At 34.2% G+C, this 72,089-nt stretch overlaps 2 protein-coding genes and 1 pseudogene across 2 annotated transcripts; all 3 read right to left on the bottom strand.

Annotated features, from left to right (window-relative positions):
- Window positions 1-34,823: 34,823 nt before the first annotated feature.
- On the bottom strand, window positions 34,824-35,303 carry LOC148578081 (uncharacterized; annotated as a pseudogene).
- A 19,074-nt stretch (window positions 35,304-54,377) lies between these two features.
- LOC107610062 (protein FAR1-RELATED SEQUENCE 5-like) lies at window positions 54,378-56,357 on the bottom strand. Its single transcript, XM_016312136.1, has 8 exons — window positions 56,332-56,357; window positions 56,112-56,272; window positions 55,910-56,027; window positions 55,713-55,826; window positions 55,551-55,621; window positions 55,277-55,370; window positions 55,132-55,226; window positions 54,378-54,646 (listed from the first exon to the last, which is right to left on the bottom strand). The coding sequence occupies exons 1-8, from the start codon at window positions 56,355-56,357 to the stop codon at window positions 54,378-54,380; spliced, it is 948 nt and encodes a 315-aa protein (XP_016167622.1).
- Window positions 56,358-65,344: 8,987 nt separating this feature from the next.
- On the bottom strand, window positions 65,345-66,024 carry LOC107632678 (uncharacterized). The gene has a single exon (XM_016336348.3). It carries the CDS (start codon window positions 65,917-65,919, stop codon window positions 65,671-65,673), a length of 249 nt encoding a protein of 82 aa, XP_016191834.1. The 5' UTR covers window positions 65,920-66,024; the 3' UTR covers window positions 65,345-65,670.
- Between the last annotated feature and the right edge of the window lie 6,065 nt (window positions 66,025-72,089).

Below are 72,089 nucleotides of genomic sequence, written 5' to 3'. Positions count from 1 at the left end.
CCAAATCAAACAGAATAGTGCAAAAAAAATTTTGTCAATACAAACACATCCAAATACCTATATTTCCGACGCAGAAGAACGTGTCGCAAAAAAGGCAGTGGCGTGTAGGAGAAGCGCAGAGACGAGGAGGAACGTGTTGCAGAGGAGGAAGCAATGACGAAGATGAGCACGGCGCGGAGGAGGAGCGCGTTGTGTGGAAGCGGTAATGACGACGAGGATTACAGTGCCTAGATTTTGTCGTTTTAGGAGGGAGGTGTGTTTTGAGATTTTAGGGATTATTTTTTTGTGTTAGTGTTTAAGGGTTTAAAATAGATTTGGATATTTGAAATTAGATTTCTAGATTTTAATCTTATTTAAACTGTTTTTTTAATTTGTATTTTAAATTTGAAAAAGAAAAGATACTAAATTTATTTAGATGTGTTTATTTTAATTTTTTTAAATTAAGGAAAAATTACCAAAAGTACCCATGAAGTTTATGAACGCTGACAAAAGTACCCATAAATTAAGGAAATTAACGATATACCCATGGAAGATGAGATCCGTATGACAAAAGTATCCAAGCCCTAATTTTTTGTTGATTTTTTAATAAAATTACTAAACTATCCCCATCCTCAACCTCAATTCACTTTTTCAACTTTCCATAATTCAACATGCACCTTTAAAATCATTGTCATGGAGTCCAAAACTACTCTTACAACAGACGAAATGAACCTTTTATGGTGGAAATTTTGGATAGTAACGCAACAGAAGATTGCAGCGCCGAGATTAACAAAAGAATCAATAAATACCGATGAAGAATCAGAGAAAGAATCATAAAGGAACAGTTTTTAATAGTTTCAGTTGTTTTCTCCTTTTTTTTCTTAATTTGAGGGCTTTCTTTGTGTGAAAGGATTGGTGAAAAAATGGGAAAGAGCTCACCATACTAAATTTATTTGCCAGGAATCGGTCGAAGTCCTCTACCACCACCACTATCATCACCACCACTATCATTGATTTTGGCCTGGTCTATTATAGGAGTAGTTGTGGACTCCATGAGACCATGACAAAGGTTTTAAAGGTACAGGTTGGGTTATGGAAAGTTGAAAAAGTGAATTGAGGTTGAGAGTGGGGGTAGTTTGAAAATTTTATTAAAAAATCAACCAAAAAATTAGAGTTTGAATACTTTTGTCATAGGTACATCGTTAATTTCCTTATTTTATGGGTACTTTTGTCAGCGTTCGTAAACTTCATGGATACTTTTGATAGTTTTTTCTTAAATTAATATAATAAAAAATTGACTGAAAAATAATTTAAAGAATATCTAATTGAATTGAAGAAAAAGCCTTCAATTTTTACGAAAAAGCAAGTCAACCAAGAATAAAAAAAAAATAAAAAATTTATATATTATTTAAACTATCGATTCTTTTTCCTCCTACTATTATCGTTTATTGAGGTGAATTGCAGTATAAAATCCCAAGTATTTTTAAACAAGGTTTAGATTGGTACATTATGCGAAAGTAAAATACTATGTATTTGGATAAAATATATAAATTAATATAAAATTTAATTATTATTCAAGTAAAAATTTATAAATAAATTTTGCTGTTAATAAAATTATAAAAATATATATATGAACATAATGTGTTATTATCTCCATTTTTTAAGTAGTCATTTTTTTATATTAGTTTTTGTTTTTACTTTTTGTTATATTTAAATACTATAGTATAAGAATGAAGTTACTAAATACAATATAAATATGTACATAATGTGTCGTCAACTGAAAGTAACATTCATTTTTATGAATCATGATATTATGTATGGTTTTTAATATTATTCTTACAACTAAGTAATATTAAAAGATGCAAATCATTGAAAAAAATATGATATATAAATGACAAAGATAATACATATATGATGAACACAATTAGGTGGAAAAAAGCGTAAAAAAAATTGTAACGGCATCATATACTATAAATTTTAAAAATTTGTCAATCCAACATCCAGTGAGTCAAAACTATATATCATTATCAATTAAATTTTTTAAATAATTGTATAAAACATTAGTTACGATGAAAGAAAAATAGTAAAAGGTATGAAATTATGTAAAAGAAGATAAAACAAATGTGTGAAGTGAATACTGATTTATATAATAAATATAAATAAAAATGAGAATAAAAAGATAAAATAAATTAAATTTTTATTAACTAGTTTATAAAAAGAAATAATATAAGGACGGTTCTAAACATAGTATTGTAGGGGACAAGCACCCTCACTATAATTTGAAATTTTTTTAAGTAGTATATGATAATAATATTTATTTGTCCCATTAAATTATTAAATTTGATCCTACAATAATTTTTTATTTAATTTTCGATACTTAACATTCAATTTTAAAAACTTCATATTAGATGTTTGTCAGAAGAATCAATTTTTAAATTTAAATAAGATTGGTGTTCTTTCTTAAAAATCGACTCGAAAGAATATTATTTATCTTCTTTTGAAATTAGCTTTAGTTTTTCGTAGCATCTGTATTAATTGAAAGAATTTTTCTAACTATAAATATCGATAAGAGTCGGTTTCTGATTGTATTAGAAAGTAAATCTCTACATAATTGTTTAGTGATATATATTAAAAGAGAGAAATTTTAATTGTACCGTAAAAAAATTATTTATTTTTTTAAAATATAAAATCTAAAAAAATAGAATTTTAAATTATATATTACTATTTAAATTATTATTTTAGTGTTTGAATTTATAAATTAGATATTTTGAAAACTAATCACATTTTACAATAACAAAATATAATTATAACAATAATTATATTATATGTACATAAAAAATCACTACCTGTATAAAATACATATTAAAATATAAAATACATGTTGAAAATAAGTTAAACAATGCACAATAATTAATAGATGATTTGATAGCTAATTTTTTATATACACATAATATTTTTATTCTAAAAATTATTGTCATGTTATATAAATTTTGTCTCCACTACCAAAATTTGTTGGAACCGTCACTAAACATAACATTAAAGACATAGAGTAACATACATAGAAATAAAAAATAAGAAGAGGTGAAAAGATAAGGTTAAACACTACATATGAAGAATAACAAATAATGCGATAATAGAAAAACTATAAAATGACAATTCTACTTAAATATTTATACACTACTAGAAAATTAGTTATTACAGATATTTTCGACGAATTTTATCCCACGGAAATATAGACAAAATTTAAGAGGGATTTTTTGTTGGAAAACAAAAAAATGGATTAGCATAAATTACAGATGGAAAAGAGAATCCGTCGATAATTCTGTCAAAAAAATTAATTTTTTTCGTGAAAAATAGTTACAGACGAAAAATTCGTCTATAATTAAATGGACAAAAATTCTGCGTTTTATTAAATTATTATAGATAGAAAATTCCGTCTGTAATTTAAAATTTTTCATAAGAAAATTTTAATTTAAACCTAACTTCATCCCCACCCTATCGAGATTTCTTCTTTTTCTTCCTTCCTTCTCTCTTTCTCTCTCTTCTTTCACACCCTAAAACCCTAACTAACCACAATTTCTCACAGAAATGGTGTTTCACCATCGCAGAAAGCTCATGCCAGAAATCTGCGAGTCCCTCTGCCACGTGGAGTAGAATTGTTCTTCAAACTGTGATGATTGCCTCAAAATCTGCATCACCAACCCCCAATACTACTATTATTCCCAACCACCGCCACCGCCACTGCCACTGATTCCTCCTCTCCCCTTAGACGATATATCAGACCATGGAAAAAGCCACGCGCTCTTGCCCTACTTGGTCCTTGCTCTCTCCGTTATCGGAGTTGCTTTCTTCGTTGTTATTTGCTGTGCAATCTTCACGAGGATCTTCAGAAGGAGGAGAAGATCCTTATCGCCACCGTTGAGTCTTCGAACACAGGATAATACGCGTGATGATTTCTTCATTGATGAGGAGCACGGTCCTGTGGTGGACCACCCGATCTGGTACATCCGTACACCCTATCGAGCTCTGTTAGCTACAATTCTTCTATTCCATATGTCTTACTAATGAATCACCTGCAATTTTTTTATTGGTGATAAAGCCATCAGAAGAAAGGCAAATTTTGTTACTGATGATAAAGCTAACCAAGGCAAACTTGTCTCTACTTGAATCCTCCTGCATATATACGATAGAATAATATTTGGTTTGGATAGTAACCAATTTTCAAATATGTCCATATAGTTAAAAAATTTGTAATCGTGTGATTTTTTTTGTTGTGTGTGGAGGAAGGCATTCTTCTCTTCATTTAGGCTTTGGCTTTTAGAGTTTTGGTGCTAAACATTATACTTTCCTCCTTGTATTTCCATTCTTCTCTTCATTACATGTTCCTTTTAACATTGATTTTTTTCTTTCTTTCTCGTTTTATAGTTAACTTACTTGCCTATTTATGTTCTTATTTTATGTTTTACCTCGCTATTGATATTTGTTGATTAGGTTCTTGAGTGTTTTGAACTTCAACCCGATAACAGTGTGTTTCTAGAGCTAATTCTTATATTCCCGAAGGTTATTGTTCTAAGTTTTTCTTATTTCAATATTTGATATTAATTAAACAAGTTTTAATACTCTGGTTTTATTTTATTTTATTTTTTTGCAGTCTCATGCTTCACAGATTCTTGGATTTAAGTTTTAATATTATTAGCACATAGAAGTCAGCTGCCCTGTTCCTTTTAGGCTCTATAAGCTCACAGCATTACTGGTGAAACAACATTTTATTGATATTGATATTGTTGATGATGATATTATCTTGTGGTATAATTTTAATTTATCTATCTACTGGACCCCACACTTGTCACAGTTTTTTGATGGATATGAATATCATGAGACATCATTTTATCAGACTTACCAATGTTACCCTGCTTCGTTTATTGAGAAGGTTAGCATTAACTTTACGCATCCCTTGCTAAGTTTTTCTTGGTAATGAAACATGAGATTTTATTTTATACTAATTTATAAATTCTATTTCTATATATATAAAGAAAAAAGTTCGTTTCAGATGCGTGGTGCATGGAATAACTCAATAAATTGCAGTTATTTTAGAGCTTATCCAACTTCATATTGCTATTTTAACAATTTCTTTAAGTATAGTTACTATTAACAACTTGATTAGATTAGGTTTAGTTAGATTTGTTTTTTTTTATGATTTTAGTAATTAGTTTGATTTAAAATTTGTTATTGAAACTTTTTTCCTCATGATTTTTCAATTTTTGGTGTTTCCTTTCACTGCACTATCTTTGTTTCCCACATTATTTGTTGTTACTTGTTTCTCACTTAGCCATATTTCCTGTCCTCAATTGGTATAATTCCAATTTCATTATATTATTATTGTAGTTGCAGGAGGCATAAAAAGATGGGAAGGGCTCCTGTTGTGACAAGGTGGGACTCAAGAAAGGCTGCTGAAAAAAAGAGGAGGATCAAATCTTGACCAACTACATTCAAGTCAATGAAAAAGGTTCTTGGAGGGCTTTGCCTAAGAATGCTGGTATGCATGCTTCTATCTCTATTATTCTTTTCATTTGTTTCATCATCAGGCTCTTATTCTTCTTCTTCTTCATGAAGGGTTACCAAGATGATTTTGTTCTAATCCTGTGTTATTGATCTGATCTAAATTCGTTTGGTTATATTTGTAGCTCTGATTTGTTTGACGGAGTTTAGAGAGCAAGAGATTATGAACAAGTATGCAGTTCAAACTGATATTGAGGTTCTTGATTTGCAGTTCTCTCTGTTTTCTCTGTTTTGATTCTTTGGCATAGATTGTTCTAGAAGTACCTTTATGAGTGAAGTTATGTTTTGATTCAGGTAAATATTGTTGTAAAAAGTTATTGGGGTGATGCAAGAGAGAAACTTCTAGACTATTGAAGATCTGAAATTGAACTCAATTGTACTGGGAAGCAGGGGACTTAGCACAATCCAAAGGTGTGTATTTTATTTATATATTTATTTATTTTTGGGTACAATTCCCTGTTTCATTGTTCTTTAGAGTATAGTTTAGAAAAAAAAAATTGGGATCGCATAAGTTAATTGGCTTTTGTGTGTACTGAAAAGGCAAAAGATACAATTAATATATAATGAAAACATTTTTTGGTAGATAATATAATGGAAGAGTGTAAAAACAATTATTTATTCTTGTTGAAGACTTTTTCTTATGTGATGTGATGAGAGAATAAAGATTAATGTACCTCCAGATACCATGTAGTAGTGCTTTGTGTTTGTTGAAGAGAAGGTTATATATATAGATATTAGATTAGATAGGAACAATGAAAAGGTACATACTTTTACAATAAAAACAAGTTATTGCTACTTGAACAAAGTATGTCAGGAATTGCATATTAAATAATAGGCATTTGGGAATGTATTATACCAGGGAAAATATAAATAAATAAACAAAGAAAAAAGAGGCTAGCTAGTATAATACTAGTATGCTTTTCATATAAATACTGAAGTTAGATTCAATTTTTCACTTCAAAGTTGAAAAAAATAAACTAATGGAGTTGATGACTCAGGTCTCTTATTTTTACTTAGTATATAGAAATTAAGGGATCCAGATTAGTAGATAGAGAAATAAACAAAGCAAGTTGTTTCTACAAATTTGTTTCATCACAAATTTAGTTTTTTATTAGGAGCAGTTGTTGTTGTTGCATTATATTGCTCTCACGGGGACACAGAAATTGTTGAGTTCTGATCAGTGCATATAGGTAGCTAATTTCAAATCTGCACCGTGATGTCATACAAATCATATAAATCATTGAGAAACTGTGTTGATCTTTTTCTCCACATATGTTGCAGTGCTCAAATATATTCTTGACAAAAGATCAAGTTATACGGTAATTGATTCTTTTGACTTCACATGTCATTTGGAACAGTCAATCACTATGTGCAGGACTTATTCCTTTCCAGTCAAAACTTGCTTAGAAATGGAGTACATTACACTCAACCTCATGATTATATACTAAAAATAAAAGCTCAATCATTCATTACTATTTTTCTGTTATTCTTCTTGAAAACTTTTACATACTAGCTTTACAGGAGTTTGCTGAGAGGAAGGACAATGGGAAGATGGCTGAAGGATCAAAAAGAGAGGAAAAAGCAGGAAATTAGGATTCATAATGCTCAGTTGCATGCTGTAGTATCCGTGGCAGGCGTAGCTGCTGCCGTTGCGGCTATTGCAGCTTTAATAGAGTGTACATTGTAGAATCAATAGAGTGTACATAGCTGCCATAAAGTTCTACACTTACCATATGAGTGGTCTCTAGCTTAGCTTGCATTGTTCAAGAAATTTTAGAAAATTCTAAGGATGCTACTCTACTAATGTTTCTGAGACATGGATGTAATTTTCACTCCATATGGATGTATAACTGTATATTATTGAATAAGTAGAGTTATATGCAAAGAAATATTATATAGATAATCTATTTTTTATATATCTCAAAAAAAAATAATATATAATTTATATGAGTTGAGTTGAGTTTTTTTATATTTATTTTGTATGAAAACAGGTTTATTTTGCAATAGAAAAATTTTAAAAAAATTATTTTACCTTACTGACAAATTTACAGACGAATTTTCTGTCTATATTCAGAGTTTGGGATGGTTTTCCAAGGTTCCAATTACAAACGAAAATTCCGCCAGAAAATTTGTCTATAATTACAAACGAAAAATTCGTCGAAAAATTCGTCTGTAATTACCGACGGAAAATCCATCGAAAAATTCGTCTGTAATTACCGATGGAAAATCCATCGAAAAGTTCGACGTTTCAAGGAAATGAATGGAGAATTTACCGAGGAAAAATCCGTCGGTAACTGGTAAAAATCCGTCAGTAATTTTTTCACGAAAAAAATCTATCGGTAAATAATTTTCGACGAGACTTTTACAGAGGGACAAAATCCGTCGGTAACCAAAAATCTGTCTATAATAAAGACTAAATATGTCTCTAAATCTGTTTGTATTAATCCATTTTCTAGTTGTGTTATATGTGACAATATTAAAAGCTATTTAATATGTCAAGAGCTCATTATGGAATTTTTTTTGTATATTATAAATAAATAGATAGATAAATAAATAAATATTTTTTTATAAAAAAAATAACTGTCAAACATGACATGTAATATTAGAATTTAAATCATTAATATAAATTAATATTTTTATATTATAATTTGTTTATTAGAATTAGATATTTTAATATATAAAATTGTGAAATTAATACTAGATTAATTGTATAAATATTATTCAGTGTGGTAGTATAAATGTAATTTTATATATAGATAAATATTTTTTTATATTATTATAAACTAAGTTTATAAATGATATTATAATTTTATTGAAAACTTAACAATTTATGTGTGTTTACGTATTATAACACTATTTTAGTTCTTTTTATATATTTTAATAAATATATAATAGATTAAGGTGCAAGTTAGGAGGCATTCCAAATTTTTTTATTTTTCTTTTCCATGCTTTTTGTTTTTTTTTTTTCACAATATTCTCCAATCCGACAACTGATAAAGAGAATTCTTGTATAGCTTAGAATCAATCAAAACAAGAATCAATTCATTGGTAGCATAGTTCAAACCAATAATGAATTCTCACTATCAAATATTAAATCCAATACAAAATATAAACCGAGTATTTAGCTCCCGGGTCGTCTTTCCTAGGAGTTGCAATAAAATGTAAAATTATTGGCTATGAGAGAGCATGAGAGCATGGAGATTGTGAATGCAAGAGAGAGCAAGAGATGTAAATAGCAAGGAATTGAAATAAGCATGCAAGGAATTGAAAAGAAAGCAATTAAAGGACTCTTGGCAAGAAGTGGGTAATCTAGGTTTCCTATCCTAGTTGTGGACCACAAACATGGCAATTGTGTGGACTAAATCCAAATCAATCAATCCTCCTTGAGAATTAGTCAAAAGACATAATTGATCTCATCAATCCATAAGTCCTAGTCAACTCACTATTTACTTAGTGAAAGACTAGCGTCAATGGAAACCAAATCAATTAACCATTCTCACACAATGCGAAATGAACATCCACAACTCAATTCCACCCAAACATCCAATTTCTCAACCAAGAGTGTGAAAATTAAATATGCAAGAAAGTAAACATCAAAGCAAATAAAAGTCAACGCAATAAAAGTCAAAGCAATCAAATGCAAGTAAAGAAAACTTAAAATGCAAGAAACCTCTTGGCAAGTAATTGAAGGCTAAGGCTACCTATTCTAGTCATTGACCACAAACATATGATGATTATGAAGAATTAATCCTACTTAGTCAACCTTACATCGAAGATAAGTCAAATAAGCATAGTTAATTTCAATCCCTATGTCCTATGTCAACACTACGGGGTCACATAGAGTCAAGGGAAACCAAATCAACTAACTACTCTTATATATCAAACAAGAATAGACATCAATGAATCAAGGATCACCAAAGTCAACAATTTTAAGCCAAGAGTGGAGAAAAACTAAGTGAAAACTAAGCCAAGCATTTTATCAAACACTTGGTGTGCATGAGAATAAAATAATATTAAATTACAATAAAATAAATTCTAAAACTACCAAAGCAAGAAAGTGACAATAACAACTAGAGAAAGCAATAAATGACATGGAAACATAAATTTGCATTAATTAAAATTAAAGTAACAAAGAGTATCCATAAGCATAAAAATGACAAAATAAAGGAAATAACAAGAGAAATGAAGAAGGACAAGATAGAAGAACATGGAAACATAAATGAAACTACACTAGAATAAGAATTAAAAACTGAAATTAAAAGGAAATTAACTAATAAAACCCTAATTCTAGAGAGAGGGGGGAGCTTCTCTCTCTAGAAACTAAGAGAAAACCTAATAAAAACTAAACCTAATTGCCCCCCTTTCATCCTTCTTCAATTTGGCCTTAAATAGCTTCCAAAAATGAGTTGGATTGGGTTTTGGGGGCCCAAAATCGCTGCCAGCAAGTTGCAATTAATGCAATCACGTGCAGGGACCTGTGCGGACGCACAGATGTGTGCGTCCGCACACATGCTGAATCCTGACTTGTGCATATGCACAAGTACCTGTGCATACGCACACTTAGACTTATGTCCACTGTAGCAAATTGCATATCATTTTGAAGTCCCAGACGTTAGCTTTCCAATACCGCTAGAACCGCTTCATTTGGACCTTTGTAGCTCAAGTTATGACTAATTTAGTACAGAGAGGTTAGGGCTGGCAGCTTTCCAAATTCTTCATTTCTTGAATTCTTCCCTTTTGCATGCTCTTTTCCTCACTTCTTTAACCCATACTTGCCTTGAAAACCTGAAAATCACTTAACAAATACATCAAGGCACCAAATGGGATTAAAGTGAATAAAATTGACTAAATTAAGCACAAAAGAGCATGTTTTCACTTTCAAGCACAATTTAGGAAGAAATCTCAAAAGCATGCTATTTAGGTGAATAAATGTGGGTTTATGTGATGGAATCCACTCAAATCAAACCAAAATATATCGTAAAATATGGATTCATCAATTTTCCTACACTTAAACCAAGCATGTCCTCATGTTAAACCAACAATAGGAGATGAATGAAGGGGTAATTAATAATGCAACTACCTACATGCATGTAACTATACTAAATGCTATATATCTATATCTACACTATGGTTCCTATTGAGTTTGGTAAAAACAAACAAAAGAATCTCAATCAATCCAAAATAGAAACTTAGGGCCAAGACAAGAAAATATAGCAATATAATCAATGTCCAAGGATTTGATTTAAAATTTTCAAATTAATTTCAACAACTTGTAAGAAGATACAAGATAAGCAATGGAAACATAGAATTGAGCGATTGAACCCCTCACAGGATGTGTTTACACTCTAGTCGCTCAGTGTTTAGGGCTTAATCACTCAATCCTCCTTTAATCATGTTTTCAAAGATTTACAAGTCATCTAACAATCAACTAATATTTGATGAATGAATACAAATATCATGAGGACTTTTGAGGGTTGTAATGAGACTTAGGTAAGGATAGGATTAATATGGTTAAGTGGGCTAATAGATTGGATCTTTGATTAGCTCAAGTATCCCACCTAATCCTATATCAACCTATATAAATAACAAAATAACCTAACTACCCATTTATCCTCTTTTTCAAATTCACTCATGCATCCTTCTTTTCAATTCACACACATATGCATCCTTTATTTAACATTCTTATTATCATTTCTTTTTCTTTGCTTTTCTTTCTTTCTCTTCTTTTTTATTATTATTATTATTATTATCACAAAGAAGATGCATATGTTTTAAATGATGAATGCATGAGTGATTACCCATTTTTTTCAAAATTTCAATATGAGAACCCAAAACACTTACTACCAAAGTTTCCCACAAATTCCCTCCACACTCGATTAACACACACACACACACACACTCAAACCCAAGCTAATCAAAGATACAATGCATGGACATAATGGTTTTTTGCTTAGGGCAAAAGATGTGCTTAAAATTAGAACAAAAGAGAAATTAAAAGGCTCAAAAGTAGTTTTCAAAGGTAGATATAAGGGTTGGCCATATGGGTTAAGTGAGTTCAATCAAAAATGGCCTCAATCATATTAAATACATTTCAAGACAACAAATATAGGATATATAGACTAAAGCAAATCTAAGATCACAATCATAAAAGGAGTTTATCACACAAGAACAAAAATTTGTGGTTGAAAATGTTCAACCACACAATTAAAGCTCAAATCTCACTTGGTATTTGTTCAAGCTCTTTTCTATATTCCATAAAAAGATACTTCAAGCAAGTTCAAAAACAAGTTTCAAATCTAATCAATGGAATGCCCTAAAAAGGGGTTTCTTGAAAATTCTTTATTGTTTTACCAAAACCTATTTACTATATGTATGCATGTATGTATGTTGTGATGGATGCAATTTCAAAATCTTTCCTAGTTCTATTCCTAATTTTCAACAAGCAAAAATTAACATGAACAATTAGGATAAAATTGAACTAGGTGCTATACTATTCATGTCATCCAATCACAATTTCTATCTATAAAATATATACTAAGAAAAAGATGCAAAACGCAATAGATATAAACTATGAATAGTCTAAGACATATATACTAGAAGGAAATGCAATGCAATAATCAAAATCACTCCAAATATATACAAGAAACCTGCTAAAAGAAGTAAAAATAAAGTGCAAGGTGTTTAGAAAAAGAAAGTTTACACCCCAAAATGGTGAATCCTCCCCCACACTTAAGCGTTGCACGGTCCTCCACATACAAACAAAATCCGGGGAGAATGTCTCTCAAGAGCTCTACCTTCGGTTGGCGGATGCGGGGGCTTGGGTTGTGTGGAGATTGCCAAGTCCATGTATGCTTGGCATCTCCCTCCTCGGTGTCCTCCTCCTTTCCCGGCTCCTTGCCTTTATGTCTCATCCTAAAAAAGAAGAGCAAAGTATAGTTAGAACTCATCGGGCAAGTAGCACAAAAGGGTAAAGGGGAGAGTAAATAAGCATCTAATTGAGGAATTTCGCATAGTGGCATGGAATACACACGACGGCTGGCTAACGTGGCATCCACACAATGAAAAAGTAAGCATGAGTTTCTCAACTAAATGGCCTAAGATGCAACTAAGAGATGAGTGTCATTCAAGCACATGCAACTTAGGTAACTACAACAAGAGTGAATTGAATGTAGAAATTATTGGATATTGAAGTTGTGCAAGTGAAAGCTCAAGAGTGATACAAAATAGCACAATAAACAACAACCAATCCATTAATGAAAAGAAAACTACGTATTCATCATGAAAAACAAGGAAAAAGTCACATGGTATAGGTACTTGTTACAAAAAGTGATACACTTGATAGCTATCAAGTTAGGTCACTCAAACAAATGCAAAGCATTAAAAAGAAACAAGTACCAGACATGTGATCCATATGATATCAAAATCAAGATGAACAAGTAATTTCAACTCAATTCACCAAAGTGAAAGTGCATAATTCAAGATGCCAAACAAGGATAAAGTCTAATGCATATGGTAGCTACAACATATGAATCAAACTCACAATTCATCTAGGCATTTAAACAAGTCTTTTATGCTCAGTGCACATATTTATCAAACTTGAAACCAAATTCAAGCAAGAAGCAACCCAATCAATGTTAAACAAATACTGGCAACTTATTTAATTGTCAAACAACTAAACTAAAGCTAATATAATTACCAAAATAAAAATAGAATACAAACAAAATAAAGTAAAACAAGTAGAAAGGAGGGTAAAAGCAAGAGAAGAGAGGGGTGGAAGAAGAGAAGGAGAGAAGAAGTAGAGAGAAGAGGAGAAAAGAAGTATAATGTGAGAAAATAGGGGTGTGCGCACGTACAGGGTAGTGTGCGTATGCACACAAGGCTGAAAAGGAAAGGTGTGCGTCCGCACCAGGTGTGCGAACGCTATCAGTAGAGAGGGAATCAAGATGCGTGCGTACGCACCTAGGTGTGCGCACGCACAAAAGGTAAAGAAATAGAGGGTGAGCGGATGCACAAGTGTGTGCGAGCGCTCTGAATAGAGAGGGGATTAGAAGGTGTGCATATGCACAAGCGTGTGTGCACGCACAGAACACTTTTTTTTTTGAAAAGGATCACGTGTGCGCGCGCACACATGTCTGTGCGCACGAACAAGAGCGTAAGGGCAGGGGTTCACACACACAGGCTATGCCAATGCTCCCACTAGAGTGGTTGCAAGTTGGCGTGCAGACGCACACGTCTGTGCGTCCGCACAAAGAGTGCAAAAAAAGGATATGTGTGCGTACGCACGAGTGGGTGCGCACGCACAGGTCGAATGAAGCAGGTGAACGCGTGTGCACAAGGCGTACTGGCGCTGCGAACAGAGGGCAAAATCATGCGTGTGCGTGCGCACAGGTCGGTGCGCACACACAGAAAGCAGAAAATAGCTGTTTTATGCGCATGCACAAGTACGTGCGTACGCACAGATGCCCTGTTTTGCAAAAATTTCTCTTCAAAATTCTAAAGTACCAAACCTTATTTCAACCAAAAGTCAACACCAAAACATGCAAGAACCCATAAATTCATGATTCAAACCAAAATTAACCTATCAAAACTCAAAATTAAACTAATTCTAAGCTAACCAAGCGTAACAAAAAGCAAATAAGTCAAAATATGTACAAAATAGAAGAGTTAGAACAATGTTACCAAGCACTTTTATTTAATGTCTTTAAGTTAGACAATTGGGAGAGCCCTTGCTATGGTGGCTTGTGCTTGACTTTCCAACCAATGCTTGAATCTCTAATGTCCTCCGGAATCCCAATCCTAACCATTAACAAAGACAACAAAAAATCAAGCTATTTACATATTAACATATTTACAATAGCAAAAAACAAGCAAGCAACATATGTACAAACAACCAAAAATAAGCTATTAACAATATTCACAATATGCATAATAGCAAAAAATATACACCATTGCAACTCCCCGGCAACGGCGCCAAATTTGATAAAGAGAATTCTTGTATAGCTTGGAATCAATCAAAACAAGAATCAATTCGTTGGTAGCATAGTCCAAACCAACAATGAATTCTCACTATCAAATATTAAATCCAATACAAAATATAAACCGAGAGTATTTAGCTCCCGGGTCGTCTTCCCTAGGAGTTACACTAAAATGTACAATTATTGGCTATGAGAGAGCATGAGAGCATGGGGATTGTGAATGCAAGAGAGAGCAAGAGATGTAAATAGCAAGGAATTGAAACAAGCATGCAAGGAATTGAAAAGAAAACAATTAAAGGACTCTTGGCAAGAAGTGGATAATCTAGGTTTTCTATCCTAGTTGTGGACCACAAACATGACAATTGTATGGACTCAATCCAAATCAATCAATCCTCCTTGAGAATTAGTCAAAAGACATAATTGATCTCAACCCATAAGTCCTAGTCAACTCACCAATTACTTAGTGAAAGACTAGCGTCAATGGAAACCAAATCAATTAACCATTCTCACACAATGCGGAATGGACATCCACAACTCAATTCCACCCAAACATCGAATTTCTCAACCAAGAGTGTGAAAATTAAACATGCAAGAAAGTAAACATCAAAGAAAATAAAAGTCAACGCAATAAAAGTCAAAGCAATCAAATGCAAGTAAAGGAAACTTAAAATGCAAGAAACCACTTGGCAAGTAATTGAAGGCTAAGGCTACCTATCCTAGTCATTGACCACAAACATATGATGATTATGAAGAGTTAATCCTACTTAGTCAACTTTACATCGAAGATAAGTCAAATAGGCATAGTTAATTTCAATCCCTAAGTCCTATGTCAACACTAAGGGGTCACATAGAGTCAAGAGAAACCAAATCAACTAACTACTCTAATATATCAAACAAGAATGGACATCAATGACTCAAGGATCACCAAAGTCAACAATTTCAAGCCAAGAGTGGAGAAAAACTAAGTGAAAACTAAGCCAAGAATTTTATCAAACACTTGGTGTGCATGAGAATAAAATAATATTAAATTGTAATAAAATAAATTCTAAAACTACCAAAGCAAGAAAGTGACAATAACAACTAGAGAAAGCAATAAATGACATGGAAACATAAATTTGCATTAATTAAAATTAGAGAAAAGGATAAATAGGTCCATAATCTTTTGCTTCGCGGACATTTTCATCCCTGACCATTGAAAAATACTTTTAAGTCCCTGACCTTTACAAAACTCGGACGGATCGGTCCCTCGGTCAACGGAAAATGCTTGTCACGCATACACGTGTGTCACGCGTACGCGTCGCCTGGAAAACTTCCCTCTCACGCGTACGCGTGTGTCACACGTACGCGTCGCCTGGAAAACCATGCGTACGCGTCGCCATGAATTTAACAATACCTCATTTTTTCATGAATTATCCACTTTACATGTTTTTTTTTTCCATTTCTTTCAAGCCATTCTTGCCTTCAAAACTTTAAATCACTCAAACAAACATATCAAGGCATCGAATGGGAGAAAAGTAAGAATGATACAGCCTCTACATGATTAAAGAAAGTTACAATGATGAAACTGTTAGTAACATTTTTCGTCGGTTTTTTTTTTTTCGTTTTCTTTTTTATTTTTTGTATCATCATAGCCTTGCATTGTACATCAAAATGTTAATTTAGTATTCTTTTACATCGTACTCTTATTCCAGTACTCTCAATAATTTTATTCTTAATATTATTTTGGAATTCAACGTTTATGATTATATTATTACCTGTGATTAATTTTTTATTTAATTTGTCTTTTTTAATGAGATCATAATTTATATTATAAAAAATTACACTAAAATATAGTACACGAGAATTACAATTATAAAAGAGAGTACTAAAAATAATAAAAATTAAATATTTCTCTTGACAATGATGGAAATAAATCTAAAATTTTTTTATGATATTTTTATATAGATATTTTTAATACTCTTAATATTCTTTTTTAGTACGCTATAATTTTACTATTATTATTCTATACAAAAAAATAATAGGTAAAAAATGTATATAAACAAAAAAAATAAACCTACGTTTGATGCTTCAAACGCTAGGCTAAACACACCCTAAATTGCTAAATTTAATTTTTTTTTTATCATTCGATACCTTGATATGTTTGTCTGAGTGATTTAAAGTTTTAAAGGTAAGAATGGCTTGAAAGAAATGAAAAAAAAATACAAAGTGAAGAATTCATGAAGAAATAAGGTATTGTTAAATTCAAGACGATGCGTATGTGTGACCCACGCGTACGCGTGAGAGGGAAGTTTTTCACACAACGTGTACGCGTGAGAGGGAAGTTTTCCAGGCGACGCGTACACGTGACAAGCATTTTCCGTTGACCAGGGACTGATCCGTCCAAATTTTGTGAAGGTCAGGGACTTAAAAGTATTTTTCAATGGTCAGGGACGAAAATGTCCGCGGGGCGAAAGGTCAGGGACCTATTTGTCCTTTTCTCTTAAAATTAAAGTAACAAAGAGTATCCATAAGCATAAAAATAATAAAATAAAGGAAATAATAAGAGAAATGAAGAAGAACAAGATAGAAGAACATGGAAACATAAATGAAACTACGCTAGAATAAGAATTAAATGCTGAAATTAAAAGGAAATTAACTAATAAAACCCTAATTCTAGAGAGAGGGGGGAGCTTCTCTCTCTATAAACTAAGAGAAAACATAATAAAAACTAAACCTAATTGCCCCCTCTTTCATCCTTCTTCAATTTGGCCTAAAATAGCTTCAAAAAATGAGTTAGATTAGGTTTTGGGGCCAAAAAATCGCTGCCAGCGAGTTGCAATTAATGCAATCACGTGTAGGGACCTGTGCAGATGCACAGATGTGTGCGTCCGCACACATGTTGAATCTTGACTTGTGCGTACGCATAAGTACCTGTGCGTACGCACACTTAGACTTATGTCCACTATAGCAAATTGCATATCTTTTTGAAGCTCCGGACGTTAGCTTTTCAATGCCGCTAGAACTGCCTCATTTGGACCTCTGTAGCTCATGTTATGACCAATTTAGTACAGAGAGGTCAGGGCTGGCAGCTTTCCAAATCCTTCATTTCTTGAATTCTTCCCTTTTGCATGCTCTTTTCCTTACTTCTTCAACCCATACTTGCCTTGGAAACCTAAAAATCACTTAACAAATATATCAAGGCACCAAATGGGATTAAAGTGAATAAAATTGACTAAATTAAGCACAAAAGAGCATGTTTTCATTTTCAAGCACAATTTAGGAAGAAATCTCAAAAGCATGCTATTTAGGTGAATAAATGTGAGTTTATGTGATGGAATCCACTCAAATCAAACCAAATTATATCGTAAAATATGGATTCATCAACAAGTCAAGAACTAATTCATTGTAGTACTGAGCTCCATTTAAGGGTTTGTCGCTGGCCAATGGGTTGCTACATGCATAAGACGGAATTCAAACCCTGGACACTTACTTAAGCGGACTAGTCAGCTAACCACTAGACCAACTAAACCTGGTTCTATGCTTTTTGTTTAAATCCCATGAAAATACCCATGAGTTACATATCCAACTTTCGTTCACATTTCTGTGGCTCATCAAACACCAAAAGAAAATTTATGATGCGTGAGCATCTTATACCATTTTTCTAGTTATTTTTGCATTGTTTTTAGTTAGATTTTGTTAAGTTTTAGTATGTTTTAGTGCAAAATTTACCTTTAGATGCTACTTTGAGTTTTTCTTGTGTTTTTATGATTTTAGGTAAAATTTGGAGTAGTTTGGAGAAGACAGAGCAAGAAACAAAAAAGCTACCAGCTCCCCCCATGGGCACTAAACGCCCAACCTGGTATTCAACGCCATCAAGGGGGCAGGAAGGCAGAAGCGCTACTCCCTTTTGGGCGTTCAACGCCCAATCCTGGCATTGAACACTAACTTGCTGTCTGTTTCACATCAATTGGGTCTTCAAGTGGATTTTAGCACTTCTTAGGCTTATTTTATTTTATCTTTGTAATTTTTATTTTAAAATAATATCTTTTAGGTTTAGCATTTAGTATTTAAGGAGGAGATAAGTTAGGTTTAAATATCATTAATCAGATCTTCTTCTTCCACATCTTTTCAGAAACCTATTTCCTTTGTAAAGTTATGAGCAACTAAACCTTCTGGTTAAGGTTAGGAGTTCTGTTTATTTCTATGGATTAAGATTGTTATTCTTCTATTTTAAATAATGTCCGATTCAATTCTAAGGTGTTGTTTTCGTTCTTAATCTTATGAATCTGGGGTAGAACGAGAGTATGACCCTTTTTTTCTACATGAGCTCTTGTGATTCTTGAGAGAGCTATCTCGCTTGAGCTACAGCTTGAAAACACTCCTCCTAAACTGCAATTTACCTAAGCTAATTAGATATGTGACATAAAATCCGGTTAGCTTTGGGTAATTGAGGTTTTTGTGGCGCTAAACTAGTTTTCTGAACTTCACCCTTTGATCTGAACTAATTGACCTTGTCTATGGCGTTTTAGTAGAGGATTAGAGGAGATTAAATCGCTAAGAGATTAGGTTTTAATCACTTATGGTTTGCCATAGAATGAATCACTTATTGTTGAATATAGTTGGTAAGAAGTCTTAATCCGAAAAGATAAACATCTTCGAGACCTTACTATTTTCTCATCATTGTTTTATTCCGAATCTGTTTATTTTCTTTCTTTACTTGCTAATTTACTGTTTATGCATTTACATCAACAACCACCTTTTACTAGTTGCCTGACTAAGTCCAACAGGATAGCTATTACTTGCTCAATCCAACAATCCTCGTGGGATCGACCTTCACTCACCTAAGGTATTACTTGGACGACCCAGTGCACTTGTCGGTGAAGTTGTGCGAGTTCTAATTTCGTGAACCAAGTTTTTGGTGTCGTTGCTAGGGATTGTTCGTGATTGACAACTACTGGTTGTCTTGTTGCTTAGATTTGGTTTTTTTATTAGTTTTTGTTTAATTATCTTTCTTTTGATTTTTGAAATCTTTCTTGTTTATTTTTCTTAATTTTCGATTGTTATCCTATTTATGTTTCCCTTAAATTCGAATTTTTTTCCCTTTTGTTTTGGCTATCTTATTTTTATTTGATTTTAAATTTTATGTTTGGTGTTTCTTTTTATCTTGTTTGGTTTCTTAAAATTTTTTACATCTATCTTGTTTATCTTTTCCTTTTATTTTTGATTTTTTTGGTTATCTTCTTTTTATTTAAACTCAAATTTTAAGTTTGGTGTCCCGTTAGTGATTTTCTTTTTGGTTTAATTGATTTTCTTTTGAATTTTCAAATCTTATCTTGTGTATTGGTGCGCGTGTACGCAAAACCCACACTATTTCGTACAGCAGCAGTACCAGCAAATGCATTGGGTCGTCCAAGTAATACCTGAGCGAGTCAGGGTCGATCCCACGAGGATTGTGGCTTGAAGCAAGCTATGGTTGTCTTGCAGGTCTTAGTCAGGTGGAATCATAAGAAGTTAACTAATAGGAATTATATGCTGGGAATAGAGTTAAGAGTTGGAGTTGCTTTGTCTTTCTAAAGTAACTCTGGTACTAATGTCTTCTTTGCTTGTGAATGATCTTCTTCTATGGCAGGCTGTAAGTGATCAAAGCCATTACCCGTGGTCATTGATTTCCTCTGCTACAGGTTGAACACGGCCATGGCCATTGGCCATGGTTACTCAATCTGACGAAGAGTGAAGCGCATAGCAGTCCATTCTCTTGGCGATCCTACTCAAATTGCCACAGACAAGGTCGAATCATCCGGATCAGAGAACGCTGTTTTGTTGGATTCTAGCCTATACCACGAAGATCCTAATCTCCCCGGAGATCGGCTGAACTGGTGTCTCGAGAAGTCCCCAATGAAATCGTGGATTAACCGTCTGAGAGATGTATAAACATAGCTGTTGGCTCGTGCTTTTCTTCCAGGTACTCACACGAACCCTAGTAGACGCGGGTGTTTGTCAGGCACGTTCGTCTTAATGTGATGAACATAGCTAATTTTTCAAATCATCCTACTCACCACGATGAAGATCGGAATATACATCTTAGAGATAGATCAAACACGGATTGAAGAAGAAATAATAGTACTTTTATTAATTCATGGGACTCAGCAGGGCTCCTCCCCTCAACCTAGGAGGTTTAGAAACTCATATTGAAAGTAAAAACAAAGTAAAAATGAAAATAGGGCTGAATGGTGTCTGATGATGTCTTTTGAAAATCATGTAAAATACACTTTAAATACTAAACAGATGACTAGTAAGGGTAAAACAGTCTATTTAGTTCTAAAATCCACTTTTGAGGCCCACTTGGTGAGTGTTCGAGTTAAGCTTTGATGAGATCCACGTGCTATGAGATCTCTTGGGTGTGGAACACCAGCTAGGGGGTCCTCTTTGTGACTTTGGATGCTGGGCTCTGCTCTTTGGGTGCTGGACACCTGGAAGGGGTAGGAGGCTGGCGTTGGACGCCAGTTTTGGGACTTTTAATCCGAAGAAAAATATGGATTATTATATATTGCTAGAAAGCTCTGAAAGTCAGCTTTCCATAGCCGTTGAGAGCGCTTCATTTGGAATTCTGTAGCTCCAGAAAAACTCTTCCGAATGCAGGCAGGTCAGATCTGGACAGCATCTGCAGTGCTTTCTCTGTCTCTGAATCAGACTTCTGCTCCAGCTCCTCAATTTCAGCCAGAAAATACCTGAAATTGTCCAAAAATACAAAAACTCATAGTAGAATCCAAAAATATGAATTTAACACTAAAACCTATAAAAACTTAATAAAAACTAAATAAAAACTACTAAAAACTATATGAAAGTGATGTCAAAAAGCGTATAAAATATCTGCTTATCACAACACCAAACTTAAACTGTTGCTTGTCCTCAAAAAACTAAAAATACACTAATAAAAAGAAAATTAAGATACAATAAATTTCTAAGTTTCAAATGAAGCTTAGTTAAAAATCAGATGAGCGGGACTTAGTAGCTTTTTGCTTCTGAATAGTTTTGGCATCTCACTATCCATTGAAACTTAGAATGGTTGGTCTCTTTAGGAACTTAGAATCCAGATGATATTATTGACTCTCTTAGTTAAGCTTATTTTGATTCTTGTACACAGCTTTCAGAGTCTTGGCCGTGACCCTAAGCACATTGTTTTCCAGTATTACCACCGGATACAATAATGCCACAGACACTTTAACTGGGTGAATCTTTTCAGATTGTGACTCAACTTTGCTAGAGTCCCCAGATAGAGGTGTCCAGAGTTCTTAAGCACACTCTTTTTACTTTGGACCACGACTTTAACCGCTCAATCTCAAGCTTTTCACTTGACACCTTCACGCCACAAGCACATGGTTAGGGACAGCTTGGTTTAGCCGCTTAGGCCAAGATTTTATTCCTGTAGGCCCTCCTATCCATTAATGCTCAAAGCCTTGGGTCCTTTTACCCTTGCCTTTTGGTTTAAAGGGTTACTGGCTTTTTCAATCTGCCCTTCTTTTCCTGCATTTTTGGGCAGTAATGGATTTTTTTGCTTTTTATTTTTTTTCTTTTCGCCATTTTTTTCTTTCTTTTTCGCATGCATAATAATTTTTTTTCTTTTGCAACATGCTTTTTCTTATGTTTTTTGCTGCTTTTTCTTGCTTTAAGAATCAATTTATGGATTTTTCAGATCACCAATAATACTTTTCCTTTTTTCCTTATTCTTTCAAGAGCCAACATTCATAAATTTTAACTTCAAATATGCACTGTTTAATCATACATTCAGAAAACAAAAGCAAATGACACCACATCAAACTAATCAAACTAATCTTATTTTAAACTTGAAATTCATGCATCTCTCAATTCTTTTCAAAAAAAAAATTTTATTTAAGCAAGGTGAGAGATATATGGAACATTTTTACAACTTTAAGACATTAATGCAAATGATCATGCAACTAGAGCAAGAAAATAGAAAATAAAATAGATAGAAAATAGAAAAATAACAGACAAGGAGAAAAAGAGAACGAATTCACTTGGATGATGATGATGGCTACTACTCCTCCTTGAGGATCCGATCTAATGCTTGATCTCTTCTATGTCACTCCTTTGTCTCTGTTGAGGCGGCTGCACAAGTTTATGTGCATGCTCTCTAGTTTGCTCCATCCTCTTCTTCTATACTTAAGAGTGGTAGAAGTCACAAAGCAAGGCTTTTGCAACACCAAACTTAAGAGTTTTGCTCATCCTCGAGAAAATATGATTAATGGGGAAGAAGGTGGGGTAGGTGGAGCTTTTGTGGGACCTCTTGGACCTGAGAGGCTACGGAATTCCAAATTCCTTGCTTTTCTGCACTGGCATTTGAACGCCCAAGAGCTGCTCCCTAGCTGGCGTTCAATGCCAGCAATGCTCCCCTCTTGGGGCGTTGAACGCCCAGGAGGGCTTCCTCACTGGCGTTCAACTTTAACACTCTTTCCGGAGTGTTCTGTTTTCATTGCTATGAATTCTGTCTCATGGCTGATGCATATGATCATGACTTTGACAACTGAAAGGAAAAACAAAAAGAAAATAAATGGTTGAGTAAAGTTGGGTTGCCTCCCAATAAGCGCTCTTTTAAAGTCACTAGCTTGACCTTTAGCTCCTTACAAAGGTGAGTATGGGCTCAGATTTTTGCCCCTGACAGTGAATTTTCTTCCTGTCCTCTCATGAATGAGCTCTACATGCTCTAGAGATAGGACACGTCTCACTGTATGTGGCAGGACTGGATTCTTAGTGAAGACAACTCTCATGCCAGGTGAGAGGCCTTCAGTAGGAACTTTCTTGTTCCTCCAGCTTTAGGTACTTTCTTCTTAGTACCTTTGTGCTTAGAGCTTGTTGAGGGCTACCCAACACCAAACTTAGAATTGATGTCTGGGGGCTCTGCAGAGCTCTGCACCAAAAGAGAGGGTTGGCACACCAGGTATTGCACTGTTATCTCTTTTTTAGAGGGAGAATTAGGATGAGGCATCTTGAATAAGATGTGATCCTCCCCTAACTTTAGGGTTAGTTCTCCCTTAGCCACATCAATGATAGCATTAGCTGTGGCTAGGAATGGTCTTTCAAGGATGACACAGTCATCCTCATCCTCTCCTATGTCCAAGATAATGAAGTTTGCAGGGATGTAGTGGTTTTCAACTTTAGCCAAGACATCCTCCACTAAGCCATATGGCTTCTTCATGGTCTTGTCTGCCATCTCTAAAGAGATGTGTGCAACTTGTACCTCAAAAATTCCCAGCTTTTCCATTACAGAGAGCAGCATGAGGTTGATGCTTGACCCTAGGTCACATAGAGCCTTTTCAAAGGTCATAGTGCCTATGGTGCAAGGAATCAGAAAGCATCCAGGGTCTAGAAGCTTCTGAGGTAGCTCTTGCTGAACCAAAGCATGGAGTTCTTTGGTAAGCAGTGGAGGTTCTTTCTCCAGGGGCTTTGTACCAAATAGCTTAGCATTCAGCTTCATTAGAGCTCCTAGAAAATGAACAACTTGCTCTTCCCTATTGTCTTCATCCTCACTTGAGGATGAGTAGTCATCAGAACTTATGCACTGCAGAAGTGCATTCAAAGGAACCTCTATAGTCTTTGTGATTTCCTTTGGTTCTGGGCTAGAGGGTTCTTGAGTGGGATTCAGGCACCCAAAGAGTGTGCTTTGACTGGCGTTCAATGCCAGCTCTGTCAGCTTTTTGGCTTCAATTTGTTTCTCATATCTAATTGTGTAAATTGATCGGTAATTTTAGTAAAGTTTTTACTCTATTTTGTGTTGTTCGTCATATTTCAAGCATTTGGGCTGATATCTTATTTCTCAAAAAAAAAAAGGTCAAAAGTATTTGGTAATAATACACCTTTTTCTATTTGTTAAATTTTTGTTTAGAAGATTTGGATAAATGTGGTAACCACCACATGATACACTCTTATATACATATATAATAGAATGCCTCTCTCATCTGACATATATATGCTACTATTATAGTATTATATGCTCTCTTTTCTGTTTGTTTTTTTTATTTTTTATTCATAATAAAAAATGAGAAAAAAATAACTATATGACTTGGTGATACAATGCTATTGTTTGTTTTGTTTCAGAGTTCTATTCATATTATGTTCTATCTCATTTGAATTTTAATTCTTCATATTTTTTCTTTTTAATTTTTACACACCACATATTTGTTCTTTCTCCTACACCAAAGGCTCACATCAAATAAGAGTATTTAGCTTTACTTTGAGAACCTGAATATATATATGGTTTAATTATTCTACAGGTTCTTATAATTTTATCAAATTTTCAATTAGGTCTTTAGACTTTTTTCTTTTTAATTGGGTCTCTATACCGTAATTTTTTTTAATTTAGTCCCTATTAACGTTAAACGTAAAAAAAATTATTAAAATGTGAAATTACCTATATATCCCTGCTTTCACCTAAAATAAATTCATATTTCACTTAAATTTCTCTTCTTTCTCGTTTTTTCTTCTTTCCCACTTTCTCAAAAATATTTCAGTTTTATATAATAAAATTGTATAAAAGAAAGTAATATCATTTATTATGATACATGGGACTATAGAGTTACTCAAAAGGAATAGCAATTTTGGATCAGAATAAAGAACAATTCTTGATTTCTAAAAAAACTAATTAGGATCAAGATATAATCCTGTAATACTTCTCAACTCTAAAATCAAAAAAGAAAAATAAGACGGACTAAATTATGTAACTAGGGCAAATTTCTTAACAGACCAAAATAATAGTAATAGACAAGACAAGATTACTAAAATAATAGTAATATATGTTCGGAACAAGTGACCAAAAAATGAATTAGCATTCTCATATGAAATAAGTTCAACTAATAAACTAACAGTAAGCCAAAGCAAAAGGGGAAAGAGAGAGAAATATTTTTCATACATAGTTGTGTAAGAAATTTTTAGATGAAGCAAGAAACTCATGTTATCATACCTTCAAGCTAGTGCTTCTTCATCAGTGATGCTACAATATTCGACACGCCCAATATCTTTCAAAAAGCTATGTTCAGGTTCTACACTAGGGTAATCCAAGCTGCATAAAATTCTTTTGAGACACAATTATACAAACCTGAGTTGACACAAGAAAACTTTTAACACAATATGGGTCAAATGAATTACCTTGTACTAATTGAGTTAGTTCAACAATTTGGCCATCATCATCCTACAATAGATAACTCATAGCTCCATGCAGAACTCCAACTTCTCCCTTTGTTAATATAGCAGCATGCTTGCTACTGTCCAAGCCAAATCTAGTAGCTTTCATGCCAATTAGTCTAACATCTTTGTCATCGACAAATTCATGGAAAAGTCCCATGGCATTTGAACCTCCTTCAACACATGCAATCAGAACATCCGATTTTCCTCTCCAGTTTTTCAATGCTCAACCTTATCATCTCTTTCAACACATCCCAAGGTGCGTCCAAGTCACTGCACTCACACTGGCAACTCAGCAGCTTCATGAAGATGGATTATCCTTAGGAGCAATATACCTATCCACCATCTCTCACAACACATCTTTGCCTCAGCCGCCTGTAAAACCTAAAAAATTAGTAAATAATTAGCGAATAAATTAATTATTAATTTAAGATATTAAAAAATAAATTTTATAATTTAATGAGGTAGAACTAATTAAAATAAGAATTTTGACACTAATTTTAAAAAATTTGGCCCAAAATTGGGCCGATCGAGCCGAACCGGACGAACCGGACCCGTATTGGGCCCAAGGCCCATCCCACCTTATCCTCATTTAAGAGTTTCAGCTTTCTTTCTCCCTTCCATTCAGCCACACACGCTGAAATGAAGAAGCAAACTCAAGAACCATAACTTCATAGTTTCTCAATTTTCAAACTTTCATAACTTTCAATCCGAAACTCCGATCACCACACCGTTTGTGGCCACACGACCAACGCGTCAAGCTCTACAAAGTCTAGTTATTAATTAGGTATGAAATCCAGTTCCTAGTTTTAGATTTTCTTCTTCCCAATTTCTAAATTCAATGTGTGTCCATGTTGAATCTTGTTTAATTTTAGTGTTTATGTTCGACTTAGTTTGTGGATTTTGTTTGGTTTAGCTCACTTGAGCTATGGACAAGGTAAGCTTCATCAATTTTCTTGTGAATTATTGAGTTAGAGAATTCTATGTTAATTATAGTGGTAATTATGTTGTTAGATTAGAAATTGGTTGAGAAGTGGAATTAATTTGAGGATATGGGAGCTTAAGATCGATTTTGGAAGCTAGGTTCCTCGGTGAGGGGCTGTGTTGATAAGCTTGTGCTGCGGGAACGCATGAAGTATTCTGGGTTTATCGGGAAATCGGCCAAGGTATAATTTTGGTTTCTCGTATATAGTATATAAGGTTTTGTGAAAACTTAGGCTAGATAACCATAGGATAGGTTGGAATGCATGATTGTGTTAAATGTTTAGTATTCTTGAAGATAATTGTTGATATGGATTGAGTGTTTGTTGGGTGATTATTATTTATGATGAAAATATGATGTTAAGTGATGAGTAATGATGATTGACATGTTAATTTGAATGAATATGAGTAGCTGGTGAATTATTGATAATCTTATTGGTTAATTGAGGATTTTTATGCATGAGATTGTGTAATATTTGAGGTATGGTTGACTGTGGTAGAATGTGGAAATTTTGGTGCTGAGAATGATATGTTGTGATGGTGTTTGTATGAGAGGAGTGTTGGTATTGAGTTGATTTTTGGTGAAAATAGAGGTTTAAGGTTTGTTGAGAAAATCTAGTTTTTGGCCAAATTTCGGAGAGTCATAACTCGGCTATCGGATCCCTAAATTGTTTTCAACTTATTTCATATGAAAATTAGATCCGTTAAGTTTATGCCGTTTGAAAAACGGATGAAAAATATTTTAAAACGAGAAAGTTATGCGCGTCGGAAGTTCCGTATGTAAAACTGAAATTCTGCAGACCTAGCCATTTTTGACTAATCTGCAATGCATGCATACACGAACCCCTCGATACGCGGATGGGCATTTCTATTTGGCATGTATGCGTACGCGGAAGAGATAATATGTACGCGTGATGGGCAAAATGCACTCCCACGCGTACGCGTGGCCCACGTGTCCGCATGACCGCTGTTTTTTAGCAAATAGAATTTTAGTATTTTAAACATGATTTTAAACTTCTAAACCTCTATTTTTACTCTTTTAACCCCTAGACCTTAGTAGCATACCTAGTAATGAGATGAAGCTAGGAAGAAAAGGTAGCTTGGGGGCGAAGTAAGCTTGGAAAATGACGAATTATGATTGAGTAGTGGTGATTTCGGGTTGTGAAGTGTTGACCGAGCTAACGTAATCATGATGATGATAATAGTGAATTTCAATTGAGTTAGATATGGGTTGATGATAATGATGATGTTAAGGTATGATGGTGATTGAATTGGAATGAATTGTTTGAGATAGAGGTGACCGGGTAAGAGGCGGTGGCACTGACCACTCGCTCCCAGTATATGTTAAGGAAGTATAGAGATGTTGAGAAGGTATGAAGATGAACTAATGAATTGGAATAATAATAAAAATGAACTTGAATTTGATTGTAATATGCCTCCGGGTAAGAGGCGAGAATGCCAAGTAAGATGCAGTGGTGTTATCCACTTGCTCCGGGTAAGAGTCAATAAGCCGGGTAAGATGCAGTGGTGTTATCCACTTGCTCTGGGAAAATTCAAGGCTACGGGTAAGACGCAAGGGCTGTGTTTTGTCGCCACTTGCTCCGGGTCGAGAACTGTAACACTGCCTGGGTAAGAGGCAGGGTGAAGTTGTTCCCTGCTCCACATACGTGGGTAAGATGCAAGGGTTGCGACGTTGTCCCACTTGCTCCGTGTTTGGTATTCTATCTAATAGTTAGCTACCAGGACATGTCGGGTGGGCTTTATAACCGACAGATGAGACTCATCAGCCGTAGGACAGGCATGCATCATGTGCACATGTTTGATTTGCTTGTTTGTGCATTGTCTTGACTTGCTTAATTGTTTATTCATGTTAATTGCTAACTGCCTACTTGTTATATGTGCTTTCTGTATGTGCTTGACTTGTTTGTTTGTTTGCCTGTGGTTTCACCCTGATTTTATGGTTTCTATTTTAGTCCTTTAAGTTTTATAATCTAGGTGTCGGCGTTCTAGGATTGCCTCTGGCTTTCCCAGGACCTTATTTATTATATATTTGGGCACCTTAACCATACTGAGAACCCCCGGTTCTCATCCCATATAATATTTGTGATTTTTCAGATGCAGGTTGAGAAACACCACTCTGTATCCTGGAGATTCTGATGAAACGAAGAACTCTTAGGACTTAGGGGCGTATTTTGTTTATATTTATATATGTATATAGATTCTCTACCTTGTATCTTATGTTTGTCCCTCTGAAAGGTTGACTCGAAGAAACAGATTGTCATTTTTATGCTTTGGGTCATTTTGGGATTCTCATGTATATATGTATATATGTTTATACGCTCTGTTCGGTTTTAACTTCGTGAGCCAGGTCAGGAGCCTTGTTATATATATCTTGAAACTCTCTTATCCTACTTCATTACGTTAACGCTTACGTGAGCGACGCGCTGTTCTACTTATGCTTTGTTTTAAACCTTCTTTAAAAAGACTCCTAGATATAAATCTTTTTCAACTATATTATATATATAATTTTACTTTTTAGAGGTCATAATACCTTACCACCTCTATCTTATGATTTAAGCATAAGATTCTATGTGGTAGGGTATTACACCGCCTTCCCAGTCAAAAAGCGAGGGAAATAATGTAGTGAAAGTAACTGCATTTGGCATAACACCACAAGACTTCATCTCCTCAAAAATCCCCAGCCTCCGTTGGTGAATTGGGCTCTTGTCATTCACTGATAGGGCATGAGTAGAGCAGAGCAGAGTAGAGCACCCGTGGACGACACAGAGGGATGACGACCAACGGATGGACGACAACACCAAAACGTGACAGAGGAGAAATGCAGCTAGACGGGAGTTCCGAGAAGAACTTAAGGTTAGGGTTTTCTGACTTTGGGACAAATTGCCAAGGGTTCTTTTGGTATTTTAGAAATATAGAGGTGTTCTCAATTAAGTATGCCACCCTAATAGTGAGAATATTTCTTTTTTAACAGAATATTCTATTATTTCAAACGTTTTTGTCACGGCAGGAATTAAATTGAAAAAAGAATTACGGTATAGGACATAATTGAAAACAAAAAAATAATAAGGACCTAATTCAAGATTTGATGAAATTATAGAAACCTGCAGAGTAATTAAACTTGTGTGTATATGGTGCGTGCATGCGTGTGTATTTATTCTCCTTTGAGAGTTTGAATTTTCATTAGTGATTTTGCGTGTGTGTATTTATTCTCTTTTGAGAGTTTGAATTTTTCTTAGTGACTATTCCTTATTTGTTTTGTTGCTTATTATAGGTCAAACAATTTTATCAATGACTTTTAAATTGCTGTTAATAAAATAAGGGTCAATTAGTTGAGGCAAGTGTTTTTTATTATTGAAGCTTATTCTTTGTTAAACTTAAAGTGTGATTGTATTCTTAAAATGTTATTATGTTAAACTTAAGCTGATAATCCAAATTAAGTGTTACACTTACTCTTTATTGATTCTTATTCTCTTTGTCGTATATATTTAATCAGTTTGGTCGCTATTATAATTTTTAATTCTTAGTCAACTTCTTATTTGAATATGTATTTTAAATTTTTATCATTTTTTAAAGAATTAAATTTTTTTTAACCATTTGAAAGTATAATTGACTCTTTCCATGTTTGAAGTGATTTCGTTCAGACATATATGTCTTTATTTGTTTGGTTCTTTTCATCTTATAACCTGGGCGTTCTCATCATGATTTTCTTTCTTCAATAATAGATGGCAATGTTAAGTACATATAATAGGCAATCTTTTTTCAACTGATTATGCTCAAAATTAGTACATTAAAATAGTGATCTTGGGTCACCTTAGAGGTCATATTTTCAGTTGAAAATAATAGTTCTGAAGTGTTCAATTTCTGTTTTATAAAAAAATATAACTTACATGAAGAGATTATTTTCAATTGTTTTTCAAATTTCAACGGTTAAAAAAGTGAGTAAAATTTGGATCATTTACAACTACAAGGCCTGCTTTTAGTTCATACTTATGGTGCAATAAAACTAGGGAAAATTATTATAAATGACCGTTAGAAAGATTTAATTATTAAAAAAGATCTTTAATACTAAAATTATTAAGAAGGATCAAATTTTTTTATAATATTTAAAAAGGTGAATTAAATCTTTTTATAAGAAGATAAATATATTTTTTATTTTTTTATTTATTTTTTATAATCTTTATGTTGATAAATTTTATTTCTCTTAAAATTTTAGTGATTTTTATTATTTATTTATTTATTTTTATTCATTTTTTTATTTTTATGATCTTTATCTAATGAGAAAAAAATGACAAAAGATCATAAAAGTAATAAATAAATAAATAAATAAATAAATAAATAAATAAATAAATAATAAAAATTACAAAAATTTAAAAAAAAATAAAAATTGTTAATATAAAAAATTATAAAAAATAAATAAAAAATAGTTAAGAATCAATATTTTAATAATTAAATCTTCTTAATGTTCTTTTAGAGTAATTTTTTATAAATTAATTAACTAATTAATTCCAAGTAAATATTCATACATATTTATATAGCGTTCAGAATCAAACAACATATATTAAAGATTATAAAAAATAAATAAACAAATAGTTAAGGATATATTTATCTCCTTATAAAAAGATTTATTTTTTTTTCTTAAATATTATAAAAAAATTTAGTCCTTCTTAATATTTTTGATATTAAAGATCCTTTTTAATAATTAAATCTTCCTAACGGTCCTTTAGAATCATTTTTCCATAAAACTAAACAATTTTTGAGTTCTTTGCTTATACATGTGTCTAATATTAAGAAGAAATAAAATTCAGATGGTTTTTCCCCCTCATCACATCAATATTTTATTCTCAAAAAGATTATAATGTACTCCAAATAGACATAATTAAAATCTTGTATTTATTTTTTAATCCAAATAGAAAAAAAATTATATTGCTCTCATGAACAAATTGTATGAACCTATATATGGTCAACTGATTTCTATTGATTATTTTTAACTTTTGGTATGGACAAAGTGACATATATTTTTTGGACTTTATTGTAGTACACTTGAGTTTTAACTTTTTTTTTTTCATTAAGGTTTGTGGTTTTTAGTATTTATTCTGTTTGGTGCTTATTTTTAATATTATTTTTAGATATGTTAAACTTGTCATATATTCAATGGATAAGAATTGAATGCAAATTAAGAATAGAGCCCTTTTGCAATATAGGAGAGGTGTCAAAGAGTTTTTAGATTGTCTTTAGTTATACAAACATTGATAAGATATATTGCCCATGTTTTAAATATAATAATTGCCTTCGAAAATCTCGTGAACAAGTAGAATTTGATCTTCTAAGTCATGGTATAGTGAAAAATTATACAATTTGGTATTACCATGGTGAATCGCTACAAGATGAGTCACCTTATTTAAGTTTATTTGATAGTAGGGATAATTATATATTTAAAGATGACATGAAAAACCTGTTAAGGGATCATTTTGGAGTTTGATATGTATTAGAGGATATTGAAAAACCTAATAAAAAGAATATAGAAAAGGATATATAAGAACCTTATGAAGAGCATATAGAAGAACCTAATGAAGATGCAGCGAAGTTTTACAAACTTATGGATGATTCTGAGAAAGAACTATATCCAGGATGTACTCGATGGATACAGCCGCAGTGGTGCATGGGAACGTGCGATGGCATCACTCGCACGGCAGTAGCCGATAACGACACCACAACAACTCTAAGAGGGTGGTGCAACACCGTAGCAATGTCGCCGCCAGAAAAGAGTGGCAAAAAAATAGCAAGACAACAACTGTAGCGGCGGCGCTCCTATACACGTGAATGGGAGAGATGGAGGCGGGAGGTTGACAGGAACGCACAGGTGTGGCTATGTTACATCTGCACGGGCTGCGGGGAGAGGAGGACAGCGGCATTCTGCTGCATCTGAATGGGGTGAGGAGGAACGGTGGCATCTGGACGGCTATCGCCGGCAATGACACCGACTTGTGGTGGTAGACCGAAGATGAAAAGTGTATGGTAAGCGGCAATGGAGTAATCGTATAAATGACAATGGGGTTACGTGAATCCTTATTTTTGAAGTTTCAAAATTTAATATTAATTAATTAATTAAGAATCTGAATTAATTTACCTTCTTTTTTTAAACAGTTGTTCATATTGTTCACAATATGCATTGTTTACGTATACTTTCTCAATCACTTTCTATGTTACTTGAGTTATTGAATGACTCCTTTTCAGAAGAGGTAACACTACCAATGTCTTACTATGAAGCTAGGAATATTATAAGAAAATAGATGCTTGTATTAATGATTGTATGCTATTCTGAAAAGATTGTGATAAAAAAGAAAATTGTGATCATTATGGTACCTCAAGGTGACAGTTTGAGGAGAAAGACAGAAGGAAAAAAATTCTTATAAAAGTTTTCCGTTACTTTCGAAAAACTCCAAGGCTTAAAAGGTTATATATTTCTATGAAGACATCATTTAATATGAGATGGCATGACGCAAAGCGAATTGATGATGGGTATTTACATCATTCAACTAACTTAGAAGCATGGAAATCATTTAATGAGTTGCATGAGTCCTTTGCTAATGAACTTAGAAATGTAAGCTTGGATTAGCAAGTGATGGGTTTAACCCCTTTGAAAATATGAGTACTAAATATAGTGTTTGGCCTGTGGTACTTATTCCATATAACTTGCCACCTTGAAAATGCATGAAGGATCCTTATCTAATGTTGTCATTGCTTATATCGGATTCAAAATCTCTAGAAAAAGCAATAGATATATATCTAAGGCCTTTAATTGAAGAATTAAAAGAATTATGGGAAGTAGGAGTTGTTATCTTTGATGCATATGAAAATAATTAAAATGCGTGCACTTATATTATGCAACGAAGAAATTGAATTAATGTGAATAATTTTCTCAGCAAGCATTTTTCTTTTATATTTATGTTCACGTATATTCTTATTGATATTATTTAGTTGATTTGATCTTTTTTAGGATTTACTTAAGGAATTATCATCTCAAGTAAATGCAGGAACATTAGAGATGAATGAACATGAGGTGATGGTGGAAGTATTTGGACCTGAACGACATAGACGAGTTCGTGGTTATGGGGTTGGGGTGATATCTACATAGTTATGGGGTCCTAGATCATTCATATTTTCTAATCTTCAAACAAAACTTCAATGTGCAGAAAAAGATATGAAGACTCTAAAGCAGATGTAAAAGATTTAAAGAAAAAGATAGATCATATGACAAGAATACTTGAGCAACTATTGGATGGAAGGTTGCCTATAATTCAAAGTGATGACAATCCTACTTCACTTGATTAATGACTCCAGACTTTAATGAGTTTGAGTTGTGATTCATATAGCCCTATACATAGAAAAAAAATAATCATTAATATGATATTATGGTATTGAATATTGATTTTGGTACTTGGTGTTAATTAGTATTGATATACTTATTAAATGCTACATAAGAAATGCTATTATGTACTAGTTTTGAATTGTGATCAATGATCAAAATTGCAAAGATCTTATTTAATTTTATACGATGATTATATATGAGAAAGTGAAAGTATATTCACGTCATAGAGGTGGAGTTTTTGTTTTGTCTATTGTTATAGTTATTTTTATTTAAAAATCAATAATAAGTAAAACCTTAACTTTTATAATAATGAATGTAAAAAAATATGATTGAGTTTTTTATGGTAAAAAATTTCAAAAAATGTCTATAATATAGTATAGAAGTAAATATCAAATCGGTACCCAAAAGATTCTAACGCTAACAAAATGATACCTGACTTTTGTTATTGACAAAATGGTCCCTAAAAGATTTTAAAATTTGACAAGCATGACCCCGAACTCACCGGAGCACATTTTCGGCGAACACGATGCTGACGTGGTCAACGTGTTTTGATGACATGGGCAAACCCCCCAATCCTAGTCCTTCCCCCCCTCATGCATTCCCCCCTCCCTCCCCAATGTAGCTTCAAATCCTACCCGCACAGTGCCACTCTCTTCCCAGAGATCATCGAATCTATTCCACTCTCTTTTTTCCCTTTTCAAAAGCTCAATACAAAACTAAAATAATAGATCAGTTCAATTTAGATTGGTTGGATTCGATTCAGTTCATGGATCAAGACATAGTTTTTTGAGAGTAATGGAGATTCTTCTAAATTGTTCCAATTCATTTCCTTGCTAGAGCTTAAATCCAATGTTGCGATTAATCTCGTGCTTCCATTGGTACCTAGTTTCCCCTAACATGAGAACCAAGGAGCCGGATGTTAGCAAAATTGGAACTTGAATTAAAGCGGAGTGAAGGGGCATCTATTCAAAGAAGGGTTCTCTAGAGAGTAGAGGCTGAGAGAGAATGGAGGCTGATGAGGTGCAAATGAGATGGGAGAGGTGGTGGGCGCAGGGAGGGAAGTGGCTGAAGAGCATGGCTTGGTTGTTGTTGGTGGTGGGAGTGAACTAGTTGTGGGAGTTAATGACGGAGAGAAGGTGTGTTTGGTGGTGGTGAGAGAGAAAATTGGTGTATATTCGTAGACCCTTAACTTGCTCTATTGTCACCCACTGCAACTACTCTTCTTCTTCTGATGAAGCCACCATCGCCAACCGCTGTCATTGAGATGTGCCAGTCCTCAGTGGAAGCGGCATTGTTGCGGAGGGGCAGAGAGAGAGAGAGAGAGAGAGAGAGAGAGAGAGAGAGATCACCCATTCAGGTACACTTGAAAAGTGTAGCCAAAAATGAAAAAAAAATTATGATGCCTTAGGTTAAGGCTATGCTTTTTAGGCTTCGAAGACACTTTAGTGGGGTATGCCTACATCATCATTATCTATTATCAAAGGCTATGCTTTTCTGTATCAAAGGCTATGTTTTTGGCGTTTGAGAATAGGGTGCGCTTTTCAAGTGATGCTCTTTAGGACCAAAAGCTACGTTTTTTAGCTAGCTACGTTGGGGAGGGGGAGAGTCTGTTGGGGAGGGGGAAGGGGAAGTGCGTTGGGGAGGGGGAGGGGAAGTGCGTTGGGGAGGGAGGGATTAGGGTAGGGGGTTGCCATGTCATCAAAACACATTGGCCACATCAGAATCATGTTCGCTGGAAATGTGCTCCGGCGAGCTTGGGGGCACGCTTGTCAAATTTTAAAATCGTTCGAGAACTATTTTGTCAATAACAAAACTCAGGTACCATTTTGTCAATGTTAGAATCTTTCGAATACCGATTTGGTATTTACCTCTACAGTATATTTTACGGTTAATAATTGTAAAAAAAAATTTATTGGATATTTTTATGGTCAATAAAGACAAAAATAAATAATTTTTTTAACATTATTTTTTACAGCTAATAATTATAAAAAAAAAGATTAAGCTCTTTTCAAATTACTTATACGTTAAAAATACTATTTTTGACAAAATTTTTATTAATATATATTTATAGTTAAAATAATATCAAAAATTATTTTTTTGACAGACTTTAATCTTTTTATTTTTTTGCCTAAAAAATAATCTATGTTGTGATAGTGAACTACTCTAACTCTTGTATATAAAAGCCTTACCTTACTTATTGTAATAACTCAGTTTCACTCACTCCAATTTCACTACGTTACCAACACGGAACCTGCCAATATTTGCCAATGTTTATTGGGTTGGACCACAAAGCCCACTTAATTCAAAAAGCCACATCCCAAATTAACCCAAGTTAATTTTAATATCACTAGTTTACCACTCTAACCCTAATTTACCCCTTATCCATGTGTTCTTACCATTGAGACACTCGCCCAACCCCCATCTCCACTTTCAGCGCCGAATAGCAATCCGGATTGCTGTCTTTGTCGATCGCCGCTGTCAATGGAGTCAACGCTGCCGGAAAATCAGATGGCGCCACTAACAAGAACGTTCCCACATTTGTCCAAGTGATGCCGTCGCCGCTGCATGTTGCCATCGGAAGTTCTTGAAAGGTGCATCCAGTCATCTAGCTTTCAACCCAACACCGCTTCGTAGCTCCGCCTCAACACACGCTACAGCTGAACTCTTCTGGCCTTGTGGAGTCAATAGCAACGCTGCAACTATTTGACAAAAAATGTTGTTGTCATTATTCTTATATTGTTATCAATTACTTAGGAGCTCTTATGTTGATATGGTTTCTTTTTGACGCATTTTGATTATGTTATGGAATTTGGAACGTATTTGTGGTCCCCTCCTATATAATATTGTTGTCGTTCTCAACCTTTTTGTTGCCTTTCTCCCATGTTTTGGTTTTAATATTCTTTTGAATAATTTAGTAATATATTTAATTTAGTATATATGTCTCCCGACCCCATAAATAGTTTAATTTGTGGAGCCTATCCCTGTTAAATTATTCACCACCCATGAAAAAATAACAAATTAAAACAGTGATGATGAGCCTTATGACTATTCCCTTTGATATGGTACATTTTTTCTTCTATATCTAGTTATATATGTGCTATCGTTGATGCATTAACTTGCCACTGTGAGCCTCATCACCTTAATTTAAGGAAATTTACTTTAGATGTGTCTTCACATTCCTTTTTAAAATTACAACTTAACTTGAACTGTAGGCATATCTCAGTTACCTGTTTGTTTAGTTTACTTTCTACCATTGTTTATAATTTGTTATCAATAAGCTGGATCTAGATATAATAAATACAGGTTTGAAGTATGAACAATTTGCATAGGTTATTGTATCTTGTGCTAAGTTTTATTATGACACACAGAGTAGTAGTAACTAGTACTAAATCTTTTTGCTTCTTTGAGCAGGTTGGCATGTTAATCAATTCAGTTTATAAGTTTCTATTTATTGTCTTACTTTTTAAAAGTAAAAAGGAAGGATAAAAGTAACATTTCTATTAATAAATGCTTCATGCATCGAATAATAATTCACTGAATAATTAGTCAATTGGTATTAATTTTTTAATATTTATTCGTTGTTTCATTTGCCTATAGCTTAAAATTTTTCAGTTATAACTTTGTACCTGTTTCAAATTTGTTTTAAATAAGAGTAAGCTTAGCTACAAACGAAAATTATTGAAATATTTTACCAACAAAATAAAATGTATAATAAAATTAGGTAAAGTTTTCCCTTTTCATCTTTGCACAATCCCCCTCCCCTTGATTTTAGTGTATGTGTGTTTGGTTTACAGTTGTCATTAGTATTTACTACTAGATATTATCCTTGCTGTCATGAGAAAAACTCTCTATTATACTAGATTCTATAGAGCATGGATCACGACGTAGTATATAGTAATAGATTACTAACATCTATCTTATGTTTTGTACTCTATTAATTGTATAGCATATATTCTCAAAGGTAATAGCATAAAATTTCATTTGCTAGTAAAATTTTCTCTTCTAGTAATGAAAGAATTGACTTCATGTAAGTGTATGAATAAGTGAAAAATTGGTCATCAGTTAATAAATATACCTGTTGGAGATTCCGAACTCATTGGAGCCAACCGTTGGCTACATGTCTTCTACGCCTCTCTCCGTGGATCTCATCGTTCTCAATTCTTATCATCACATCTTTGCAAATTTTTTCAAAATATTTTATATTTCAAGATGTTTTATTTAGAAAATTAGAAATGGTGAATTAAGAGATTTTTTGTTGACATGGTTCCCTACACTAAGATGGTTTCTTATGCTATTCTCAATTATTTGACAAAAATGTTGTTGTCATGATTCTTATGCTATTATCAATTACTTTAGAGCTCTTATGTTGATATGATTTTTTTTTTGACGTATTTTGACTGTGTTATGGAATTTGTAACATATTTGTGGTTCCGTCCTATATAATATTATTGCCATTCTCAACCTTTTTATTGCCTTTCTCCCATATTTTGGTTTTAATGTTCTTTTGAATAATTTAGTAATATATTTAATTTAGTATATATGTCTCCCAACCCCATCAATATTTCAATTTGTGGGCCTATCCCTATTAAATTATTCACTACCCATGAAAAAATAATAAATTAAAACAGTGATGATGAGCCTTATGACGATTTCCTTTAATATGGTACATTTTTTTCTATATCTAGCTATATATGTGCTATCTTTGAAGCATTAACTTGCCACTGTAAGCCTCATCACCTTAATTTAGGAAACTTTACCTCAGATGTGTCTTCACATTCCTTTTTAAAATTACAATTTAACTTGAACCGTAGGCATATTTTAGCTACTTATTTGTTTAGTTTACTTTCTACCATTGTTTATAATTTTTTATCAATAAGCTGGATCTAGATATAATAAATACATGTTTGAAGTATGAACAATTTGCATAGGTTATTGTGTCTTGTGCTAAGTTTTAGTATGATACACACAACAGCAGTAAGTAGTACTAAATCTTTTTACTTTTTTGAGCAGGTTGACATGTTAATCAATTCAGTTTATAAGTTTCTATTTATTGTCTTGCTTCTTAAAAGTAAAAAAGAAGTATAAAAGTAACCTTCCAATTAATAAATGCTTCATGCATAAAATAAATTCACTAAATAAAGTAAAAACAATTAGTTTTAAAAACACATTTTCTTGTTTTTCAATTAACGCTTGTGATTTCATCCTCAAGATATAAGTTTTCTTTTAGTATGTGTGCATTGTGGTACAATTGCTATTATCTGGTTAAGTGCTGTATCGTAGTTCTCCTTCATCTAAACTCTAATAACATAATTTCTATGGTTGTAATTCTAATCCTGATAATATTGATGTACACTCATATGTTACTTGTGTCATTAGCATTAGAGTAATTTTTTTATTAATAAAGGTGGTTTTTGAATTACTGTATGTCTTCTTATCATTGTACTTGAGACCGAGTTAATCTAGAAAATAAAAAGCTGAAGCATAGTATTCTTTGGGGCTGAATTGTATTTTGTTTAATTATTTAGCGATTAACTTTATTTCATCATGTTCTTGTACCACTAACTTAGTTGAGTTTGGGGAAGAAAAGACAACTTTGAACCTAGACATAATTTTTAGACTGTTGCAAGAAATCAACTTCAAGACATGGGAAAGTCAGTATTACATCATTCAGAAACTTGTGTTTCATTCTATTTTAGCATTTTGTTTATTTTTGAAGGTCTTATTTTATGTTGACAGAAATTATTAGAGACACGGTGCTCACCATGCTACATCGCGAATTTGTTCAAAGATCTGGAAACAAACCAGGCTCAAGCAAAGCTAGATGAGATAGAAGCAATTGGTTTTGGTTTCTTGAAGCTAGTCCCAAAGTGGAATGTTAAACAAGGCATAATGGTGATGTTGGCCAAGGCCTACAACACTGAAATGAGCACCCTGAGTGTAGATCATGGAATCATCCGCATTGGGCCCGAGCTATTCCAGCATGTTTTTAGAAATTCGCCCGGTGGTGAGTATACTTTTATCTATTACACAATATTCAATTGGTTAAAATGGTTTCGGTCTTTGTGGTTTTTCCTTTATTCTTCCTATTTCGCTGATCATTTTACACTATTTTATACACATTCATATTGCAGTTGATGACTTTCCACCGTTTGATGGCAGGAATGCTGCCCATGTCTCAATAAAAAGAAGATTTCACCGGTTAAAAGCTATACAGCTGAGGTGTTTTGTTAACTAGTGTGCTATGGATACTAAAGATGATAGGATGGAGTTCAGGAGGCATTTCATCCTACTCGTGTTGAAGATGTTTCTGTGTCTGACTGTGCAACATGTCATCTCGCCATGACACATTGATACAATACTTAATGTATCTGATCACGGGAGATACCGTTGGTCGTTGCATATTTTCAAATCGTTAGAACAAGCAATTAGGAAGTACCAACGTAAAAATAACAAGTCTTGTGAGGGCTACATGTTTGACTTGCTGGTAACCTTTTGAATTCAAAATGCATTGTAATCTGACTAACCCTTGCATCCCAAAAATTAAGTTGTGTATACAATACCTGCAGGTGTTGTACTTCCAGAAGCTAAAGCATGGTGACCTCGAGAATTGTCAAGAGCCTGAGCTGTGGCTTTCTGCATGGACTGCGAAGGAGCTTAGCGCTATGGCAACAACTATTCAACCCAACCATGTTTCTTTATCAAACCTGTCATTCTTTTGTTACAAAAAAGAGAGTCTTGATCACTCATGATTGCTCATGGTGATCCAAAGCGACAAATAAGATTATTCCTAACAAAAGAGACAATCACGTTAGCATCATCAGTACGGGTAGGAATTGCTTCCACCCACTTAGAAACATAATCAATAGCTAACAGAATATATAAGAAACCATTTGAGTTTGGAAAGGGACCCATGAAGTCAATACCCCAAACATAAAAATTTTAACAAAACAACATGAGTTGTTGGGGCATCTCATATCTCTTGGATATGTTTCTAAACCTTTGGCATTGGTGGCAAGAATTACAGAAAAGATTTGCATCCTTAAAGAGTGTGGGCCATCAAAATCCACAGTCTAAAATTTTTCTTGCAGTTCTTTGAGGCCCAAAGTGGCCACCACTTTCAGAAGAGTAGCACGCCTCCAATATAGACTGGATTTCGGATTGTGGGACACACCTCCTAATTATTTGGTCAGCACCACATCTCTACAAATATGGGTCATCCCATATGTAATACTTGGACTCGCTCTTGAGCTTGTCCTTTTGATGTTTAGAAAAATGTGGAGGGAAGGTGCGACTAACCAAATAATTAACTATGGGTGCATATCAAGGAACAACCTCAGATATTGCTTGCAAGCTATCAAGTGGGAATGCATCATTGATAGGAGTGGAGTCACTTTTTATATACTCTAGGCGACTCAAGTGGTCCGCCACTAAATTTTGAGAACTACTCCTATCTTTGATCTCTAAATCAAACTCTTGCAATAACAATATCCCGCGGATTAACCTTGCTTTTGACTCTTTCTTAGCTAGCAAGTATTTCAAAGCCACATGGTCTGAATATACTACCACTTTGGTTCCAAGTAAATAAGCCCGGAATTTATCCAAGGCAAAATCAATTGCTAAAAGTTCCATTTCAGTGGTAGTATAGTTAGACTGGGCATCATCTAATGTCTTAGAAGCATAAGCTATGACATAGGTATCCTTACCTTCGCGCTGAGTCAGCGCCACTCCTACCGCATAGTTAGATGCGTCGCATATTATCTCGAACGGCCTACTCCAGTCGGGCTCTCTCGTAATAGGAGCTTGGGTTAAGACAATCTTCATCTTGTCAAATGCTTCCATACAATCATCACTCAAGTCAAACTCTATGTCTTTTTGCAGCAGACGGGAAAGGGGTAGTGCAACCTTACTGAAGTCCTTGATGAAACGCCGGTAGAAACCTGCATGCCCAAGAACAAAATGGACTTCCCTCATAGAAGAGGGGTAAGGTAAACCAGAAATAACATCGACCTTTGCGAGATCAACAGATATACCAGTATTAGAAACAACATGACCTAGAACAATACCTAGCTTTACTATAAAGTGACATTTTTCAAAATTAAGCACAAGGTTTGAACTAGCACATCTTTCTAATACTCTAGCAAGATTATCCAAACAAAGGTCAAAAGAATAACCATAAACACTAAAATCATCCATAAATACCTCCATACAATGCTCAAGAAGATCCGAGAAGATACTCATCATGCACCTTTGAAACGTAGCCGGTGCATTACATAAACCAAAAGGCATTCTTTTATATGCGTACGTTCTAAAGGGGCATGTAAAAGTGGTTTTCTCTTGGTCTTCTAGAGCAATATGGATCTGAAAATAACCAGTATAGCCATCTAAAAAGAAATAATGTGATTACCTGACATGCGATCAAGCATTTGATCGATGAAAGGTAGTGGATAGTGATCCTTGCAAGTAGCCAAGTTCAAGCGCCTGTAGTCGATGCACAATCTCCATGAATTCTGCACCTCTTGTAGCCATGAGTTCCCTATTCTCATTCTTGACTATGGTGACGCTGGACTTCTTAGGAACCACTTATACCGAGCTAACCCATTCACTATCCGAGATTGGATATATAATATCGGCTTCAAGCAGTCGGCTCACTTCTTTCTTCACAACTTCTAGAATTGTGGGGTTCCACCGCCTTTGAGGTTGACGGATAGGCTTGGCTCCCTCCTCTAGAAAAATACGATACTCACAAACTTGAGGGCTTATACCAACTATGTCCGCCAAACTCCACCCAATAGCTTTCTTGTTTCTTCTCAGTACATTAAGCAATCGATCCTCCTGTTGGGAAGTAAGCTCCTTTGCAATGATCACTGGGAGCTTTTGATTGCCTTCAAGATAAGCATACTTAAGGTGAGGTGGAAGGGGCTTCAACTCCATATGTAGCTCATGGCTTGACACTTGATTATCCAGTAACACTGGAGGTGGTAAGGTGTCTTCATCATAGTCAGGGGGTTTCTCCACACTTGCACCTTGAATCATGTTCTTCTCATCAACTATATCATGGTGGACTTCGGCCACAATCTCATCAATCAGATCACACCGGAAGATAGAATGCTCTTCCATCAATTTCAAAAGAATAGGTACCCGAGAAGGCATCCAATTTAAACCGAGAGGTCTTTACGAACGGCCTCCCTAGCAAGATAGATGATGGTCTTCCGGAGTCATTAGGGGGTATCTCAAGAATATAGAAGTCAATTGGAAAAATTAGCCCCTTAATGTTCACTAAGACATCTTCCGCTATGCCAACCATTGAGATTATGCTTTTATCTGCCAAAACAAAAGAGGCTGTCGACCTTTTCAACGGTGGAAGCTTCAATGTATCATAAACAGATAACGGCATAATGCTAACACAAGCACCTAGGTCACACATGCAATCAACAAATTGTATACCACCTATAGTGCAAGTAACCATACAAAGACCAGGATCACCACATTTCTCCGATATAGCACCCATCAAAGCAGAAATTGAGCTATCCAAAGGAATAGTTTCTAAATCATAAATCTTCTCTTTATTCATGCATAAATCCTTTAGAAACTTAGCATACTTAGGAACTTGGAGAATAGCATAAAAAAGGGGAATAGTTACCTCGACCTTTTTGAATATATCCACCATCTTGGGATCTAGCTTCACTTGCTTTTTAGTTCTCCTAGCTAGATGTGGAAAGGAAATTAGAATAGCCTCTTTCAAAACACTTTCCTCCTTAGAAGCTCCATCCTTCTGTTGAGCAACTTTTTCTTCAGCTGTCTCTTGTACCTCATCCTCATCTCAACATCTTCTACCTCAACAATATCTTTATCTTGAGTGGCTTCGCTTGAGCTTGGCTCCTCGAGACTCCTCTCTTGTAATGTAGTACTGGACCTCAAGGTGATGGCATTGAATCCACCCTTGGAGTTAGGTAAGGGTTGAGAGGGAAGTGAACTAGAGCTTGAAGGTTGAGTATTGGAGGTAGAGGGTGGTTCCATATGGGATATAAGAGCTTGGAGAGTAGAGGTGAGACCGGTGAGGCTAGAGGTAAGTGTATTTTGAAACTCTTTTTGCCCTTGAAGAATGGTACGAATGGTTTCATCTTAGTTAGAGGAAGAAGGAAGGTATGTGATTTGGGGGACTTGGGGTTGGTTGAGCGTGCTTGAGCTTGCCTTTGGTGAGGTGGTTGGTACCTTTGACCTTGGTATTGTTGTTGGTAGAGAGGGTTTTGTTGATACCGGTTTTGTTGGTAATTATTGTTCCACCTTTGGTTTCCACAATTGTCTCTTCCTCCTTGATTGTAGTTGTCTCTCCATCCTTAGTTGGGATTGTCTTGCCAACCTTGATTGTAGTTACCACCTTGATTGTAGTTATCGCCTTGTTGATAGTACCCTTGATTCGGACGGTTGTAATAAGCATTGGTAGCCACCAAGGTGTTGTCCTCTTGGAGTTGTGGACAGTCATCAGTATAGTGAGAATAGCACGCACAAATCCCACATACTCTCTGAGGGACTAACTATTGACATTGTTGTTGTGGAGGAGGTGGAGGTTGTTGTTGATTGAATTGAAGTTTCTTGAGGATATTGGTCATCTCTCCCAAAGTCTTAGTGAAGGCAGACTCAGTACTTGAAGACACTTCCGCAATAGCCTTGGGATGATTATTCATGTGCCTTCCATGCTGAGTAGACTCAGCTAAATCGGTGATAAGTTGCCACACTTCCGCCGCCGTCTTGTACTTTGTCAAAGAGCCATTACTCGAAACATCCAAAAGGATCTTATCTTGAGGCTTCATGCCTTGGGAAAAGTAACTAATAAGCACCAACTCGTCAAACATGTGATGGGACCACGAATCAAGGAGCTTCCTAAAACGTTCCCAATACTCATAGAGAGACTCTGATTCACCTTGAATGACGCAAGAAATTTTCTTCCTCAATCTATCTGTGACCTCCGATGGGAAGAACTTGTCTAAAAATTCTCTTCTAAGAAGATCCCAATTGGTGACAACATTCTCAGGTTGAGTGTAGAACCACTCCTTTGCCCTTCCCTCAAGAGAAAACGGGAAGGCATATAACCAAATAGCAACCTCATATGCACCATACCGCATAGTAGTTGAACAAGCAGTTTGAAAGTCTCTAAGATGCTTGATGGGATCTTGAGCGGGTAGACCATGAAACTTAGGAAGGATATTAATCAATGAGGTCTTTAGCTCAAAATCTGCATTCAAGTTCAGATGACGCGCTTGAAATGGTTGAAGAGTAAAATTCGAAGCTCCCGCTTCCTTGAGAGTGATCCTTCTAGGAGCGGCCATAGTATCGGTACCTAAATCAATAGAAGAGACATCAATAGATTTAGTAGGAGAGGAGTTAGTTTCTTTCTCAAATGACGCTTCGGATTCAACCTCGGGTAACATTGGTGAATTGGGTGAAACCCCTTCACCACCCTCGGAAACTAACAGACGCCAAGCTCGCCTGATAAACCCCATTTTTAGGGTTTATCCTGTGCTTAATCTAGTGGATTTTATCCATTATTCTCATACTTATTCATACAATTCGCATGTTTTACGTTTTTCTTCCGGATTTTATGCTATGATTGAAAACATGCTTCTTTGGGCTTTAAATTTGCTATGTTTAATCCTTTCTTATTACCATTCGATACTGTGATATGTGTGTTAAGTAATTTCAGAGATTACAGGGCAGGAATGGCTCAGAGGATGGAAAGAAAGCATGCAAGAGTGGAAGGAATACAAGAAGCTGAAGGAACTGCAAAGCTGTCCAGCCTGACCTCTTCGCACTCAAACGGTCATAACTTGAGCTATAGAGGTTCAAATGATGCGGTTTTAGTTGCGTTGGAAAGCTAACGTCCGGGGCTTCGAAATGATATATAATTTGCTGTAGTGTCCGTACAGATAAGCGACGCAAATGTGTACTCCATGCGGATGCGTTGCAGTGACGAAAAACCAGCGTGGCAGATTTCGCCCCAGCATTTTCTGGGCTGTTTTTGACCCAGTTTTCGGCCCAAAAATACAGACTAAAGCTAAGGAATGTATAGAAACTCAACACTCATCCACACACATTGAGATACATCGATATTAGGATTACTTTTAGTTTTAGATCTAAATCTAGATTAGCTTTACATTAGTAGTTTATGCTTTTGCTTTGGATTTTTGGATGCTAAAGAGTCATTACCTCCGTGAAGACATTACTTTAGTTTGTTTTCTTATTCCTTTATTTTTATTAATTGCTTATTGACCCTATTCAACTAAGTATGTTGCATTTTGAATTTATTAATATATAGAGTTACTTTTATTTTTAATTAATTTTAGTTTTATATTTTACTCTATCTAATTTATTATGTCTTCTTATATTTTTATGAATATTAATTCCATGTCAATGGAGTAGATTTTCTACTTGACATGGGGGTTGATTAAGAGGAGACACTTGAGTTGGAATGCTCAAGTGCTTAGTTAATTTGAAATTTGTTGGCTAATTCTATATCTACTAACGCTAGACCTTCCCAAGGGAAAGGACTAGGATCTGCAGATAAGAATCAGTCCAATCACTTGACTTTTCTTTACTCAGTAAAGGTTAACTAAGTGAAAACAACAACCGCTTTACATTACACTTAAGGAGATTCCAACAAGGATAGAACTTCCGATTAATCAATTCCCCAGTCAACGCTTTTTATATTAATAATAATTCTTAGTTTTATTGCTTTAATTTACAATTATTTTAATTACTCATTATCCAATTCAAACCTTCTGGAAAATTTCTAATTAATAAATTAGCACTCTTTCCTGTAACTCGTTGGGAGACGACCTGGGACTCATACTTCCAGTATTTTTAATTTTAATTTTTGTGACAACCCCTTTTAAATTGAGAAGGCGGATTTTAGTTGGTTAAAAACTATACTTGCAACGCATTTTGTTTATTAAATTTCTTAACTGGTCGATTTCTTGACGAACTGGTTTTCTGCTAGTAAAGAAATTTTTATAAAATTAATCGCGTGGGTGACTCGATCGCGTGAATGACCATCTTTTGAAAACGACGCGGCTGCGTGGGGCACGCGGTCGCGTGGTAGGGGTGGTGCTTCCAGCACCATTCCAGCCACGCTCCATCATAACTTTCTACCATACATCTTTTTACGTTGATTTTGCAGGGTCACGCGCACGCGTGAGTGACGCGCACGCGTGGGAGGCTGATTTCTCAAATGACGCGGACGCGTCAGGGATGCGTTCGCGTCGGCGTGCTTGTGCCTAAGGCACGCCTCCAGCCACGCTCCCGCGTAACTCTCTATAAGGGTTAGCGTCGCATGTGACGCGTGCGCGTGGTTCACGCGCACGCATGCGACGCGCTTTTTTTTTATATGCAGAATGCAAAATACAGCATGTAGATGAATATGCAGAAATTACGAATGAACACTAATAAAAATAAAATAAAATAAGACTAAGAATAAAAAGGAACGATTATACCATGGTGGGTTGTCTCCTTCCTAGCACTTTTAGTTATAGTCCTTAAGTTGGACATTTGGTGAGCTCCTTGTCATGGTGGCTTGTGCTTGAACTCGTCTTGAAACTTCCACCAATGTTTGGACCTCCAATAAGCTCTATCAATACTAAGTGAATTTCTCAAGCTTTGATGGAGTTCTTCACAAGCTTTGAGCTCCTAAATTTGATCCTCATGTATGCCTGGATCCCAAATCTTGTTTTTTCACCCGTCTTCAAGTGGAACATGATGATTCCATCTGGGTGGTAAGCAATCCGAATTCTCACTACGGCATCCAAACAGCCTCCTAGACCCATTCAGTTGTGCTTTATACCAACCTTTGCATTTAAACTTTGAGCTTTTCACCATATTGAATCTTGCATGATAATTCCTACCACTAGCCATCTCCCTCTTACCCGTAAAGCCACAAAGAGCTCGAAGTTGACCATCTGTCTCAAGTAACCCATATTCAAGCGAGAAGGTAAAGGTCAAGGATAAGTATTTTACCCAGTTGAATGTTGTATTGGATGGTAATGGCTTTGGGGGAGAGGTCTCCAACAACTTTGGTAAGGTAATTTCAAGCTCCATTCTCTTGTGCTCTTCCTTGATAACTTCCACCTCTTTGCAAGCTTCTTCAATTTCAACCTCTTCCTCTTGGTAGCTTTCTTCCAATTCAATATCTTCTTCATTACTCACCAAGGGCATGGGAGGTTGTGCTTCTTCTTCTTTAATCTCCATCTCTTGATCAACCTCTTCAAAGTCTTTAGCCATGATATGCCTTGGAGGTTGTACACCCTCTTCAACATCAAATTTAAACGTCTTGGAAGGAGGTTCTATGACTGGACTTTCCCATGGAGATTCAGCATCTCCTAAGTCTTCAACCACTTCTTTCTCTTCAATAATTACTGCTTTGTCCAGTTGTTTTAGTATAAAATCGTACTCATCCTTGATGATTTTCTTTCCATGATAACTCCTTTCAACTACTCCTTCATCTTCAAGGGTCTCTCCTATCTCCACATTTTGGGCCTCCTCTTGCTCTAAGACAAAATCAGACTCCTCCTTGATGTCTTCCTTCACTAATTCTTCAGCCACTCCTTCGACTTCAAGGGTCTCTACTACCTTCATCTGTAGGACCTCCCCTAACTTCTTATGAAGTATGGATTCGCGAAGATGATTCCTTCTTTCTTGTTTCATATCAATAGCATAACTGGGATCATCTTGCTCTTGGATTGATGGATGTGGGTGCTCTTCCATGGAGGGTGGTGATGGGATGGAAAGATTATTATGTAGTTGAAAAGGAAGCGCACTAAAGCTTCAGGGTTGAATATTAGAGGTAGAGGGTTGGTCCATGCGGGATATAACTGCTTGAAGAGTAGAGGTGAGACTAGTGATAGAGGCAAGTGTGGTATGAAGCTCTGTTTTCCCTTGGTGAATAACATCAATGGTGTTGTCATCCAATGGAGGTTGGGGTGGATATGGGTTAGGGTCATATGGAGGTGAATGGTATAAAGGAGATTGTGAGTATGGTGGTTCAAAGGTGTATTAGGGAGGTGGTTCATAGGCATATGGTGGGCTTGTTGGTAACTACAAGAGGGTCCACCATATTCATCATCTTTGTACACTCCCTGGAATGGCTCTTGACCATAGTAATTTGGTGGAGATGGTTTGTCACAAAAGGGTCCACCATAACTATTGTCTTGGTATGCATCACAGAATGGTTGTTGGTTATAGCGCATTGGAGGGGGTTGTTGCCAAGAGGGTTGATCAAATCCTTGTGGCTCCTCCCATCTTTGATTTTTCCAACCTTGATGCCTATTTTCATTATAGTTTCCATTCCTTACAACAACATTGGAACCAAACTTGAAACCAGAGGGGTGAGAATTCATAGTAGCTAAAGAAAATAAAAACGAAAACTAATAAAGAAATTAATGAAAATAAACTCCTAAAACTAGAAACACTGACAACAATATAAGATAAAGATTTGAAAAATGTTTAAATTTTGAAAATGTTTGACTTTTAAAAATTTAAATTTAAATTTTGAAATTTGAATTTTGAATTTTGGAATTCAAATATTGAAATTTGAAATTTGATTTTTAAAATAAGATAAGATAAGATTTTGAAAAAGATATGATTTTTGAAAAAGATTTGAATTTTGAAATTTAAAATTAAGATAAGATAAGATAAAAATTTTAAAATAAAAATCTGAATTTTTTTTTTGTAATTTTCGAAAAAATTAATTAAAATAAAGAGAAAAGATATTTTTGAATTTAATGAAGAAAGAGAAAAACAATAAAATGACACCAAACTTAAAAATTTTTAGATCAGAATGAAGAAAACAACCAAGAACAACTTGAAGGTCAAGATGAACACCAAGAACAACTTGAAGATCAAGAAAGAACAAGGAACACTATTTTTGAAAATTTTAATAACTAAAAAAAACCAATAACCTCTTAATTTACGAAAAAGTAAAAATAAAAACAAAAATAAAAACAAATAAATAAGCAAAAAGCAAATATTTACAATAACCAATAATAAGGCACACGTTTGCAATTCCCCGGCAATGGCGCCATTTTGACGAACGGATTTCTGCTAGTAAAGAATTTTATAAAAATAATTACGTTGTAAGTATAGTTTCTAAACCAACAGAGAAACCTTTCGTACAAAAATTTTGGTTGTCACAAGTAACAAAATCCAATAAAATTTATAACCGAAGTATTAAACCTCGGGTCGTCTTCTCAAGGAATTGGAGGGAAGTATGATTTATTATTGGTTATAGAAAAGGTAGAATTTTGGGTTTTTGGAATAGAGAACAAGTAATTTAAATAGCAAGAAAAATAAATAAATTAATAATTAGAAAATCTCTTAGCAAGGTATGAGAATTGAGAATCCTATCCTAGTTATCCTTATCAGGTGTAATGAGAATTGGATTTTACTCCCACTTAGTTGACCCTTACTAAATAAAGGTAAGTCAAGTGGACTAATTAACTTGATTCCTCAGTCCTAGTCAACTCCTATGGAAAGACTAGCTTTAGAGGGATCCAAATCAATCAGCAATCCTAATTTCCAATCAACTACTGAGTTTGATAACTCAAGCGTTACCAATTACTTAACCAAAGGCAAAAGGATAAAATAAATCATAAATTAAATTGAAAGCATCAAAAATAGAATAAAACAATCATAAATATGAAATACCTCAAACAATATTAAATAGAATATTCAATTCTAACATAGGAAAGTTCATAAATCAAATTGAAAAGATAAATAACAATTAAAGTAATAGAATAAATAAAACTAGAAAGTAAATTAAAGGAACATTGAACCTGGTATGAAGAAAATAACCATAAACTGATAGAAATCCTAAAATCCTAAGAGAGAGGAGAGAGCCTCTCTCTCTAGAAAACTACATCTAAAACCTAAAATTATGAATTATGACTGTTGTTAATGTTAATGGATGGATTCTCCCATTTTATAGCCTCTAATCTGTGTGTTCTGGGCCGAAAACTGGGTCAGAAACAGCCCAGAAATCGCTGGTTGCGAAATCTGCCACGCTGGTTTTTCGTCAATGCGACGCGTCCGCATGAATCACGTGTTCGTGTCACTTATCGTCAAGACAACTATGGCATATTATATATCATTTCGAAGCCTCGGACGTTATCTTTCCAACGCAACTGAAATCGAATCATTTGGACCTCTGTAGCTCAAGTTATGATCATTTGAGTGCTAAGAGGTCAGGCTGGACAGCTTAGCAATTTCTTCAACTTCTTGTATTCCTTCTACTTTTGCATGCTTTCTTTCCATCTTCTGAGTCATTCCTGCCCTGTAATCTCTGAAATCACTTGACACACATATCAAAGAATCTAATGGTAATAAGAGAGGATTAAAATTAGTAAAATTTAAGAGCAACGAAGCATGTTTTCAATTATAGCACAAAATCGGAAAGGAAATTGTAAAACCATGCATTTTGTATGAATAAGTGTATGAAAGATTGATAAAATCCACTCAATTGAGCACAAGATAAACCATAAAATAGTGGTTTATCATCGCCTAATAAGTGAAACGGTTCTTTCAATTTCAAGATCAAATGGGGCTAAACTCGGATCCGGTAATGAACGCGTCATTCAATAAAAGAAACATAGAGCTCATGGAAACAAAATATATTAAGAAAAATACTACTAATAACCTAAAAGGCACAAAAATAAAAGATGCAATTATGCAAATATGAAAATATTTACACCAACCAATAACTTAGCACACATATGCAACTCCCTGGCAACGATGCCAAAACTTCACGAGCGGATAAATTTCGGTCAAGAATTACCAAACGCATTTTTCCAAATCAATGTCGCAAGTATAGTCTTGACCGACGAGATTTCCGTTAATCATAGTTAAAAAGTATGTCACAATTAAATTCAATAACCGGGAGTAGAATCCCGAATCGTTTCCCTAGGAGTTGACACAAGATGCAAATTATTGGTTATGATTTTTCTGGAGGTTTTTGAAGTGGAGAACAAGAAAAATAAATAACTAAAAAAAATAGAGCAATAGTTAACTAGCAAGAGTTGGTAATGAATTAATATAAAAAGGCCTTGGTTTGGGGTGAGAATCGGAATGTCTATCCTTATTGTCTTGCTCAAGTGTGATGGTAAAATCTCATTGCTCTCACTTAGTTATCCTCTAATGATTGAAGGAAAGTCAAGTGAAATAATTAACTTTAGCTCACAAGTCCTAGTCACTTCATAGAGAAGAACTAGAGTTGGTGAGTTTTAAGCTAATTTGCAATATTCAATTACCAATCAACACTCGAATATAACAATTCAAGTGGCTCCAATTGCTCAACCCCAAACCAAGCAAGGAAATCTACTCCATGATATTGGATGACATTTTCTCAAACACTTGGTGAGAAAAGACAAAAGAAATGATAAAAACTAGAAAATAATTCAATCCAAATTACCACTAATAATAATCAATAATAATCAAGCAAGCAATAAAAGTAGATATGGAAATAATTCAATACATTAACAAAATTCAATAATAACAAGATCCAAACATGAATTCAAATAACCAAATAGAGTAGAGTACTAAAGGAATTGAAGAAGAAAAATATAAGGTTAATGATAGAATTGAAGGTAGCAACAGCTTCTCTCAAGATCCACTTGGAAGTGAACTAAGAAAATCAAAAACCCTAGAGAGAAGTAGGAATTTTTCTTACTAGAATTCAAAACTAACTAAAAACTAAAGTGAAAGTGAAGTGTCCACAGTCTCAGCTCCATCTCAGCCTCTAGTCTGCATTTTCGGGCTTGGAACTGGGCCAAAATCAACCCAGAAATTGCCCCCAGCGAATTCTGTTAATTGCGGCACGTGACGTTCATCACGCGTACATGTCAGCCATATGCACGCGTTGCTGGGCTCTGCACAAGGTCACGCGTATGCATCAGTTACGTGTACGCGTCAGTGGTCGATGCTCCTGGTCACGCGTACGCATCAGTCACGCGTACGCGTCGCTTGAAAAATGGCTTGATCATGCGTACGCGTCGCTTGAAAAATGGCTTGATCACGCATACGCTTCAGCCATGTGCGCGCGTCACCTCCAGCTTCTCAAATCTTTAAATTCTTGTGTTCCTTCCACTTTAGCATGCTTCCTCTTCATCCTCTATACCATTCCTGCTCTGTAAATCCTGTAATCACTTAACGCACATATCATGGCATCGAATGGCAATAACAAAGGGTTAAAATTAGTGATTTAAAGGCCTAGGAAGCATGTTTTCAATTATAGCACAAAATTAGGAAGAAAACTTAAAAACATGCAATTTACATGAAGAAGTGTGAGAATAGTTGACAAAACCCACTCAATTCAGTCCAAAATATATCATAAAATAGTGGTTTATCACCGCTACACTTTGAAATTTTTTTATTTCCAGTGGTTAATCATGTTGTGGTTTGAATGTCTTATCTTTGGATGTCTCTACTTATATAAGTTATGTACTGTTAGTCACGTATTGTTCGCAGGTGCCTGAAAACAGAACTATTTGTGTAACACCCTAATATACAGATCCTTATGCTCGAGTCATAAGTCAACGATATTATGGTGGTACGACTTAAGGTGGAATAATAGTAAGTATGTGTGTGTGTGTGTGTGTGTGTGTGTGTGTGTGTGTGTTAGTAAACGAGAAGCCTGCAAAGGAATAAATTAAAATCGTGAACGAACAACACTCTCATATAGATAACTGACGTAAAGTAAAGCACACTTCGAGAAGCAATAAGAATAACATAAGGACAAGATATATATATATATATATATATATATATATATATATATATATATATATATATATATATATATATATATATAACATAAGTAACTACTAATCGTGACCTGCGAAGTTTAGGCCGGCTAGAGTACAGAATTTAAAACTAGTTTGACAACAGTATTTCCTATCTCTCTCAAGATACGTCATCGCCTCTATAGGCAAGTTTCAAAATAAACACCTACATACATCATATTGAAGTTTTATCAAAATAAACAGGAGAGATTCTAAAAGTACAAAACAGAATCAAATAAACTTCGCCGCCTTCTAGACAAATCCAGCTCACTGCTAAGCACCAGGATCTGCATCTGAAAAATAGAGAATATATACGGAATGGGAACCCCCGACCCATGGGTTCCAAGTTCTTCTTCTTCTTCACATAGATTTCTTGATGCAGGTGTCCAGTTTAGATCCAAGCCTCTTCAATCTCGGCTGACCCTTCGTTGCGACCTTCGAAGGACCTCGTATGTCAGATGAACCAAGAGCGGGGTCACATTATTTCACCATGCTATTCTATGTAGTTGGCACACTTCTGGGCCCCAAGTTCGCACAATAATCAAATAGCTTGGCCCTTAACTCATCAAGACCCGAATGTAACATGGCCGCTTCTTCTTCACATGTCATGAAATTCTGGGCAACATTGAAGAAGTGAGAACATAGTCCTCTAAATAAGTTGTGGCTTTCATCGGACTGCTTCTCGTCGTGGCTGCTCTTGATGAAAGTGTATTTGCACTGTACATTCTTGCTCCATCGAGGGAGCACATAGCAAGATGATACTCTGTCTACTCCGTAATAAAAGAACACAACAAGACAATGACAACAAAGAATACTTCTTAATTCAAACATGTTACACTCGCAATGAATCTTATGTGTCGCTGGGTCAAACTTGACATTGTTCGTCCAGGACCTAGCCTCCCCATATAGTAGGTATTGCTCATTTACGGTCACACAAAATAAATCACCATCCTGAGTCACACCACGGACTAAACAATCCCTTTTTTTCTAAATTCCTGTTGTACTTCCCTAAACTTAGAGGTTATATACTCATGCTAAATTTTTTTTTCAATTGTAGAGCTCGATGAATAGGGAACGACTCCTTTAGAGTCTGCAGCATCGTCCTCCAGCTCCTTTTGCTCCTTGGTCCCAAGTACATTGTCATACTCATGCATGAACTGAACCAGTCCACTCTTGCAATGCAAGTAACCACTAAAAAAGGCGTTCATACTCTCACTCCGTTGGGTACTTCTCATACCATTCTAAAATTCACCTTGAAAATAGATTGGAACCCATATTCGACGATCGTCATAAAGGTCTACAAAACCAGAAGAAAACAAAGCAATAATCACCATCATGAACAATTGGCTACATCACAACACATAACTACAGACTTAGTGAACCAAGTAGACATAGACCTTTCGAACAAAGATATCCCATAATAGTATCCAAATAGGTTACAAATCACCCGATGACAACGGGACCTAAAATTGAGTATAGTTAAAACAGAACCTGCATAACAAACCTAATATCCAAAAAAAACAAAGGAGCACAATACAGAACGAACCTAATAGCCATCTGTTTTGCTCTAAGTTAAACTCAGCGATGAATGCACACCAATCCTTCTCGAAAGATTCCACATACCAGGCATTCCAAACAGTGCGATGCATTCTAGCATCTATTTCTCAGTACCGAGCATATCCTCCGAGCTTTTTGCGGTATCTTCTTCATTATGTGCCATATGCACCATCGGTGGCGAGTATCTGGAAGGGCATTCCTAATAGCACCAAACATGGATTTGCACTAGTCCGTGATGATGGCCTGTGGGGGAGTTTCGATGACTTCAACCATTACTTAAAGACCCACTCAAAGCTATGAATTTCTTCATTTCCCAGCAAAGCACATCCGAGCAGAGTGGACTTGCCATGATGGTTGACACCAATGAAATATGCAAACGGAAGTCCGTGCCTATAATAAATCCATCCAAAATTACAAATCACGATAGTGCGAAAACAATAACCCTTTCAATAGAGACAGAAACACAAATATACTTGTTTCTACTGTACATTGTATCAAACGATACCATGTCTCCATAATATTCATAGGACGCCCTGCATCTTGCATCTACCCAAAGCGCACTCTTAAACTTGTTAGCTTCGTCCACATCAACTGCATAAAGAAAATTCAGGTTGATATCTTTCATTCACATGAAATAGCTAATCATTTCCTTCACATCTGCGTTTTCGTCAGCACAGCGCAGATTGCTCGTAATATAGTTCCTCACATCCTTTTCTGAGTAACCCAAATTTGACGAGCCACCAACCTCGTTCGCCAGTGTGAGATAAGTCTTATTGGGCCGTATGCCAGCCTCATCGTTGTCCTGAATCACACACTTGGCATGGATGGTCAGTTCCCTGTACTCAATGTAATACACAGCTTGCTTGGCAGAACACTGATGACTTGTATCATCTACCTCTTTCTCTCATCTAAAAGGGCCATAGAAGTGATGAATTCTCATTCATTTGATGCATTGATAAGAGTTATATCATAATCTTATAAGACTCTGCTTTGAAATGAGTTCTTACTTGGATTTCAGGTGAAAAGAGCAACAAAAGAGGAAGAAAGCAAGCAAAGGTGCTGGGCGTGTGTGTGGGGCGTGCCACTTCAAGCAAACGCCTGGATCTTTGACTGGGCGTGGTACGCCAGCTATGTATCCCAGAGAAGGTTTTCCAAGATCCACTATGGACGTGGCACGCCACTGTTTGGGTGTGGCACGCCGGTTATGCTCTCCAGAGAAGGATTTCTTAACATCACAATGGTCGTGGCACGCCACTGCTGGGCGTGGCACGCCAACTATATTGTCTAGAAGAGAGTGCTTCAAAGTTACTATGGGCGTGGCATGCCAAGGCCAGGCTTGGCACGCCAGTTACTTGATCCAGAGAAGAGTTATTGCGTTTACTATGGGCGTGGCATGCCAGTTACTTAATCCAGAAAAGAGTTACTGGGCTTTATCATGGGCGTGGCACGCCACTGCAGGGCGTGGCACACCACTACAGGGTGTGGCACGCCAACTATCTATTCCAGAGGAGAAAGGAAGGAGCATCATCAATGGGCGTGCCACTTGGTACTAGGGGCATGGCACGCCAAGCTTGTGAGCCCAAACCATCATCATGGGAGTGCCACTTGAGTCCTTGGCGTGGAACGCCAGTTCACTTAACCAGAAAGAGAGATTGAAGACTCAAACCTGGGCGTGGCACGCCAAGCCAATTGCCCAGAGGAGGAGGGTGAAGACTTCATCATGGGCGTGCCACTTGAGATCTTGAGCGTGGCACGCCAAGTCAATACCTCATCGAAGGTGTGTCACTTGAGACTCTAGGCGTGGCACGCCAACCTTCCTCGCATCATGGGCGTGGCACGCTAGTTCACTGGACCAGAAAGGAAAGTTTGTGCATCAACAAGGGCGTGGCATGCCAGACCTGGGCGTGGCACGCCAGGCCAACCTTCCAGAGAAGAAGATTGAAGACCCTAACAAGGGCGTGGCACGCCAGTTCAATTTTCCAGAGAAGAAGATGGAAGACTCCACCATGGGGCGTGCCACTTGAGACTTGGGCGTGACACGCCAAGCCAATTATCAACATGGGCGTGCCACTTGAGATCCAGGGCGTGGAGCGCCAAGCGATACCAAGCTGGGCATGGCACGCCGTTCACACGCCACTCACACGCCACTCACATGCCATCAATGAGAGAGTATTCCCTTTAGTTTTAATTGTAATTTCTTTTCCTTTTTGTAATTTCTTATTTTATAGTAATAAGAGTAGTATAAATACCCCTTGAAGAGTACTGAAAGGGGACTTGAAACTTTTACTTCACTTTACTTTACTTTACTTTCATCTTCTTTCATCTCTTGTACTCTATCTCTAAGCTATGAGTAGCTAAACTCCTTCTCATTGGGGAAGGAAATTCTGTTGTATTTGATGGATTAATGATAGTGAATTTTTTCTTCTCTTCATCTCTCTTTGATTTGCTAGAAGGAATTTCGTTCTTCATGCTTAGCATTCAATTATCTTGGAAAAGAGATTGAATGCAAATTGGGTTTCATGGGAACCTTGGAAGAGGAAACATTAAATCATGCTTGAAATCCCTTCTCACATTGAGTAGATCTGGGTTTCGGGATTGGATATGGTGACATTAAATCTACCCACTACTTGGATCTATGAGGATGTGTGGTAAAATCAGGGACCAAGCTTATCTCTTTTCATGAGCAATTAGACCAAGGAATTAGCTTATTATCAAGATTTGAGAGATTAAATTACCAAGGAATTCGGATTCAATCAATCATGATTGCCAAAAGGTCAATGAGTTTCATGATTGAAGATGAGATGATCTAAAATTAATCCGAAGAAAGCAACAACTCCTAACCCCAATGAATCTTCCCCATTCTTATATTCCCTATTCTTTATAGCTTTATTTAATTTCTGTCAATCAACCCATTCCCCTTTTACAATTCAGTCATTTACATTTCTATCATTTACATTCTAGCAATTTTCTTTATGCTCTTTACATTCCAGCACTTTACTGCTTTTTTTTATCTTCAAGTCCTTTACAATTCCGTTATTTAATTTGTTGCACTCAACACTTATTCTTGATTAGCTTAACTAAATCACCCTATAACTAAAGTTGTTCAATCAATCAATCCTCGTAGGATTGACCTCACTCTTATTGAGTTTTTACTTGACGATAATTTGGTATACTTGCCGAAGGAGTTATTGTAGTGATATAGTAAATTTCCATCATCAAACACAGGTGCGTATGCTTCAATTCTAATTTGGACACCATCCAATTATCTTTCTGTCGATCAAGCATCGCGTACATCCTTGCTTTGCATCTGGCTGTTGTTATTATCTTTACCCGAGTTGCTGCCTTCACTCGAGACTCCCGATAACCTTCACGACTGTAGTGTATCGATTGGTTAATGGGTGCCCTTGATTCTTTCCTAGTCTTGTCAAAGTTGGTATTCCTAATCCTAGTCACGAACCTAACTTTCTTTGCATAATTATAATAGAACTCTTGTGCCCACAGCAAGGAAACAAATCTCAATCCTACCTATGGGATTTCCTCTATGGGAATTTCAGTGTGATCGGGCAACTGCAAATCCATTCAAAAAAAGTATCATTCAACACAAAAATCACTCAACTAATTAATTTCCAATACCTCGCTAATTTTGTCACCAGAATAAAACATATTCCACACCTCATGATTCACTGTCATTGCATCATCCTCTAATTGAATAACGTCTACAGATTCTTTCCCCTGAAATCGATAACCGATGACATATCTCCAAAAAAGATAACCATCCATTGTTTGACACTCTTAAAAAGTCTTTCAACAAACTTATCCATTGATAACACCAAATAAACAACCAAAACTAAACTGATATAAAACAACACCATCCATTTTCATATCTATAAAACAAACATTAATCAAAGTTACAAACATCAATTAAACATGGTGAACAAACAGAATAATAAACCACATGAAATGTAGAAAATGTAGCATCATTCTAGCATAATTGAAGGAAAGAATATCCACACCAATTCTAATTAAACAAACAAAATCACAATCCTTCCAACAAAGCTTATCACTGTTAATAACTCAACAATAAAATAAAAAATAAGTTACAAATAAACATAACCAAATATACTACTACCATACAAATTACCTTGTCCACACGTTGTGTGTCATCTTCACTCAGAGACGGGACATTAATATTGGTGGAATTAGAATGATCACTCACATCATATGCAGTGTCGTACGATACTTCTTCACAAATTGATTGATCCATCGACGTAATGTGGTCCACTGGCTTTCAACAGAAACACATACACCTTACCGAAGATGGTTGAGGAGAAGAGGGTTGCGTGACACCTTCAAACACTCACGTCGTAGTTCTCTTCCACGGGATTGGTGGTTGGTCCACTCGCCTTCAACGGAGACACATACACCTTATCGGAGATGGTTGAGGAGAAGAGAGATGCGTGACACCTTCAAACACTCATGTCGCAGTTCTCTTCCACGGGCCTGGTGGTGCGACAAACCGGGTGAAGGCGCAGTCACCGTCTAAGGGTAATGGCGGCGTTCCAATGACTTAAAAAGTTCCACGAAGGAGAAGTGGGATCCAGGTGAAGGCATAGTCACCGTCGAATGGTAATGGCGGCGTCCAGGTGAATTGAAAAGCTCCACGAAAGAGACGCAGCCGGCTAGAAAAAAGGGGATTAGGGTTGCGTGACGGGTTACACCGTAGTCTTCGTAATTGGCACGAGGCCTCATGCTACGTTACCACTCCTTATTCTTTCAAAATGCATTATAATGGACCCCACTAAATTTTTAATTGATATAATAAATTATATTTAATTATTTTTAATTATTGTTGGTAACAGTTGGCAGATTCATATCTTGATACCATATACTTTTCCCATTCAATAACATCAAATACACTTTCTGAAGTATTCTCTCAGTTACTCATCAATTCTTCTTTTCTGATCTTGATTCTCAAAATCAAGAGCACCATTCTCGATAATTCAACAATCTCATTAACTAAATTCTTCATTCTATATTTGTGTATAAATATATTTATTATTTAACTTATTTTTAATATATATTTTATATAAATAATTAATTTGAATTAGTTTATACTTGGCATGATTAACATATATATCGTGTTATGTCTTGTTTTCGTATTTGATAGCATTTAAATGATTAAAATACATGGAGGTCACTCAGATAAAGACGTCTAAAACATCTTTTTTTAAAGATGTTTCCATGTTGTGTTTTAATTGGTTTCTGTATAATTTATTCGGTGTTTCTCATCACATATTATTAAATTTCTCAAAAGATTTTCTTTCTAGAAATAATAAAAAAATATTTAATTTAGACTAAAACAAAAAAAAGTAATAAATTAACTATTAGATTTTTGTAAAAAATTATTTACATAAAAAAATATATCACATAAATATATACAAGCTCTTAAAATTTTTATAAATAAAAAAATAATTAATTTATATTCGTACAATATATAAAATAATTACTATATTATTATTATATTATATATTAAGATTCACTAATTTAAATTTTCTTTTTATTTTTAATATAAGCATTAGAAATAAATAAAATTTTTATAACTAAATGTAGTGTAACAAAATATATATAATATTAATTAGTTCTTAAAAAATTCTAAAAAAATAGTTTCTTTCATTTTAGTAAAATAACTATTTATTAAAGTAGATAAATTAATTATTTTCTTCTCATATACAGTTTTTTTAAGACATAAAAGTAATTAATTAGGACATTAGTTAAGATAATTAAAGTTTCTATTTCATTAAATTTTTAATTTAAAGAAAATCCTAGTTAATTTTGGTATAAAAATTTTGAATTTGAAAACATTGATAAAAATTATGTTGAATTTTGATTTATTTGATTCTCATTTAAATTAATCACTACATAAGTTAAAGTTCTGTTTTGAAGTTATATTCGAGCTTTAATTTGATTTTTAAAGTTTCAATTTACTTAGTTTAATTTTTTAACTTAGGTATTCGTGATTCATATTAGGGTTTTAAATGTTTAATTGAAAAAAAAATAAGGTAAAAAAAATTTCAATTGTCACATCAAACAGTCGCTAGAATGTATAATGTAACAGTCGTTAGTCCATCTCAGCATGTCATTAACGATTTTGTGAGACAGTGACAAAAATAAGATTAGGAACCAATGTGAGTCATAACTATTAAGTTGGGAGACTAAATTGAGTAAATCAAAATTTTTGAAATTAGATTGAAACATAGTTGTTAGAACCGAACCAGTGATCGAACCAATCAAGCTACTGGTTCACTGGTTTATTGGTTCAACCGATAAATCACTGGTTGAACCGATAAAACCGGTCTCACGTAAATATAAAATATAAAATAGTTAAAAATTTAAAATTAAAATTTGAATACATATCTTCACTAACATTTTATGAAGAATCAAGTCTCAACTTCTAAAAATAACTAATATAAAAAAATCATAAAATTTTAATACTACAATAGTATCTTATTTTGACACAATAAAAAAATAATTAATTCACAAATCCTATCATCTAACTATAATATCAGTAGATTTTAACACTAACATCAAAACAAATAACCTTAATCACAATACTAGCAATAAAATAGATAAAATAAATTAATAAATTTTTAGTAAAATTTATATTTATATTAATAATAGTATATAATTAAAATATAATTAATTTTAAAAATAGAAAAAACAAAAATTAAATTAAATTAGATATTTATGTATACTATATAATTAGTATTTGTCAAATATAATACTTAGAAGTGCAATGGCTAAGTGGTAAGTAGAGGTTGCTTTTGCTCCAAGGTTCTTGGTTTGAGACCTTGTGGAGATATTTTAAAAAATTTTTCAAGCAGATCAGTTCGGTTAGACCGGTTTGCACCGGTTCTTACCGATTCACACTGGTTTTATTCCTTAAACGGTCCAAGGAGTAAACCGAACCGAACTCTAGTCCGGTTCACTAGTTTTTCGGTCGAATCAGCCGATCCAGTTTGGTTTTTACAACTATGGATTCAAATACGAACATAATTTCAGAGACCAATAAGTATTATCTCTTTGTTGACAATTAAGTTGTTTTAATGGTAATTAAGATCTAATAATAGTTTATAATAAAAGAAGCATTCTTTTGCAACAATGAACCTATAGTAATAGTTAGGGGTGTTCATAAATTAGATCATATCCATATAAATTCACAATATTTATCCGTATCTGATCTGTAATTTGAAGATATGATCTGATCTATGAGATGATCGGATTGGATCGAATCGGATCCACACTCTAATCAGATAGAAGTAAATATGTTTACAAAAGTAAACAAAAAAAATTATTGACTTTTTTTATAAAAATAAATTTTTTTAATATTTTTTATTTTATGGATATATTTGATCTCTGATCCAAACATAAAAAGTGCGAATATCGAATTTGATCTAATGAGTTTAGTATGGATTGGATTGAAATTTTAGCCACATCCCATCTGTAAACACTCCTAGCAATAATAACTAAAAAATTATAATAATTATATTTTTAACTAAGAGGAAGTGCCAAAAAAAGTACTAAATACAAGAACATTTAATCAAATATTAAAAAAAATTTTACTTTAAAATAGTTAGACTTTTTTTGCTCATATATATATATATATATATATATATATATATATATATATATATATATAATGTAATAATAATAATAATATGATAATTGTTTTATATATCACACAAATATAAAAGTTTTTTTTTCTATGATCTTAAGAAAGATTTTGTAAGTCCCTAACCTTGTTATCGATTTTTGTAGTGTTAGCCCTCATATTATCAATTTGATTCATATATAATTCGGATGATAAATTATTTGGTGACGTGCTTTCTTTTTTATTGTGATATATTATTATTATTATTATTATTATTATTATTATTATTATTATTATTATTATTATTATTATTATTATTATTATTATTATTATTATTATTATTATTATTATTATTATTATTATTATTATTATTATTATTATTATTATTATTATTATTATTATTATTATTATTATTATTATTATTATTATTATTATTATTATTATTATTATTATTATTATTATTATTATTATTATTATTATTATTATTATTATTATTATTATTATTATTATTATTATTATTATTATTATTAACATTAAAAAATAACAGGCCAAATTATTGCCATAACATAATAGAAGTATGGAAGTTTATCATTCTTCTCTAATGGAGGAAACAAAATTCTTTTCAATAGTTTATTTAACGTTTAGTAGAATAAAAATAAATTTTATTAGAATAAATTTTAGTACGCGTTGAATATTTTTATTCATCATAAAATATTTATAGAATTACTCGTAGATAAATTTTGGAAAAAAGAAAAAAAAGCATGATTTTTAATTTTATTTTTAAATAAACTTTATTTTTAATTTTAAAATAAATTTTATTTTTATTTTTTAATAATATTAATTTTTTACCGTATATAATTATTCAATTATTTTTTAATCATATATAAATAAATTACTCTTAATAAGACTTTTTTGTGTTATTCAATTATCTTTTTTAAAAAATAATAAAAAATTATGAACGAAAAAAATTAACTATCCTGATAATTTTTTATATTTTTATTCATATTTTAATTATAAATATAAATATAATTTAATTATATTATTTATGAAATGTGACTATAGATGTAGATAAAATTTAGTTATATTATTTATATATAGTTTCATTGTATTGTATTGCTTATAAAGTTAGATTATAATTATGACAATAGAATTGTTTTTGTATTTTTATATGTGTGACTAATTGGTGGTATTAAAACATTACTCTTAATTATAAATAAGTTTTATAATTTAAAAAATCAAAGACTCAATTAAAAAGATACAAAAAAAAAATGATGTTAAAATATTCTAACTTTTAAAATAAAAATATTCGAAATTCAATTAAAAATTATTTAAAATTTAAACTCAATAAAAATTTATATTCAATGTGTTTTGTATTAAATATATTTAATAACCTATTATATCATATTGGTTGAAATTAGTTTTTATAATGTTAATTTTTTAATAAAACTTTATTAAAAAAAAATCATCTTTTCAGAATGTTTTAAAAAATAATTAATATTATATATATTTTGTTACATTACATCTTGTTATAAAAAATTTATTTATTTCTAATGCTTATATAAAAAATGAAAACAAAATTTAAATCAGTAAATTATAATCTATAATATAATAATAATATAATAATTATTTTATATATTATACGAATAAAAATTAATTATTTTTTATTTATAAAAATTTTAAGAGCTTGTTTTATATATATATATTTTGATGAATTTGATATATTTTTTATGTAAATAATCTTTTAAAAAAAATTTAATAGTTAATCTATTATTTTTTTTTGTTTTAGTCTAAATTAAATATTTTTTATTGTTTTTGGAAAGAAAATTTTTTGAGGAATTTAATAATATGTGATGAGAAACACCGAATAAATTATACAGAAATCAATTAAAACATAACATGAAAACATCTTTAAAAAAAGACGTTTTAAACGTCTTTATCTAAGTGGCCTCCAAAATACATAGGTAGCTAGTTCTATTGGAAAAGATGTATATGATTTGGTCAAATCCCACATAATGTAAAATCAACTCTTTGTGCGAAACATTGACTACGCAAAATGTAAGAAGGAAACTCTTCCCACAAATATATTATGTATATACTTGTTCAATCGTGCAAGTATACTATTACTGTATTTCTATTCAAAATATGACCAAGTAAAATAAATGAACTTCCATTCTGGAAAATTTCAAACCGGCCATATTTGCAGAACTTGGCTCAAACGAAAAACTTTAATCGTTTAAACTAATGATATAAAAACGGTACGTAGTATAACACATATGATCCTTATTATTATTAACTTAACATGGAATAATATTAGACATCATAATACAGAAACAATCGTATATGAATGTGCCCCCCAAGAATAAATGAATCCAAAGGCCAAATGAAGACATAAACAAAGTAATAACCTAATCAAATAAGAAAAAAATGATTTACAAAAGTGGTTTGATGAAAAGAGACAACTATATAACGAGATAAGTTTTGAAGAGAAAGAAACAAAAAAGAAAAGGTTTAAAGAGTAAAAGAAACTCTATTTTACAATTTAAACCTTTCTTTTCCTTTTCAAAATCAAAACTCGCAAATCATATCTTAATTTTTCTGAGTAGCTTTGGAATACTTGGTCTTAATCCAGTTGAATCCAGTGGTAGTGCCATCCTTCAACTTCTTCACGCCACTGGAAGCTACGGCTTTGGTCTTGTCGATACCATGGCCTAGCTTCTCCTTGTATTTAGCAGTACCGTTGGTCTTCTTGTCATGTCCAACCATCACTGGATCAGGCCCATCGTCCCACTGATCGGCCCATGAAGTTCCATAGGATGAAGAGCTGTGTCCATTCATGTCTGATGAAATTCTTGATGAGATATTGAAGGATTAGGATTATTTGAGTGTTGCTTCAGATTGTATTAGAGGTTTTCAGGTTTCAACTAAGGACTGCTTCAATGCCTTTTATATAATGATATCGAAGCGTGTGAAAGGTAGTTGATCTAGAAAGTAAGATATCGTGTGGATTTTGGCATGTGGATATAATTACTAGAATTAATGTTATAAAAGGAATTATATTATATGTATCTATTAATAATGACAATCTATGATGTTATGGTGACCGTGTTCAAAATAGACGCCTAGAATGGAACCTTCTATTAGCTAGTTTATGAAATTTATTGTTTATTGATTTGAATAAGCAAATAAGGTTTTGGACCAACACGTCTAGGACCATGGTGGCTTCCGCGATAGATTGTGTGAAGGAGGATCCTAGAAGCTTCTAGGGCTCATAAAGGTCATTTTGGTTTATTTTCTATAGTCAAATTCAAATAATGACAATAATAAGTTGATAGTAGGGGCCAAAAAAGTAAGAGGGAACTCAGGTTCCTCAACTCACCGGTTCCCACCAGAATGGACAATGCTCAGTTAGGAGTTGAAAATCAAGGTTCTGAAAACCGAATCGGTCATCGAACCGCTCTAACTATTGGTTTACTGGTTTATAGGTTCAACCGGTTCGACCGTGATTGAACCGAAAAAATCGTTTTATAATAAAATAATAAATAAAATATACACATGAAAATTATTTGAACTATAAATTAGTCATTTTTGTGACTAACTTTTAATTTTAAAATCTTTTTGATAGATAATTTAGAAAGTACATATGTATCTAGCTTTAGGAATTATTTAATCAACACTTTACTTTGTATTACAATTTACATGTTAGAATTTAAGTAGCCTTTGTTCTATATTAAATATTTTGGATTCAGAGATTATCCTTTGATGATAACCAAGCAAGAATTGGAGTTTTAGTTGTTCCATCAAGCATTACAAAATTATGTCTTCTTAACAGTGGTTGTGAATGAATTCACTGAAATTGGTTCACAGATCATAGTCCACTTTTATCTGTCAAAACAAAATTGTTAGGCTTCTCAAAATGAGCATGATATCAAAAAATAATACATGGAAGGAGAATAACTTTTACAATGAATCCTAGCGTAGGAGGGTCACACTCTAGTAGAGTATAAACTATAAAGTAACATAGTTTCATTAATTCTGAAACCTTCATTTCTTCACAAGAACATAAAGAACAACTCGGTTGCTGCGATAATCAGGATGCCACAGATTTTGATCAATGCGACCAATTCTGAAATTGTTCACTGCAGCTTCTAGGAAGTACTCAAGAATGGCATCTGAAACCAGAAAAGAAAAAAAGATCTCAGAACTTATAATACTTGTGAGGATTAGGGTCCAAAAATGAAGTTAAAAGAAACAAATCCTTCACCATTTCGAAGCTCGCCAGCCAAAAAGATAGTTGTATTAGGCCCAAAGAGTTGCCCTAGCGTCTCTAGCAGATTGAGTTGAAAATTCATTGGTATATTAACTCAAAATCTTGAAACATCTTATAGCACTCTTTATCTTTATATTATCCAGTTCCCTAATATACCAAAATGGATCTTTCTTAATCATGTCAAAAGCCAAACTATAAGAACTAATTTAAAAGAAAATAAATGACAAACTATATCAGTTTATCATGTCACAAAATCCAGTTCAGTTTAGCAGGATCAGTTCAGAGTTCACAGTTTCAGAGTTCATCATGTCACAAAATCAAAGAGCTACTCAATCAAACTCATCAGGAGACAGAGACATGCAACAGTTATTCAATGATTCAATCAAACAATCACAACACCACCCCAGATGAAAAAAAGTTAAAAGAAGCTCCCAAGATTAATACTTGGGTGTATTATTGACCTGTTCAACAATGTTGCCTGCTGGAGAAAGAACTTCTTGCCTTTTAGCAGAGAGCTTGGCCAAAGTGGTTGTGTGAATGGCTCCAACGACAGCTACAGAGTAACAAATCCATTTTTAGCAATAATTTCAACAACACAAAATCAGTTATTTGATTTCCATTCACAATTTCACATTCAGAAATTAAAAAAGCAGCAACAGAGTATCAAATCCATTTTTAGCAATAATTTCAACAACACAAAATTAATTATTTGATTTTCCTTCACAATTTCACATTCAGAAATTAAAAAAAGCAGCAACAGAGTAACAAAAATCAATTATTAATTACAAAAAAAAACTAATACCTAGGCTAGAAGCTGGATCCTGGAAGGCTGGAACAGGGCAGAGCTGGCGAGGGTGTGGAAGTGGCCGGGGACGATGGCTGGGAAGACAGTGGCCGACGTGGTGGTGTGGAACAGAGCTGGCACCGGCAGGAAGTGGCTGCGCGACGGAGGCAAGAGACGAGACCGGCGACGGTGGCTTCGATTTTCGAAGCTCAAACGGCGGTGGCTGGACGGACGTTGCGCCGTTGCCTTCGAAGCTCGAAGCTGGGACGGCGGCGGTGGCTGGACGGACATGCGCCGGCGGCTTCGATGACGTTGAGACGAATTGGGGCTAGAGTCTGGACTCTGGACTGCTGCTTCGCGTTGTGGAGGCTGGAGACTAGAAGGAAGAGGGGTTAGGGAACTTAGGGTTGCCATCCCTGCACAACAAAACGCTGCGTTTTTGTTAAGATTAAAAAACCGGCCGGGTCACGGTTCGGTTCGACCGAACAGTTTTCGGCCGGTTCAACGGTCCAATGACGGTTTTTAAATTTGTCAGTTTTACTTTCTGTCCGAACCGTAATTAATAACGGTTCGCGGTTCGACCGGTTCGACCGTCCGATTCGAACCAGTTTTCAGAACATTGTTGAAAATCAACCCAAATCAACATAAAAGTAAAGGAAAATAATTAATTAAATATATTCGTTTTATTTCTTGTAAGTGAAGAAAAAAATAGAATTAATAAATACATCATAATTAAAAAATTGTTGGTTATCCAGAATTTTCTAGAAGAGAATATTGTATCGTCCAGCTGGCCGAATTATTTTAATTTCTATGAAATTTTTTTTTTTTTTTTATGGAAATGTTAATGAAATGACCCTAACTTGGGTAATGCCGCACTCGTCTTATTGGCCTTAAGGGTATCTTAGTTTTCAACTAACCAACATAAGAAATGGAATAATTTTCTTTTGTTGGGCCTAAAGAGATTATCAAAGCCGATAAATTAAAAAGGGTGATATAGCCATATAGGCATATATGATATAGCAAGGTGGAAAAATTATGGACTAAAAAAACGCAAGGTGGAAAAATTCAACATCATCCGTTTTTGGTGACTTATCCAGTTATCCAGAGCTATCATTGACAGAAAAGGGAGAATTGAAGAGAGAGGCCAAGCCAAGAAAAAAAAAAAAAAAGAACTCAGACCAAAAAAAAGAAAAAAAGAAAAAAAATAAAAAAAAGAAGAGAGTGAGAGACAAATTATGGTACTTCTTAATATGTTGTATTTGGTTTGAAATTTGGCAAGATCAACTAAGGATACTGAGCTCCATTAAGAGTTTGTCATTGGCCAATAGATTATTGCATGCATAAGGTGGAATTTGAACTCTCGAAACTTACTTAAAATGGCTAGTGAATTAACTACTAGACCAACCCAATTTGATTTATATGAGTGAATTTATGATATTGTAATATTTAGAATTAAGAATGATTCAATCCATGCAGAAAAAAAAAAAGTGGAAACCAACCACAGACAATGAAAGAAAAGGGTTGTTTCTTTATGTTTTACCAAAGTCAAAATTCTTTTAATTTAGAAAGTGATATTTGTATCACTTATTTTTAAAATATGTTTTATAATATAAAAAACAAATTTTTATCTTCTCTAATACTTGTATCAATAATTTCTAATACAAAGATAAAATATATATATAAAAAAAGTGTGCATGAAAAAAGATCATATAATTTTTTTTAATTTATCTGTGTATTTTAGTTGATGCTACACTTGAGATTGATATGTTAACTAATGTTACAAAAATAGCAAAAGGTGTTAACTCCGATCCATGCTTTTGTATTTAATATTTATATATATGTATGTATTAGAAATTCTCTATAATCTATAATTTTTTTTATTGTGTTTTTCATTTAAAATTTGATCGTACCGTCACACAAATTATCATAGGTATAATTTTTCGTTGGTGTTCAAAACTAATCCAAACCCAACAAAACCGACGGGCTGAATAAAAAAAAAAAATCGAAAGCTGAAATAACTGAAAATCGAAAAAATCGAAAATTTGAGTTTTTGCTTTTTTTTGTCAAATCGGTTCGATTTTCAATTCTAGCAGTAAAAATCTGAACCAAACCAACTCAAACCAGTACTATATAAACTATTCTATAAACTCTCAAGAATATCCCAATTACTAACCCTAACTAAGCAGGGACCGTGACTCTACATTCCACAACACTCATTCACTTTTCTGACTCTCCATTCCCCAACGCCGCACCCTAACCCTAAATCTCCTCCCAGAGAACGACGAGCCCAGACCCCAGAGGCACTCCCCTCCCTTGCGCAGTGCCGTCCGTCAATCACAAGTACAGCTTCGTTCGTCATCTTTGATTTGTGTTGTAAAATTTGTCTTTCACTTTCTTTGTCTCGTTTACATGTAAATTTATTGTTTCTCAATTCATAAAATCCACAAAAAAAACCTTATATAGTTTATGGTTTTGGTGTTTGAGGAAGAAAGAAACTGTCAATCAGGTAACTGCTTAAGCGTCCGGATTCGGTTGTTATTTTTTTCAACACCTAGTTATCAGAGGTAACACAATTTTTGTTTTTTTTTGTCACTTTCTTTTATGAATTTAATTTTGTGTGGTGTTTGTTTGCTGCTTTTGGTTTACAAAAGTTCTAGTTTTATGAACAACTCAATAATTACATCAATCTTTATTTTTAAATTTCGTATGTTTAAAATTATTTTGTGTATGTTATAATATGTGTACGTTCTTTTTAACCCAATCAATTAACCCCCTAATTTTAAACCTTTTGTTAATTCTAAAAGTGAATTGAAAGAGAAAAAACCTTTTTTCTCTCTTTTTCAAATATACATGGTCTCTCTGTCTTAGTATCTTACTGGTTAGAATGGGTGGTAAGTAGGGGTGTGCAAAAAAATGGTTTTACTGAACTGAATTGAAACTGAACTAAAACTACATGTTTTAAATAAACCAGTTTTTTCAAATAAAAAACTGAACTGAAACCATAGTTTTTATGAAAACCAACTTATTAAAAACCAGTTTTATGGTTCAGTTTAGTTTTAAACCAAATTAAAACTGGTTTTATTCAAACTCTAAGATTACTTTTTACATACTCTTTCTCTCTTTCTCTCCCTCTCTCTCTTTCCTCTTTTCCCCTCCTCTCTCCTCTTCTCTCTCTCTCTCTCTCTCTCTCTCCCAAGGAGTGTACAAAAAATTAGTTTCACTGAACTGAATTGAAACTGAACTAAAACAATAGTTTTTATGAAAATTAGTTTATTGAAAACCAATTTTTATGGTTCAGTTTAGTTTTAAACCAAATTAAAACTGGTTTTATTCAAACTCTAAAATTACTTTTTACATACTCTTTCTCTCTCTCTCTCTCTCTCTCTCTCTCTCTCTCTCCTTTCCCTCTTTCTCCCCATCCTCCCCTCTCTCTCTCTCTCTCCCCTTCTCTCTCTCCTTCTCTCTCTCCTTTTCCCCTTCTCTCTTCCCTCTCCCTCCCTCTCTCACCCTTCCTTCCCCTCTCTCTTCTCTCTCTCTCTCTCTCTCTCTCTCTCTCTCTCTCTCTCTCTCCTTTCTCACTCTCACAATCTTTTCCCTCTCTATCTCCTCTATCCCTTCTCTCTCTCCTTTCTCTCTCTCTCTCCTTCTCTCCCTCTCTCTCTCCCACCTTCTCTCTCTTTTTCTTTCTCCCCATTCTCTCTCTTTCTCTCTCTCTCTCTCCCTCATCTTCTCTCTCTCCTTCCCTCCCCTTCCCTCCTCTCTTCCTCTTTCTCTCTCTCTCTCTCTCTCTCTCTCTCTCCCCTTTTCCTCTTTCTCCCCCTCCCCTCTCTCTCTCTCTCTCTCTCTCTCCCTCCTTTCCCTTTCTCTCTCACTCCCTCTCTCCCCTATCTCGCTCTTTTCCTTCTCTTTTCCTTCCCTTCTCTCTCTTTCTCTCTTTCTTTCCTATCCCTCATC

Source organism: Arachis ipaensis, chromosome B1 (genome assembly GCF_059453495.1).
Source record: "Arachis ipaensis isolate K30076 ecotype BB chromosome B1, ASM5945349v1, whole genome shotgun sequence".
Classification (NCBI taxonomy): domain Eukaryota; kingdom Viridiplantae; phylum Streptophyta; class Magnoliopsida; order Fabales; family Fabaceae; genus Arachis; species Arachis ipaensis.
This window is presented reverse-complemented; position numbering and strand designations above follow the sequence as displayed.

Excerpts from the sequence above, each read along its gene's own strand:
- LOC107610062 (XM_016312136.1), bottom strand. The coding sequence starts at position 56,357 with ATGGCCCTTTTAGATGAGAGAAAGAG. Across the intron at positions 56,273-56,331 it reads CTTTTAGATGAGAGAAAGAG|GGAACTGACCATCCATGCCA; the intron begins GTAGATGATACA and ends CATTGAGTACAG. Across the intron at positions 56,028-56,111 it reads TATTACGAGCAATCTGCGCT|TTGATGTGGACGAAGCTAAC; the intron begins GTGCTGACGAAA and ends TTCTTTATGCAG.
- LOC107632678 (XM_016336348.3), bottom strand. The coding sequence starts at position 65,919 with ATGAATGGACACAGCTCTTCATCCTATGGAACTTCATGGGCCGATCAG.